Source organism: Meles meles, chromosome 15 (assembly GCF_922984935.1).
Source record: "Meles meles chromosome 15, mMelMel3.1 paternal haplotype, whole genome shotgun sequence".
NCBI classification, from domain to species: domain Eukaryota; kingdom Metazoa; phylum Chordata; class Mammalia; order Carnivora; family Mustelidae; genus Meles; species Meles meles.
Window position 1 is genome coordinate 70,112,291 of NC_060080.1, and position 72,089 is coordinate 70,184,379.

Genomic DNA, 72,089 nt, shown 5'->3' on the forward strand with positions numbered 1-72,089 from the left:
TATATTCAAAATTTTAATTATTAATATCATATATTAAATAGACACTTTCCCCTTGTATCGGGAAAGAAATAGAAATAGATCCACTTGTTTAGTGTGTTGTCAAGAATATTAGAATTTTTATGGCAAACAAAGTTAGACTGGCTATACCATTTTGTTGTGAAGTTAAGACTGAAATATAAATTCCTTTCTGGTGTCCACTAGTTATGGCAGAGAAAAAGTGTTCTTTAATTTGCTCAAATTTTAGTAACATTAAAAACTAATATATTTTGGAAATAAGTTAATTTGGAAAAGAAAATCTGGTATATAAGGCAAATAAGCTATTTGAACAACTTGTCATGATTTTATTTATTTTACCATTAAGTTATATATGTTTTGAAATTGACTCAGAGAAGATAATATGTAAACTACAGTTAGCTATTGACTTGGAAATCAACATATTTTGCAATCTTTTTTCCCTTATCTCTAATTAGATATTGGAGAAGAAGCTCTGCAGTATTTATTTGAATTTTATTTACATTACTCCCTTTCATTTTAGGTCAGTGATTTTCAAACTTAGATATAAATAAAAATCACCGAGGGAACTTATAAAAATCTTAATGCCCAGACCATACCTCATGAGAATTAAATCAAAATCTCTGGAGATAAGACATAAAAATCAGTAGATCTGAAAGTTTTCTAAATGATTCCAATATGCACCTAAGATTAAAAACTGATGCTAGACTTCTGAATTTCCTCTCTCTCAGCATGATGTGTGTTGTATGAGAATATTAAATGCTTAGTATAAAGCTAAAGGTCTAATTTACATATTCAAGTGAAGTGTCAAAAGCTCTGAACCTTTTATCCAGATGCTCTTGCTCTTGCATTCCTCATTTGCTTCTTCCTAAGGCAGACTTTTTCTATGCATTTTTCACTCAAGGCATCTGAGATAAAGAAGAAACATAGTCCACCTTCTTTAATAGAAAAGGATCTATCTACTCTTTGGATTTCAATTACAGTTTTCAGGAATTGATTATATCAAAATAAATGAATGAAATGATTAGCAACTAATGCTGACCTGAGGCTTGAAAATCTAATTCAAACTGCATTTAATTTTAAACATATAGTGATTGAAATAAATGGCAGATATTCACCACAGTCAAAATATCTATATGTCAAACACCAGATTGCTGATAACTCTTCTTTCTGTGAATATTAACTTTTGTGTTAAAACTTTGAATGAAAATGTAAGCCACCACAGGAAAAAAAAACGTGGAGTGAAAATCCAATATGCTACATGCTATTTTTATAACCTTTAATTATATGGGCATATGTGCTCCAGTGGATTTAATAATGTCTGTTTAGAATCAAGCATTAAGTAAGTGCCTGGCAGTGTGCTCAGGGACTTTATATTAATGAATATTTTTACTTTTATGACAGTAATCATTTCCATTTTACAGGTGAGGAAAATGTTTATAGACTTTAAATAGCTTGTGTACAAGAGATTCTCTGGCACACCTAAAATACAAACTTAAAATTTTTTTTTTCCAGCATCTGTCATTTCCTGACTTGTTCATTTTAGCCATTCTGACTGGTGTGAGGTGATATCTCATTGTGGTTTTGATTTGTATTTCCCTGATGGCGAGTGACGTGGAGCACTTTTTCATGTGTCTGTTGGCCATCTGGATGTCTTCTTTGCAGAAATGTCTGTTCATGTCCCCTGCCCATTTCTTGATTGGATTGTTTGTTCTTTGGGTGTTGAGTTTGCTAAGTTCCTTATAGATTTTGGATACTAGCCCTTTATCTGATATGTCGTTTGCAAATATCTTCTCCCATTCTGTCAGTTGTCTTTTGGTTTTGTGAACTGTTTCCTTTGCTGTGCAAAAGCTTTTGATCTTGATGAAATCCCAAGAGTTCATTTTTGCCCTTGCTTCCCTTGCCTTTGCCGTTGTTCCTAGGAAGATGTTGCTACGGCTGAGGTCGAAGAGGTTGCTGCCTGCATTCTCCTCAAGGATTTTGATGGATTCCTTTCTCACATTGAGGTCCTTCATCCATTTGGAGTCTATTTTTGTGTGTGGTGTAAGGAAGTGGTCCAATTTCATTTTTCTGCATGTGGCTGTCCAATTTTCCCAGCACCATTTATTGAAGAGGCTGTCTTTTTTCCATTGGACATTCTTTCCTGCTTTGTCGAAGATTAGTTGACCATAGAGTTGAGGGTCGATTTCTGGGCTCTCTATTCTGTTCCACTGATCTATGTGTCTGTTTTTGTGCCAGTACCATGCTGTCTTGATGATGACAGCTTTGTAATAGAGCTTGAAGTCCAGAATTGTGATGCCACCAACTTTGGCTTTCTTTTTCAATATTCCTTTGGCTATTCGAGGTCTTTTCTGGTTCCATATAAATTTGAGGATTATTTGTTCCATTTCTTTGAAAAAAATGGATGGTATTTTGATAGGGATTGCATTAAATGTGTAGATTGCTTTAGGTAGCATAGACATTTTCACAATATTTATTCTTCCAATCCAGGAGCATGGAACATTTTTCCATTTTTTTGTGTCTTCCTCAATTTCTTTCATGACTACTTTATAATTTTCTGTGTATAGATTCTTAGTCTCTTTGGTTAGGTTTATTCCTAGGTATCTTATAGTTTTGGGTACAATTGTAAATGGGATTGACTCCTTAATTTCTCTTTCTTCAGTCTTGTTGTTGGTGTACAGAAATGCAACTGATTTCTGTGCATTGATTTTATATCCTGACACTTTACTGAATTCCTCCACTGTTGGTGGGAATGCAAGCTGGTGCAACCACTCTGGAAAACAGCATGGAGGTTCCTCAAAATGTTGAAAATAGAACTACCCTATGACCCAGCAATTGCACTACTGGGTATTTACCCTAAAGATACAAACATAGTGATCCGAAGGGGCACGTGTACCCGAATGTTTATAGCAGCAATGTCTACAATAGCCAGACTATGGAAAGAACCTAGATGTCCATCAACAGATGAATGGATAAAGAAGATGTGGTATATATACACAATGGAATACTATGCAGCCATCAAAAGAAATGAAATCTTGCCATTTGCGACGACGTGGATGGAACTAGAGCGTATCATGCTTAGTGAAATAAGTCAATCGGAGAAAGACAACTATCATATGATCTCCCTGATGTGAGGACATGGAGAAGCAACATGGGGGGGTAGGAGATAGGAGAAGAATAAATGAAACAAGATGGGATTGGGAGGGAGACAAACCATAAATGACTCTTAATCTCACAAAACAAACTGGGGGTTGCTGCGGGGAGGTGGGATTGGGGGAGGGGGAGCGGGCTATGGACATTGGGGAGGGGAAGCGAACCATAAGAGACTATGGACTCTGAAAAACAACCTGAGGGTTTTGAAGGGTCAGGGGTGGGAGGTTGGGGCAACCTGAGGATTTTGAAGGGTCAGGGGTGGGAGGTTGGGGGAACAGGTGGTGGGTAATGGAGAGGGCACGTTTTGCATGGAGCACTGGGTGTTGTGCAAAAAGAATGAATACTGTTACGCTGAAAAAATAAAATGAGAAAAAAAATTTTTTTTTAATTAACATATAATATATTATTTGTTTCAGGGGTATAGGTCTGTGATTCATCAATCTTACACAATTCACAGCACTCACCATAGCATTTTCTCTCCCCATTGTCTATCACCCAGCATCCCCATCACTCCTACCCCTTTTCCCCTCCAGCAACCCTCAGTTTCTTTCCTGAGATTAATAGTCTCTTATGGTTTGTCTCCCTCTCTGGTTTTGTCTGTTCCACAAAATACAAACCTGCTTTTGTATAATTGTAAAAGTACTTCCTTGCAATAACTATGCTATTCTAACCATTAATTAAGATTGTCAACTTGCCATAATAAAGTTTATAAGTGCAAATTGGGGCTAATGAAAAAAGGAGAAAATTATGAGATTTTTAACATTCTTTGCAACTTTATATCTTTTCCACTCATTTGGGCATTAATTAATTTATTAAACATGTATTAAGCATCTACTCACAGGCATAGTGTCAGATTCTAGGAAATCAGGGTTTAAATACAGGGTCCATTCCATTTAGGAGCTTGTAGTGAAAGCTTAAAAGAACAATTGTTCATTTATAGATTGTTTTTTGTAAAATGTGGAGGAATACAATTCAGATGGCATAGTTAACATAACTTGAAAAAAGTGAGCAGTCCACTAGTCCAGGTTGCCTGGTTACTACCATTACTATGGAGTATACAGGTACATATAAGCCTCCATGAAAACTTTGCGTATATTGTTAAGTTATTTGGAGGCTAATTGTTGTTTTCAAATGAAACAATAGACACACAAAACTCACACACACATCCACATATATGGTGAAACATATTTTAAACATGAAACTGGCCATTTGTCTTAATACGTACTAAATTATTCTAGAATCTATTTCTTATCTGTTTATTTTTAATGATGTAAAATTTATATGTGTTACAAGTGACCATTTTTAGTGTACATGTCTACAAGTGTTGACAGAGGTGCAAAATCATGAACTGCCATAATATTTCTTCAAAAATGGGAGACAAACCATAAATGACTCTTAATCTCACAAAACAAACTGGGGGTTTCTGGGGGGAGGTGGGATTGGGAGAGGGGGAGCGGGCTATGGACATTGGGGAGGGGAGGCGAACCATAAGAGACTATGGACTCTGAAAAACAACCTGAGGGTTTTGAAGGGTCAGGGGTGGGAGGTTGGGGGAACAGGTGGTGGGTAATGGGGAGGGCACGTTTTGCATGGAGCACTGGGTGTTGTGCAAAAAGAATGAATACTGTTACGCTGAAAAAATAAACAAAATGAAAAAAAAATTATTTTAATTCTATGGGTCCTCTTCCTTATTACAAATGTTAAAATATAAGACAACAAAACTATTGCTTACTTTTTTTTCAGAGCTTGAAATCAGAACTGTGAGATTAAGACCTGAGCCAAGATTAAGAGTTGGACACAACTGACTGAGCTTCCGGGGCATCAAAAGGTATTTTACTATTATTTATTTGTTTGTTTGTTTAGAGCAGAAGCAGAGATGGGAGGAGCAGAGAGAAGGACAGAGAGAAAATCTTAAGCAGGTTCCCTTCCCAGCATAGAGCCTGACACAGGGCTTGGTCTCACAACCCTGAGATCATGGCCTGGGCAGAAATTAAGAGTTAAACACTTAACCGACAGAGCCACCCAGGCATCCCAAAAGTATTTCTGATTTTTAACCAAAGTCACAGCAAAAATAAAATGCATGAGTTCAACATGAGTCAAAATTCACCATTTAATAAAATAAGTCTCTTCATGGAAATCGACCACACAATAAGGTACTAGGACATTAAAGTTATCTTATGTATAAATTACTTCTATGGAGTTTTTGTGAGACATCAACAAGTCGTCCTAAGCAAATAAAGTTCCCTTATAGACTTCTAATAAAGAGAATATTAATATGAGCCAAGAATATGAGGTAAACACATGGTCTGATAACAAGTGCTAAAGAGTAGAATTTGCAAGAACAGATTTCTTTTTTTTTAATTTTTAAAAGATTTTATTTATTTATTTGACACACACATAGAGAGAGAGAGAGTGCACAAGCAGGGGGAGCTGCAGGCAGAGGGAGAAGGAGAAACAGATGCCCCACTGAGCCAGGCCCAGGACACTGGGATCATGACCTGAGCCAAATGAAGACACTTAACTGACTGAGCCCCCCAGACATCCCCGCAAGAACAGATTTCTAAGTAACCAGAAATACCATACATTTTTTTAAACTGGAGAAGCCATGGGCCTACATTTTAACATGTGCCATTCAGTTAAAGACTATTTCTGCTCCTTAAGGTATATACGTAACTAAAAGCACGAGGGATTATTGACCACTGCTTAGAGGCACGTATCCATTTCTGGTTAATCAAAATTTTGCCAATATTCTTTTCCCAATCATTGGAATATGGTTTGCTTTTTAGAAAATAAATCATTTGTTAATGGAAAGTCTCTTTTCTCACATGCTTTGTCTTTGACTTTATATATTTTAGCCTCAAATCTCAGTATTATGTATAGATATGCTAATGCTTATGACAAGGCAATGTCTATTGCAGCCAAAGCTACATGCAAGCTCTTTGAAATTGCACTAACATTAATGTGACTTGTAGTGTATTAGGTTGACCATCTCTGACACAGGCAGTATGGGACAGATAAAAAGCTGCAGCCATGATGAAAATAAGACTATAGGGGATAAAATTAAAATTAAAATATCTTAAACCATTATGCACTTTACTAATGTATGTTCTTACAGTAGCAGAGCATTCGCAAAACTGTTCATTTGATTTCTAACTACTGCTAAGTTTTCCAAAGAGAGTTGAAGATTTTCAAAGAGAGATTTATCATCTTCTCTGACAAATAATCTAATCATCCTACCCAGCTTCATTATTGTTACTTTTAATTTGCCAGTCACAGGACTTCGCTATAATTTGCCTGCTCCTGAAATTTTGCACCTGTTATTCCCTCATTACAATGGTATTAAAATAGAGCTAGGAATCTTTGCTACTCCTCACTTTAAATGTGGCTTAGGCTTAGTTACTTGGTTCGAACAAATAGACTAAGCATGTCATATGCGATGCTATGTGACCTCGGAGACTAGGTCAAAAATGAATAACTTCTGCTTGTTTTCTCTTAGTTTGCTTATTGTGGGGGAAATGAGTTGCCATATCAGAAGGAAACTTAAGAAGGCCTGTGGAAAAGTTCCTTTGGAGGGAAGCTGAGATCTCCCATCAGTAACCAGCTTCTAGCTATGTATATTGTCCATCCTGCAATCAGATCCTCCAGGGCCAGTCAAACCTCCAGACAACTGCAGCCCCAGCTGATATCTTGTCTGCCATCTCAGACAAAACCTGCAACACTGGCTGTCCAGTGGTTTCTTCTTAATCATTAACCCACACAAACTATGAAAGATAATTCATATATCTTGGTGTATGACACTAATATGTGGGATAATTTATCCAATAACAGTAGATACAATACAAATTTTGGTATCTAGTAGTAGGATGCTCCTTTCACAAACCCTAAAAATGTGGGGAATGATTTCGGAACTGAGTGGTGGGAAGCAACTTGGAAGATCTTGAGGAGAGTGGGCGTTGTCCCAGCTGCATCCTCAGCTCTCTTTCTCTCAGATGGAGCAACATGGTTTTTATTTCATCTCCCTCACATCGTACATGTCACCTTCTTAGTTTCCTTAACCATCTTATGTAAAGATAAACAACAATAAACCCCAATTCCTCTTTTTTTCACTGTATTATTCTTCTCCTTAATATTAAAAATGTTCCTAACACATTGTGTATTTTGCCTCTTTAGGATATTTTGTCTCCTTCCTATAGAATATATAACCACAATCAGGGCGGGATTTTGTTTGTTTCATTAAATGCTTTACTCTAGTTCTTAGAACTGTGCCTGGTACGTAGGAACATTCAAAAGATTATGAGTCCATGGCCTTAATGAATAAAGTAATGTTGGATGCTAATGATTTCAAGGGCAAAGGCCATCTTCTGGGAGTGGTGTGGTTCTTTACGTGTTTGCCTAGGCCCTGAGAGTAGGTAGGAATGATGAGTAAGATTGGGGGTGGTGAGAGGCAAAGGATAGATGCTTTCAAGGTTCATCCTTTCCAAGTTTAAGGGACTTAACAGCTGGAGAGTTTATAAAAGGTCAAAAAGGGAAAAAAAAATTTACATTTCTTATTAACAGAAACACATGCTTAAATTTGTTTCCCACTTAATTTTTAACCAGCTAGTTGCATGCTTTCTTTACACAAATACGTATACAATATGTATAAAGCCAAAAAAAAAGCTGTGATCTAGCCCCAATGTCTCACTCTCCCTTCCCAACCAATCAGTAACAAATCCACACCGCTTTTCTGCTGAAAGTAGTAGGACTGCCCCATCTTCTCTGACCTCAATTACTTCCTTTCAAACTTTAGTCTCTTTAATCTTTACTCAGATCATGTGCAGAGAAATTTTTAAACTTATATCTAATTTTATCCCTCTCATGCTAATTTTATCAAAGTAGTCATGTTGCTTTGAGCATAAAGCCCAAACCTTAACATTTGTAGAGGAACCTGCCTCTTCTTACAGTCAGTAATTCAGCAATATAGGCTTCCTTCCAGGCCTATATTCTATATTCTAACAATATTTGTTTAAGCCATGGTATATGTATTTTGTGTATTAAGTCTTGGCTATATCATATTTCTCTTGTAATAAGCTTTTCTTTACCTCACCTTATTTAATGACATATGAATAAATTATTAGGGTATAGAGTATGTATCTCGAATCATGTAGGGAATAAGTTAGATTATAAACAAATAATTTACTCTATTTAATTTTGTTTATATAACCTAGAAAATTATTTCATGTGTGGGTTTTTTATGTGTGTGGACAAAGAGTCAGTTTCTCCTGGTGTCTGCTAGTTGAGACCAAGTTAAATACTTTGAGTGCTCCTGAGTTTTTGGTACTGCATAGACTATTCAGCACATCAGAGCAGAAACTGGTTATAGGAGTTTGGCTCAGTATATATTTTTGGAAGCTTCTTTTCCTCAATAGACATCTATGGCAGTATTTTATGGGAAAAGTAGTCAAATCATGATAAGAATGTGATTACTGTTCTTAATATCACTGACTTTAAGAAATTTAATGGTCATCCATGACTATAAGACTTAATGGCAGATTTAGTGGTTTAAATTCTAAACAAACTAACATATACACACACAAATATACACACACATACACAAATATGGAAATAGAGAAATAGAAGTAAAGTATTGTGTACCCAAAAGAATCCTTTTGATTCTTGAGTGTTCTGAAAATTTTTCCTTAACAAAACAAAATGTAACACTTATTTAAAAAAAAACTTCTGGTTTCTTTTGTTGATGTCTCCATTTTTATTTTTTAAGAAATATTTAGAACTTCTTTATTTCAAAGTTTAAAATGACTTTCAATTGTGTTTATTGATGTATTAGTGAATTAATAGGAAGCTAAAACCTCTTGTTTTGACGTCTCCTGAGAAGGAAACACTACAAGGGAACATCATAAATTTCTATGACATGACTCAACAGTTCAAGGCTCAGTAAAAAAAAGAGGTACCTTTAAATTGTGTGGCCAAAGACATTCAGTTATAAGGGGAAAGTTTTCCTTTTTAAAACCACAGCCTGGAGAACAATATTTCCATAAAAATGCTGCTTGGGAGAGTTTGTCCCCCTCTAATAAAACATAAGGAAATTGTTCTGGAGTGCTCATTGTCTTCTCTCTGGTGTTCCCATCACCCAGTTGTGTTTCTGCCCCTCCAAATTAGACCGTTTGAGTCCATGTTCTCAAGGAGGCTTTTCAACAAGACTTGGTCGCTCCAAAAACTGAGAGGAAATCAACAAAGCTGAAAGCGAATTATAGACACAAAGCTGGTCTTCTTCCGTCTGTCTCCTTTCCCCTTTCTCTACCTTAATTAACCCATATTTGAGTTCAAATTCTATTCTAATTTCTCTTAGTTGCTCTGACTATAAAGAGCACTGAATAATCTTTTGTAATTATATGAAACAAAGTATATTTCTTTAATTATATCCATCTGAGAACTTCCAGAAATTCTGCATGAACAACTTCACTAACCCTCTAGGTGCTTTTGTTTTGTTTTGGTTGCTTTTTTTAACCTTTAATTTTTTTTATTTTAATTTTTTAAAGGAAGACTTTATTTTTAGAGCAGTTTTATGTTCACAGCAAAATTGAGATGAAGGGAAGGAGATTTCCCAATATACCAACATACCTGCCTCCACACATGCATAGCTTTCCCCATTTTCTACCCCCGCCCAGAGTGTACATTTGTTACAATGATGAACTTAAACTGAGACATCATATTATCTGAAGTGCATAGTTTACGTGAATGTTCACTCTTGGCGTTGTACATTCTATGAGTTTGGACAGATATATAATGAATGTATCCATCATTACAGTACCATGTGGTGTATTTTCACTGCCTTAAAAATTCTATGCTTTGCCTATTTATCCCTCCCTCAGACCCCAACTTCCGACAAGCACTGATCTTTTTGTTGTCTCCAAAATCTTGCTTTTTCAAGAATGTTGTACAGTTGGATTCATTCATTCTATAGCATTTTCAGATTGGCTTATTTCATAGTAATATAAATTTCCTCCATGCATTTTCATGATCTAGTAGCTCGTTTCTTTTTAGCACTTCCCTCCATTGTTTGAAAATATTTATTTTTAATAGAAACACATTCCTAGATATATATCTCCCAAAACTAGTCTCAAGTTAAAATGTATGACACTCTATGAAACTTCATGAAAAATCATACTCTAAGAAAAAAAATTTTGCGGGGCACCTGGGTGGCTCAGTGGGTTAAAGCCTCTCCCTTCGGCTCAGGTCATGATCCCAGGGTCCTGGGATCGAGCCCCACATCGGGCTTTCTGCTCCACGGGGAGCTTGCTTCCTCCTCTCTCTTTGCCTGCCTCTCTGCTTAGGTGTGATTTCTCTCTGTCAAATAAATAAAACATTGAAAAAAAAAAGAAAGAAAAAAATTTTGCTAAAATTTGAGACAAAGTCACCATGTAGATAGCTACCTGCAACATTATTAAAGGAATCACCACAGTCTCAGAATTCCATGTCTGTTCATTTTCTAAAATATGAAGAAGGGAGAAGTATTTTAACTTCATTTTCTTTTCACCCTCAAGGTAAACACATGTACGAGGAGATACTGGGTGTGCATAACTGTAAAGTTCAAAACAACTCATAAACTGCTCTAGGTGTAAACCAGATATAAAAAGGAAAAAAAATATTAGAAACACCATATCTTACTGACATAAATGGATATTATTTTTTGTCTTTTCACTAAACTGAACTAGTTGTTGCAAAAAACTATCAATTTAATGAAATTTTTATGGTCACTGGTCACTAGATACTTCTATTGGAGCATTAAGAGGAGACATTTTTAGAAAGACAATTTGGGGCTTTTTTTACTCCTCTTAATTTCTCTCCATCTTTGGGTGAGACTAGATTTCTTTTATATTATTTTTAGTATTATCCTTTATAAAAATAGAGAAATATTTGAACCTTAAAGGGAAACATTTCATTTTATCCTATATTTTCAATCCCAGTTTGCAAACTCTACTCACACATAATATTTTTGGAAGTATATATCCATACACATACACACACAATACAGATATAGCACTAAGATTTAACTCTGGTTTGAACAATTCCTAAATTGGCATTTTTAAAAAATGTAGTGTTCCATGATTCATTGTTTGCATACAATATCCAGTGCTCATGGCAATACATGCCCTCCTTAATAACCATCACTGGGCCAAGCCATCTTCCTACCCCTTCCCTTCTGAAACCCTCAGTCTGTTTCCTGGAGTCCAAAGTCTCTCATGGCTCATCTCCCCCTCCAATTTCCCACTCCTTTAATTTTCCCTTCCCTCTCTAAATTGGCATATGTGTGTGTGTGTGTGTGTGTGTGTGTGTGTGTGTGCATCTGTGACTATGTCTACACTAGCTGGGGTTGGAGGGTAGCTAGCAAAATAGCAACAGTAAAACACACTAAAAGTAATGAGGAAAATAAAATAATTTGGGATTTTTTTATTCTATAAGCCTCAAAAGAAAAAGAAGCAGAACCTATAACCTGAAAGTCTTAAGTATTTTTCATTCTTCTTTGATCTATACTATTTCTCAAATTGACGCACGTGTGCACGGACACACGCACATTTATTTTTACATACAGTATAATACTAGTTTCAGATGTACAATAAATTGACTCAACACTTCCATACCGCACTGGGTACTTATTATAAGTGCAATCCTTAATCTCCATCACCTATTTAACCCATCCCTCACCCACATCCCCTCTGGTAACCATCAGTTTATACAGTGAAGAGTCTAGTTCTTCATCACCAAAGGCAAGGGAAACAAGGACAAAAATGAACTATTGGGACTTTATCGGGATCAAAAGCTTTCACACAGCAAAAGGAAATAGTCAACAAAACCAAATACAACAGACGGAATGGGAGAAGATATTTGCAAATGACATATCAGATAAAGGACTAGCATCCAAAATCTATAAAGAACTTATCAAACTCAATACCCAAAGAACAAATAATCTAACGCACAGAAGACATGACCAGACATTTCTGCAAAGAAGACATCAAAATGGCCAGTGGACAAATGAGAAAGTGCTCAGTATCACTTGGCATCAGTGAAATACGAATCAAATCAATGAGATATCAGCTCACACCAGTCAGATGGCTAAAATTAACAAGTCAAAAAATGACAGATATTGCTAAGAATGCAGAGAAAGGGGAACCCTCTTACACTTGGTGGGAATGCAAGCTGGAGCAGCCACTCTGGAAAACAGTATGGAGGTTCCTCAAGAAGTTGAAAATAGAGCTTCCCTAAGACCCAGCAATTGCCACTAGGTATCTACCACAAAGATAAAATGTAATGATCCAAAGGGGCATGTGCCCCCCCAATCTTTATAGCAGCAATGTCCACAATAGTTGAACTATGGAAAGAGCTTAGATGTCCATCAACAGATGAATGGATAAAGAAGATGTGGCATATATATACAATGGAATATTATGTAGCCACCAAAAACCCCACAACACCAAAATTGCAAAAGCTTGCCATTTGCAATGATGTGGATGGAACTAGAGGGTATTATGTTAAGCTAAATAAGTTGATCAGAGAAAGACAATTATCATGTGATCTCACTGATATGAGGAATTTGAGAAACAAGACAGAGGATCATAGGGGAAAGGAGGGAAAAACGAAACAAGGTGAAAACAGAGAGGGAGACAAATCATAAGAGACTCAATCTCAGGAAACAAACTTAGGGTTGCTGGAGGGGAGGGGGTAAGAAAGATGGGGTGGGGGGGTGATGGACATTGGGGAGGGTATGTGTTATGGGGAGTGCTATGAATCATGTAAGACTGAAGAATCACAGACCTGTACCCCTGAAACAAATAATGCATTATATGTTAATTTAAAAAGAGTCTGTTTCTTTTTTTTTTTTTTTAAGATTTTATTTATTTATTTGACACAGAGAGAGAGATTAGCAAGAGAGAGAGAGAAAGACAGAGACAGCACAAACAGGGAGAGTGGTAGGCAGAAGGAGAGGGAGAAGCAGGCTCCCCACTGAGCAAGAAGTCCAATGAGGGGCTTCATTCCAGGGTCCTGGAATCATGACTCTACCCGAAGGCAGATGCTTAATGGACTGAGCCACCCAGGTGCCCCAAGAGTCTGTTTCTTGAATACCACACTCTTTTGATTATCACAGCTTTGTAATAAGCTTAGAAAACAGGAAGTGTGATACCTCCACCTTTGTTGTTCATTTCCAAGATTGTTTTAGCTATTTGATACCATATGAATTTTAGAATTTTTTTTTTTTTCTGCAAAAGAGTTCATAGGGATTTTGATAGAGATGTCATTGAGTCTGTAGATCACTTTGGATAGTCTGACATCTTAATAATATTATGTCTTCCAATCAATGCTATCTTTCTATTTACTATTACCTTCTTTAATTTTTTTCAGCAATGTTTGGTTGAATTGTTTTTGCATTTCAGAAGTAAATCCCATTTGGCCATGATGTATAATACTTTTAATATGCTGTTCAATTTGATTTGCTAGTAAGTTGTTGAAAATTTTCATCAATGTTAATCAGGGATATTAGTAGTTTTTTCTTTCACTGCTTTTGGCTTTTGTAACAGAGTAATGCTGGCCTCAGAAAATGTTTTTAAGTGCTCCTTCCTCTTCAATTTTTAAAGCCGGTATCTTGTGTTTTCGTTTCCAATTCATGCAAAGTATTTTTTTTTTTTTTTAGATTTATTTTATTTGTTTATTTGACAGATAGAGATCACAAGTAGGGAGAGAGGCAGGCGAGGAGGAAGCAGGTTCTCTGCCAAGCAGAGAGCCCGATGCGGGGCTCGATCCCAGGACCCTTGGATCATGACCTGAGTGAAAGGCAGAGGCTTTGGGGCGCCTGGGTGGCTCAGTGGATTAAGCCGCTGCCTTCGGCTCAGGTCATGATCTCAGGGTCCTGGGATCGAGCCCCGCATCGGGCTCTCTGCTCCGCAGGGAGCCTGCTTCCTCCTCTCTCTGCCTGCCTCTCTGCCTACTTGTGATCTCTCTCTCTGTCAAATGAATAAATAAAATCTTAAAAAAAAAAAAAAAAGAAAGAAAGGCAGAGGCTTTAACCCACTGAGCCACCCACGCGCCCCTGCAAAGTATTTTTTAATTTCCCTTCTGATGTCATCTTTATCCATTAGTTATTCAGAAAAAAATGTTCTGTTTAATTTGTAAGTATTTGTGAATTTTCCAGCTTTCCTTTTGCCATCAATTTCCACTCACATTCCATTACAATCCTAAAAAGATATTTTGCATGAGATAAGTCTTTTGAAATTTATTAATACTGGTTTTGTTGCCTAATATGTGTTCTATCCTGGAGATGTTCCATATGCACTTAAGAAAAATTCATATTCTGTTGTTACTTGGTAGTATGTTCTATACATGCCCTTAGGTCCAACTGGTTTTTAGTGTTGTTCAAAGCCTTTATTTCATTATTAATCTTCTTTCTGGTTGTTCTCTCCATTATTGAAAATGGACTACTGTAGAATTATCTATTGTAGTACTAGTATTGTAGAATTATCTATTCTTCCTCAATTTTGTCATTATTTGCTTTATAGATCTTGGAGATTTATTGTTTGTTGGTGCATATATATATTTATAATTTTTATATCTTCTTGGTGAATTGGTTCTTTTATCTTTATATAGTGTCCTTCTTTGTGTCTTGTAACAGTATTTGGCTTACAGTCTATTTTCCATTACTAGTACAGCTACTCTTCTCTTTTGGATACTATTTGCATGAAATATTTTTTTTCATCCTTTCATTTTCATTCTATACATCTCCATAGATACAAAATGAATTTCTTATACTTGCTACATAGTTGAATCCTTTCTTATTATCTGTTCTGCCAATCTATGAGATTTCTTTGGGAAATTTAATCCATATACATTTAGAGTAAATAGTAATAGGGAAATATATACATTGACATTTTCTTGTTTTCTGTACAGATTAAAACATTTTTATATCCCATTTCTTCCTTTCCTGCATCTCTTTATGTTCTTCCCCCATTTTTGTTTTTTTGTTTTGTTTCTTTTTATAGTGGCATATGTCTTCTGTTGAGTCCTTCTAGAAATTTTTCAATTACTGTATTTTTCAGCTCTGGCATTTCTGCTGAAATTTATTTTTTGTTATATCTTTCTTGAAATTCTCATTTTGTACATGTATTGTTTTCAGGAATTTCTTTAGTTTTCATGTTTCTTTCAGCTCTCTGACCATATTAAAAGATAGCTATTTTTAAGTCTTTTTCTAGTAACTATGAAACATGTTTCTTAGGGACTGCTTCTGGAGATTTAGTTGCTTTGAATGAACATTTTCTTTGTATGCCTGTGGTCTTCTGTTGAAAATCAGACATTTAAAAAATGGATCACCTCTCCTAGTCTTTGAAGACTGGTAGAGAAGACCTTCATGATTAGCAAACTCCTGAGCTTAGAGATCAGTCTGGAGTATTTCTCAGGTCTTGTGGGTATGGGTCTTGTTCAGGCCTGAGTGTGTGCTTTATATATTTATTTATCCATTCAGTTTAAATTTCTTCAGCTGATTTTAAATGTCTTGATTTCCTTTTTTATTTTTTAAGGTTTATTTATTTATCTTACAGAAAGAAAGAGGGAGAGAGAGAGCACAAGCAGGGGGAGCAATAAAGGGAGAAGGAGAAGCAGACTTTCTGTTAAACATGGAGCCCGATGCAGGGTTTGAACCCAAGACTTTGGGATCCTGACCTGATCTGAAGGCAGATGCTTAACTCACTGAGCCACCCGATGCCCCTAAATATCTTAATTTCCTAAAGACTCTCACCCCAACTTCTCATGAACTTAAATGCTCTATTGTTTTCCTTTTCCCATAATCTCTTGCCTACCTCCCACAATGTATCCATGACTCTGCTGCCCTCCTACAGTTTACAAACATCCCAGTGCCCAGTAAAACCTTCTGCAGTTCCCAGCTTACAATCCAAACTATACTTCTATTCATTGACTAAGCTCTTGTCAAATGAAACAAACAAACAATAAAACAGCCCCCAGGGAATTCCACAGACATCTAGAGATTTTAAACAAGTTCCATTCTGTTCCTTCCTTCTTGCAGGAGGTAACTGGGAATTAAATTATTTCAACCAGACCACTCCATGTCACACTCTGGAAGGGGTAGTGCAAAGTGTAGATAAAACTGTTATGAAATTTCCTACCATTTGAATATGGCTTCTTCTTGATTAAGCATTTACTTAATTGTTGTAATCTTTGATTGTTTTTCAGAGATCCTGTAAAATTATCTGTACTTGCTTATTTGATATTTCTGTGGAGAATAAAGTCCTGGCACTTCTTAGTTCACCATCTTGTTGATGTCATTCATATATACATACACACACACACACACACACACACATACACACATATACACACACATAATATGTATATATAATTTATTATATATATTTATATATATAAAATTATTTGTTATAATTTGTATGACAATTGAGAAAGATTGTTAGATTCCTAGACTCCATTCTCATCATAATGTAATATATGGCCTTAAAAAATTAAATTGCCTTTGGTATCAGTACAAGAAATACTCTTAAGTATATATTTTGAGTATCTATTATTTCAAGGGAATACTGATTTCATGTTTTAAATTATAATCTTTCTCTGAGTACTAAAGCAAATATTATAATCACATCATAAGATATAGATGCAAGATTTTAGAAAATAAATAAATCTCACCCTGTGCATAGATTTATAATTAAACATTAGGACTTCTGTACCAATTATCTATTCCCAAAAATCAGTGGCTTAGTATATTCAATATTTATTAATCCCACTAGTCTGAATGCTTGCAATTTAGGCTGTGATCAGCTAGTCAGTATTTCTGGTGTTGGCTGAGCTCACTCAAATACTGTGGTCTCTTATGTTGTGTGTTCACTCACAACAGCTAGATGTTGGCTGATTTAGGTTGCTCTTGGCTGGGAGCACTTTGGTGATTTGGCTGTGCTCCAGGAGTCTTTCATCTTTCAGCAGATTAGTCTGGGCATGCTTTTCTGATGATGGCAAAGGTTCAAGAGAGCAAAATTCAGTGCACAAGGCAATATACCATTCTAAAAAGCAAATCACATGGTTGAACTCAGTGTCAATTGATGTAGCAGGTCATTCTGATCTCAGTGGTAAAAGAGTATGAGGTTGCATGGTAAAAATGATAGATACAAGATGGATAAAACATTGGGACCATCACTGCAATCATTCACATGCAATCATGAGAAGAGCTTTTCTGTAATCTTAAGCTTAAAAATGAATTATTAAACTTTTTAGCTATTGAAACACTTCTGGTACATCTCCTGGTTATATTTTGGTAATCTAATTAACATTAATATTTTTATTTTGAACTAATAAAAGTTTAATTTCCCAACCTCTTAGTCCTTTAGCACATAAAACAAATAATTAGTTTTTACTATTAATAATATAGAAATAAATAAATATAGAAATAAGTAATAATTGGGAAGCAAAGAGTCAGTACAGTATTTTTCAACACTGTGTTCTTTACTCACATAACCCTCAGCTCAAGTTTTAGCTCAGGAATGTACTACTGATTCTTATTATTTGCATCATATTATCATGTGTAGCCAGTGGACATGAGTATATGACCTCTCTCCATCTTACTTCTTGACTCAGTAAATGACCTCAATACTTTCACCAATTATGTTCATGCATTTAATAACATAAAATGCAGCTGTAATGCTTCGACTTGGAGGCTTTCTCACTGAGACCACTACACTATTAATAGAAACCTGATTATGACATCTGAAAATATCATATTATTAAAGAATAATGGATTTGAGACTAGCAAAAGTAAAAAGCATGAAGGGTGTAAAAGAAAATTTATTATGGATGACTGATCATTTGAAAATAAACAGCTAGTATTTTGTGGTTTAGGTCGCTGCCTTCGGCTCGGGTCATGATCTCGGGGTCCTGGGATCGAGTCCCACATCGGGCTCTCTGCTCGGCGGGGAGCCTGCTTCCCTCTCACTCTCTCTGCCTGCCTCTCTGCCTACTTGTGATCTCTCTCTGTCAAATAAATAAATAAAATCTTAAAAAAAAAAATTCCTTAAAAAAAAAGTATTTTGTATCTTTTCTCTGGCAACACTGTATCATATACTGCAAGGAAAAATCTTATATAACTGCATTATAACGCTAAAATGAATTTCACCTTTCATTTTTATTGTCAGACCCCTCAAATAAAATAATAAGCCAGAATCAAACTACAAAAGAGATAAAAGTGGAGAGGCTTATTGAATCCCTATTTATTCAGCTTCTTATTACTCACTTTTGCCTACCCTAGCACTCAGACTGAGTCAGCAAAACACTTAACTGTAAGTAGAATGCAATTCAAAAAACACTGAATCTGTTGTGTTGTAAATAAGAAACTGAGCAGTAGAGAAAAGATTTAAGTGACCTAAATTAACAGGGCTATTTACTAATAGATCTAGAAATTAAAGGTAAGACATCTAACTCTTGATTATGGTTTATTAAGGCATGTTAAGAAGTGCCTTCCTGTCTTTGTTTGGTTTTTGTTTTATTAGCCATAACTGTGATTCCTTTAAAGTTTCTTTTCTGAGATATAATGACTATGAGGTTATTTTAACTAACTGAAATTAATGTGGGAAACAAAGGCAAAAGAAAAATTATTAAGTTTCCTTACTATCTACAGCCCATTGACAAGTCCTTGAAACAGGCAGAGTGACATTCCTCTAGGGACTCAACTAACTGGATGTTAATACTTTGCTCAAGGCAAAAGGTAATCCTAGTCTGAGCCTCACCTCCCCCAGGATCCTGTACATTTACTTTACCATATAAAAATTCCTTTGGAAACTTCCTTTATCTCTAAACCTCCCAAGATACATATTGGCAATCATCCCACAAGCATATGACCAACTGATATAACATCTGAGGGAGTCTCATGACAAAGGTTTTATTAGATGGTAAGAAATGACCTTTTCCCAACAATAGCTAGCCTCCTCAAGGTTCTGGAAACCTTGCTTCCAAAATTCCTTAGAGACTCACACTATCCCTAACCCCCTCCCAACTTGAAAGTATTTAATGGGCCACTCCTCATAACCTCATTGCAGCTCTTCCTGCCCTCAGGTCCTGTCCCCATGCTTTCATAAAATCACCTTTTTGCACCATAGACATCTCAAGAATTCTTTCTTGGCCATCGGCTTCAAACCCTGTCTTTCCTACATCATAATTATAAGACTGTTTGAAAGGAAAGTAGAGTCAAAGCATTTCATGTTTCAGAATTTTCTGTTGCTCTTTTCCCATGCAAGTTCTTCCTCAGCTTTGAGACCTGTGCAACACCTTGGCTGGCACACATCTTACACTTGAAATTACCCAGCTCTGCACTTGATTGCTGACACAGCTGAATAAGTGGAAACATGGAAAACCCTTGAGCTCTCTGCAGCTGTCATTTCTAATTTGTATTGCAAATAAATTTTAATTTTTCTTTTAGTAGATTTGTTTTACTTCCACTCTGATATTTGTAATTTTGAAAATCAGTAGCTAGAGGTGGACTAGGAGTATTGAGTTCAACTACATTTTTTAGAGCCTGAAAATTACCTAATACTGTTCTCTTCGTAGTGAGTAAATTTGCTCTTTTAAAAAAATACCTGTTTGTCTATCAAACAATAAGAGGAGAAAATAAGACTGGTCTCTTAACACAACAACATGCAAGGATAGATAAAAATGTTATCACCAAAGTTGTGGAAACATAAATTATGATCAGATGTTATACTGGCAAGTCGTGAATCAAATGGGTAGAAAGATATTCTCAGAAAATGTTGCCTTTATTAGATTTTACTGAAAAAAATCAATGATAAATTCACCCAACCAAGAAGTGAAACAAATAAGGAATTTAGAAATGAAAAAGCCATTGTAAATGAATGATCTTAAGAGGCAAAAATCACTTAGGTTTGGAAGTGAGTTGCAATTTAGAAAATTGTGATTGCACAATAGAATACCTGTAAAAAGAAAATAATGTAAGCACACATAATCTAGATGTGAGGGCAGGATGTTTGGAATCTCTTTGAATGTCATTCAAAGCAGAATGTCTATCAATACTAACTATATTAAAACTTTATTAAATACTCCAGTCCTTAATTGTCCTCATAATTTTTCCTAAATTTAGTGAATTCTTTCTTGAGGGGAAAATAAAAAGATGATTTACTATTAAATTGTTTGCAATTCACCAGTTCCTTTAGTTTACTTTTCTTTCTTTAAATTCAAGACAATATTTACTTAATATATTACACCCTTAGACTACATATACAGAATGATCTAAATAAAAACAATCTCTCCCCATTCATTTTTCTGGCTGTATCAGTACACTGGATAAAGCAAGGACATTGATAGATTTCTGAAATCAGATATGCCACATGTCATGACTGCTATTTCTCAGTACCCCGTTTGGGGTTCATGTTTCTTTTTCTTTTCTGTTTTTTTTTTTTTTCCCCTGTAGTATTTAAGTATTTTACCTTTTCAATAACTGTTAAATACTTTCATTAACATAATTAAAGCACATTCCTAAACCACAAATTTCCTTTAGTTAAGAGCTTATCTCAGGTAAGTCAAACTGTAGTTTGTAGGCACACTCACAGAAGGCTTTGGACACAATCTTCAAGAGGTTAAGATAGAGTTACAAGGTTGAAAGGAGGAGTCTACAGAAAAACACCCTCACTTCTGACAACCGCAAACCTGGTTGGGGGAGGGGAGAAGACCAAAATCACACTCAGTTTAAAAGCTTCCACCTCCTGGAATTAATGTGTGACAGTATGCATAAAATGTTATCAATCATAGCAAGTTCTTATAAGCATCAATGTCCAGAGTTTTTATTGAAGCTGTGTTCCATATGAATAATTAATTACTTACTTGGTTGAATTTCAGATCAACTGATAACATGTGACTTAAAGTCCCCACCCTAAATCACATGGTTAGTTTTTCTGACTTGGCCAGGCCCACCATAAGACTATCAGGTGTGGTCAACCTTCATCCTAAATCACATTGTTACTAGGTGGCTACAACAATATTCCCAGGCAAATAAAGATATCTCTAAGAAGACGAGGACAAAGATCAGATCTCTCTTTGGGGAAGACCAAAATTCTTTACTGCACAGAGCCCTATCTTATGCCTTACTTTAAAGATTTACTTTTCAAAAGACTTACTTATACTTATTATCTTCACTTATTCACCTCCCTTTGACTCATCAAGCCTATAAAATATAGCTAGTCATTCTTCATCATCATCACCATAATTATCATTATCAGAACAATACATACTGAACCAGACCGACCGCAAATTACTATTACTAACTTACTTAATACTTCCAGCTTACCAATGATTGAGGCATTATTATTATACCATTTTACAGATGAAGACACAAAAGTGTTAAATTATATCCCTTAGGTCAAATAGCTGTAGGTGACAAAGCTAGGAATCAAACCCAAAAAGACTGACTCTTGTGCACACATATTAACTTATACACATCAGTAGGCAAAACAAAACAATACATTCCCAAAGGCCAATAACTTTCATGGTACTGGATCTGGTATATATTTAAAATTTCTCAAGTCCTATATACCACATTTGGTGCGTGTGCACACACACACATATATATATATATATATATATATATATATATATATATATACCCCCTTAAGTTTGAACTCAAGTACTTGGATTTTAATTTTTACTCTGAGACATATTGAAGGAACTGGGACAAATTCCATAAGCTCTTATATTTGTCATACTGGGTTTTTATAAGAATTAAGTAAAAGGTCACTAAATTTCATCCATTTTGTATACTATTAATATTCCAAAGCATGCTACATGCTCCTCAGTTCCACAGTCTCTACCACAGTCTAAGCCACCAACATGTCCCATATGATCTACTTCAGCTTTCTCTTTTCCCTACTCCTGTGTGGTCCTTTCAAGAAATTGATAGTACTGTATAAAAAGGATTACAGGGCGCCTGGGTGGCTCAGTGGGTTAAAAAGGATTACATATAAAGTGCAAAATGTATCATGGTGCCATTTTGCTTATAACTTTTTAATTACTTTCTCCTACTGGAATAATGTGCCAAATCCTTACCATGATGGCCAAAATTCCATCCTCTTCAACCACTGCCGCCTTTGCACATAGGATATTCTTCCTATCTTCCTCTTTGTTTCTTTGACATATTGGCCATCAGTCAGATCTTAAAAAATGGTAAGGTCCCTCCAGTCTCATGATTGTCACTTTGTGTGGGATATATACTCTCCCCATTTCTCTCCATATAAATAAGGCCTATTCACTATTGGTATCTCACAATTGAAAGCTTAATATTTACTTCTCTCTATAAGACACTGCATATTATATATAAGACTATATATAATGCACATATAAATTTTACAATCTACATCTTTTAAACAAATAATTATAAAAAAAAATTGATTACAAATAATGCCTCCTAGATTAGGCTTTCTCTGAGTAAAGAAAACAATGTCAGTCTTCTTCATCCATTGGTTTGGTAATACTTACAAAATTGTAAGTGATCAGCAAACTTGTTAAGTAAATGAATGACTTGTAGAATAAATTACAATTCTTCACTATATCTTTACTTCAGTAAGAAAACAAAACAAAACAAAATCTAAGTTTCCCAGATCATATTAATGAGGATATGGGGGAATCAGTTAATGAATCAGAACATATATAAAAAGTTCTGGAATCCAATTATCATCTGACTTGAGATTTTAGGCAACTTTCTCATTGTAGAAATTTCTATTGTCTAGATCATATATTTTATAATTATTGTGAGATAAAAATCTAGTATAGTAAAGATATAAGGCTGATGTAGATTAGAAAAATAGACAGCAGTTCTTTTTAAAAAAACTCTGCCATAATCTGGCCTGCTTGATTACTTTCTGACAGAAAGCTGTTATGTAGCTAAACAGTTGTACTTTGTGCTACACTCAACAGAAGCAGAAATAATAGTTTTTTACTGTTAAGCAGAAGTAGACAACTATTTTCAGTGTTTGAAACAACTGGGCTGGTCTTAGTGTAAGAGTGGAATATTTTTGAGATAAAAAATAAAAGTACTCAAAATATTAATGTTTATAATTATTTTAGACTGATTTATTTTCAAAAATATTTATTATTACATTTCTTATTTTCAGGTACCTTATGAGAGTGAAGTGAATAGCTATGGTCTACTTAAAGAAAGCCTTTTCCATGTCAAGTTGCTTATACTAGATTTGTAACTTTTTAGTTCTCAGAGTAATCTTGGTATTTGCTAAAAATTAAAAGTGTGATTTTAAGGGTATTTTATTTTCGGCCCCAAGTTTATAGAATTTAACAAGTTTAGTAATCTATTTATTCACAGCAATATCATCAAGAATCATTAGGTCCCTTAATACATTAGTAAGCTGGTATATTAGTGTATAGATGCTTATATACTGATATTACAAAACCACCAAAGTGGTCAGTGATAACAGCAGTTGAATGCCCCCACCCCCAAATCTACGTATTTACATAACCAAAAAAAAAAAAAATACTGGGGAAGAACTCAACTCACATCATGGAATGTGCTACATGCAGTTTATTAATATTCAAAACGAGTCTGATTCATTTTCTGAGATGCTTCACTAGGATGGTTTTGGACCCAACTTGACTTTGCCGTCTTTTTTTTTTTTTTTGGATTTTTTAATCTCTATTATTGTGGTAGATATTTGTATTTTAGAATGTCAGTTATCCATTTTCTTTTGTTTTTGGACAGTAATACCCTGATTTTTATTTAGGGTTCTTTTCCATGCTAATGAAGTCTGTGTTCTTTCAGGGAAGCTGCCCTCTTCTCAGATGCTTCAATCACGCAGCACAATCTATCAGTGGCTACAGGCCTGAAAATATGAATGAGCACATAATGACACAGACTAAGGGAAAGTTGAGATAAGCTTCTATAAGCTTATGTAAATTACCTTTTGATTGTATATTTTGCATGCTACATGCAAAATAAAATGATTACTCACACTGAATATGTTAAAGTTCTTATATTAAGTTTTAATAGTAGAAACTAAACTTATATCCTTTAATTCCCAAATAAAATATGAAAAATACAAATATTAATGTTAATTCTATAGGTTAACCTGAATTTATATAAATTTATGATAATTATGGTAATTAACTATAACAGAATTATTCTCATTAGAGGACAAACCAGGCTTGCTGATCACTATGCTGGCTCTAAGCCTTCACAACTTAATGAATGCTAAAATATTAAAATCTCATCCAGTTTACCATGGAGCCATAATTTATAAGAATAAATGCATAATAATCCTTTGGACTTCAGAGGTAATTTATGAGCAATATTCTCACAGTGGATGATGATAATTCACTCTCAATTAGCTCAGCTTGATTTAAATCGTTGATTGCCCCATGTTTAATAATAATTTAGTAATAATGAAATTAATACTTCTTTCTATTTTTATATAAAAATTTTAAAGACTCATGGTGAATTTAAGCTTTGAAATGAAGGTTTATAAATATCTTCTTGCAACTTTTCTATTTTGGATTTGTCTCCTTCCAGGTATTGTTAACTTTATATGAGAAGTGTGATTTCCTTGAAAATGTTGCGGTTGTATATAATAAACTGTGGCTACCTACCACTATGTTTAAGGTATCTCCAGAGGTGCCCAGATCTGGTTTGTAGATGTCTGAGCTTGCCAAAACTACATTGACAATACTCACTTTCAGAAATTTGAAGAAGACATTGGTGGAATTAGATACTTCATATGATCAGCCATTTCAAAATAAAAGAAGCACTTCACAAATATTTTTTAAGAACATTACATAGTCTACGTCTAAAATGTATTATAATCATTATTAATTAAGCAGATATTACCCTGATTCTGTTACAATGGTTTTATGGAATAATTTATATATTCAATAATCTTAGCAAATGAGGAAAATGTATCAAAGATGGCAATATCTAATGAGATTGGACTCATTCCAGCTATACTATAGATTTTAATATGATGTTTTCTTTTTCCCATGGGTTGAATATCTATTTAAGAAGACATACTGTGTTCTATTTGTGCAACAATGAGGTCACCTAGTTTAGTTCCATCTTTTCAGTTAGGATTGAGGAAAAAGTCAGTATAATCCCATAACTCAATGAAAACAAAAACCAAAACCTGAGTGTTCCTTAGGTTGGGTCAGGAACATCATCTTTAGGAAAACTTTTGTCACAGAGCCATTGTGCTTCCCTGATGATGTTGACACCTTCATAAGTCAACGCTGCAGGTTTTTCTTTTTTCTTTCTGTTTTTTTAAAAGATAGTATTTGTGGAAAAATACAGAGATGGTAGCAAAATAAGAAGAAAAGAGGAAAAATCAGAATGCTGTTCTTTTCCCTTACTTGGAAGCCAGTATGAGTAGAGGGGAAAGAAAGATTGTTGCACTGTCACAAGACAATTCATTTCTACTCTTAACCTGTCATCAAGTTCTTCTGTGACCTAAGAAAGGTAACCTCTTAGGATGTCAGTTGCATTTGTAAGAAGGATGGGAAGGAAATGGTCAAAATTTCCCAATAAGAAGTGTACATCAGCCTCACTTTTTGAAATTAAACCAAATGCAAATGTTGGACCTTTACCACAAACCTACTGAATTAGAACCTGTGTGGCTGGAACCAGATTAAGTGCATATTCAAATTCCACACTGATATTTCTGAATACCTCCATTTGCTTCAGAGCAAATGGATCCTTGATGTTCTTTCTAGCTCTGATGTTTCTCTTTCTATGATTCTGTAGAATGGATGTTAACTAATGGGGCAATATAATTTAGAGATACTAAGTGAACTACAAAAGCTATCTTTAAACGTATGTGTGTGTCTTTGTGTGCATGGGTATGTGGTGGAAGGAGGGATAGAAAGAAGAGAGTCTCTCTGCAACAGGCACTTTGCTAGGTGCTGCAGATAAACACGTGAGATCTCACAAATGATTTCCCACTTTGTTTGTTTAGTCCATTTCAGTGAGAAATCTAATAAACTACAACAGAGGAAATAGTTAAAATAACAGATGAGGCACAGAGATTTAGATGACATATCCTGTAGCTACAGAGTTCAGTAATAATTCTGCAGGGAATCAGGTGAATTTTTTTTTTCAGGCAAAAATAGCAAGGTATACTTTAGAAAGGGCACAAGCAAAAAATCACAAAGAGATTGGAAACATACTAAAAATAAAGAACTTAGAAAAGAGATCTCTGTCCATATTGTAAAGAAATTTGAATGTTTGTATGTGAACTTTTCTTTTAACATAATGGGCATGGGGGGCACCTGGGTGGCTCAGTGGGTTAAAGCCTCTGCCTTCGGCTCAGGTCATGATCTCAGGGTCCTGGGATCGAGCCCCGCATCGGGGACTCTGCTCCGCAGGGAGCCTGCATCCTCCTCTCCATCCAGGCAGAGACTGCCTGCCTCTCTGTCTAGTTGTGATTTCTCTCTGTCAAATAAATAAAATATTTAAAAAAAAAACATAATGGGCATGGGAACATTGTTGAATATTTATTATAAGTTCTGGAATCACATTTAAAATGGTTTGACAGTGTTAGTTGAAAATTAATTTAAAAACATAGTTCTTTGAGGGTTTAATGTATTCCAGTTTCCATGTTAACTAGTGTTTTTTTTTTTACTTAATACAATGACTCCTTGGATGGGTGTTGTTTTCTTTCAGTCTGAGGTTCAGAAAGGCTACACACTCCTATTATAGCAGATCTAGCTATATATGTCCTTTTGTATTCATGAAGCCGGTGGGTTTGGAAATTACCCAGACTGTTTTGCCTTGGGGAATCTTTCCATATTCAATAAAACTAATAAAATTATTATTTTAAAATCACTTTTTTTAAATTATAACACTCTTGAATGATCTCATCTATTCCCTTGGCTCGACTGCCATCATATGCTAAGGATACATATATATTTCCTTTTGAAATATAAGAAAGTAAATACTCTTTATTGAGAAACATAATAGAGCTGAAGAGAAAAAAAAAAAAAAAGTCCTTGTCCTAATATTCAAAATTGGGCTCCCGGGGATCATTCAAGATGAGGAGACTCTCAGGCATGTTTTATAACTGACCCTTCTATATGTTGTTCTGGACTTTCTAAAAGAGGATATTTCTCACACTATATTGTAATTATTAACAAACCACATCTATGAGGCCTGGGATTAAGCCTTTTTATTATTTGTTACCCTCTTAGAAACTACATAGTGCTTGGACCTAATGTTTAATAAATATTTCTTGACTAAAGGTGTGAGTAAATAAACAACTACTGACACAAGTATATTCTCATTCTCAAGCAGGTTATTTCCTCAATTTAAACATTAAAACATGAAAGTAAAGTATATTAATTCAAATATATATCAATTACCTATTATGTTGCAAAAAATATTGTAAGATCTGGTGATACAGCTGGAAACAAGAGGCTTAGGTTCCTACTTTCACGGATCTTATCATCTAGGAAAGAAATATATGATAAATATGTTGACTTTTAAATTAAGTATGCAAAATTTATTAAAGAAACTAAACAGGGGAATGAGATAGAATGTTGATATCTGAAAACGAGTGACTTTAGAATGAGTAGCTTGAAGATGCAACATTTTAATTAAGCTGTGAATGATACAATAAACAAGTATTTGCAAAGCTGGAAGTAGGACATTCCAGGAAATACTTAGTGTTTGTGATAAAAAAAGGTTTTGATATTGAAGAATAGAAAAGGAGTCCTGTGCAACTAAAATGTAGTTCATAAAGAGCATAACATGGTAGGATTATAGACGTAAGCAACTGTCAGCTCATACAGGGACATACAATCCGTTTTAAAGAATGTGCATGTTATTCTGAAATCCATGGAAACTCAAAGGCATTAAGCATGGCCTGAGTTGGAATTACAAATATAACTTGGAAAAATATATATATATATATATATAACTTGGCCTGTTATACAATGTATGATTACAGGTTCCTAAATAGAAGTTATTTATATGGGGCAAAAGTCCAGTAATCACAAAGACGTGATTGTAATTTGGAATGTAGTTAATATAGTAAAATTCACAGAAAATGACATTGAGCACCCACCTTTGGCACTAAACACATCCTTGGTATAACACAGGGTTTTCTTCTTTTAGCAAAAGTCACTTACATAATTAAGGTGAATGTAAATGAACTACATATTCTATTCCAAAATTATATATTGTCAGGTTTGTTTAAAAAAATGTTAGCCATAGAGATAAAGAGATACGCTTCAAATAGGATGCATGTAGGTTGAAAGGAAAAATACGAGAAATACTATACAAGCTATAACCAAAGGAGAAGTTAAGAGACTACACTAATAAGAGACAAAACAATTTTTAAGACAAAATATTACCTAGAAATAGTTACTAATAACTCTAAAATGTCAACTTACCATGAATATATGTAATATTTATAAACATATAGGCACATAACAACACATTCCCAAAATATGCAAGCAAATGCTGACAGAATTGAAGATTGAAATAATTGTATAATTCAACAATAATAGTGGAAGTCTATAATTCTCGATATTAACAGAACTAGACAGAAAATCAGCAAGGACAGAGATGACAAAAACACATTACCAACCACCTTAATATAATTGTCCTCTATACAACAATCTACCCCAAATCACCAAAATACACAAAAGATGCAAAAAACCACATCTTGTTTGGTTTCATTAGTAAGAAATGCCCAAAATGTCAAATTTATAGACAATTAGTGGTTGTCTGGGGCTTGAGTGGGTGTGGTGACCAGAGAGCAAGCGGACAAGATCCTTGTGGTCTTAGAGCCAGGTCAGAGACCAGGCCTACCCACCACAGTTCAACCTTAAAGCGCTGCTGTTAACAGCAGCTTGCTGAAGCACCTAAACCACATAGCAGGAAGCAGACTAGAAAAATAGATCTGCCCTTAAGCTAGTTGATCTAATACAATGTAGTGTAATAGTGCTGAATGAGAAAACTGTTATCTACTGGTAGATCGTTCCACTGAATTATCCTTGCAATAATCAAAGTAACTCCTGCATGATTGTATTGTGCTTGAATCATATAAAACTGCTATAAACAAATAAACATCCTCTCATCATTGGCTGTGACCCTCCTGATCCCATTCTTTGTGTGGCTTTCTTTCTGATTCCTGCCTCGGAACTCAGGTTTATTCCCTCAGTCAAGTCTGGTGCTTGGCAAGTGGGAACAGAACTGATTACAAATGACAGAGATCTTTTTAGGGTGATATAAAATTTTCAAAAAAAGGTTGTAATTCTGCAATGGCTATTCAATTATATAAATATTTTTTAAATCACTCAATTATATATTTAAAATGAGAGTACTAGCATATAAATTATACCTCAATGAAGTTGTTTTTAAAAGCAAAAATATACCTAATATTTCTTCAGTGAAACATTTCCAATTTTTATATACATATATACATATACATATAAATCTGCATGTTTTCCTATACCCCAGAATACTTCACAAATCCTACCATTGTAATAACCAATTGGGGGAACTTGAGTGTCTCCACAGTTAGACTGAAAACATCTAATGGTACTGATCATAACATTAAATCATTGACATTTCTTGTCACTAGACTAATCAAAGTAAGTTAAAAGCAATTTGTTTTCTGACTTTCTTAAAGAATGCTGGTACCAAGTCTGTATCGTTTGCATAATCCATACCAGGTGTATCACAACTCTTTAGTAAGGATGTACCTTAATTTTACTTTAGCTTTTTTTAATTGTAAACTTCTCACTTACCAGAATGAATCTTACATGAGTTTGCAAAGTTATTTATTCATTTATGTTCACATTAAAACCGTGATTTATAGGAAAGAAAGAAAAATTATACAAATCTTCATTAATAGGGAATTGATTAAATAAAGTATGCTCTGTATTTTTATATTTTAATGGGATAGATAAATAGAGCCTAGTAATGAAATAGTTTTAAGTTATATGGTTAAGTGTAAAGATGCTTCAAATTATGTGTAATATAATTTTATTTTGTTTCCTTAAAAAGTTGATAGATGATAACAACAATAAAAATTATAGAGAGAACATCAAATCCAAGATACTTGCTATCAGAAAGCTGGAAGAACTCGAAAAAAATTTGCACATGTGCAATAAAAATTATCATAATATCAAAATTTGTCAACCCTGGGAAAATTGGACAACTACATGCAAAAGAATGAAAATGGACCACTTTCTTACATCATACACAAAAATAAACTTAAAATGAATTAAAGATCTAAATGTAAGATCTGAAACCATAAAATTTCTTAAAAAAAAAAAGAGAATAATCTCTTGGACGTCAACCAAATTTTCTGGGCTCTGTCTCTTCAGGAAAGGGAAGCAAAAGCAAAAATAAATAATTGGTACTACAACAAATTAAAAAGCTTTTATACAGTGTAGAAAACCATCAATGAGATGAAAAGGCAGCCTACTGACTGGGAGAAGATATTTGCAAATGATGTATCTATAAGGGGTTAATGTCCAAAATAAATATATAAAAAAAAAACCTCATAGAAGTCAACATCAAAAATCAAACAATCTATTTTTAAAAATGAGCAGAGGACCTGAATATACATTTTTTCTAAGAAGACATACAGATGGCTAACAGACACATGAAAAGATGCTCAACATCACTAATCATTAGGGAAATGCAAGCCAAAAACACACCTCATCCGAATCGGAGTATCACCTCATCTGAATCAGAATGGCTGTTATCTGTGGAGCATAACAAATGACATGGAGGACATTGGGAGATGGAGAGGAGAAGGAAATTGAGGGAAATTGGAAGGGGAGGTGAACCAGAAGAGACTATGGACTCTGAAAAACAACCTGAGGGTTTTGAAGGGGCGGGGGTGGGAGGTTGGGGGAACCAGGTGGTGGGTAAAAGGGAGGGCACGTATTGTATGGAGCACTGGGTGTTGTGCAAAAACAATGAATACTGTTATGCTGAAAATAAATTAATTAATTAAAAAAAAAGAATGGCTGTTATCAAAAGACAAGAAATAACAAGTATTAGCAATAATAGGAAGAGAGGACAACTCTTGTGGACTGTTGGGAATGCAAATTGGTACAGCCACTATGGAAAAACAGTAGGGTGTTTCCTCAAAAAACTAAAAATAGAAGTACCACACAATGCAGTAATTCTACTTTCAAATTCTGAAACCTACATACACTACCATGTTTATTGCAGCATTATTTACAATAGCCAAGATGTGGTAGCAACCTGTGTCCATTGATAGATGAAATAATAAAGAAGCTGTGGTATATATACAGAATGGAATATTACTGAGTCATAAAAGAGAATGAAATTTTGCCATTTATGACAGCATGGATGGACCTAGAGGTTATTATGCTAAATAAAATAAGCCAGACGAAGAAAGACAAATACCATATAAATATACATGTAAAAACCAAAAAACATGTGTGCCTGAGTGGCTCAGTCAAATGTCTGACTGTTTTGATTCAGGTCATGATCTCATGGGTTGTGAGAGTCGGGCTCTTTGCTCAGGTGGGAGTCAGCCTGAGGAATCTTTCCCTTCGCCCCTCACCCCTCAAATAAATAATAAATAAATCTTTAAATAAATAAAAAACAGAACAAGTGAACAAACCAAGAAAAAACAAAACAAAGACAGAAACCTCCTAAGTATGAAGAGCAAACTAGTGGTTGCTTAAGGGGCAGGGAGGTGGTTGGATGGGTGAAGGGGATTAAGAAGCACCAATGTTCAGGTATAAAAGTACAATGTAGGGATTATAGTCAATAATATTCTAATACCTCTATCATGGGGAGCATTTAGTAATTTAAAAAAATCCAGTTTATTGACTTAAAAACACACTGTTATTCATGAAATCTTCCCTATGATAAATTGTCCTTCAGAATAGAAATCAATTTCTCCAGAATATCCATCAAAATACTTGAGACGGAATTCAAAATAAAGATCTAACTAATACCTAAGCATTAAATAAACAAAGCAGAACTGCCTTACAATAATTTGCGCTGGATAGAGGAACCTGAAAATTAAAATATATAAAGTAACCCAATCTATAATAGAATTGGTAAATAAGTCCCAGGCAATGCATCCACTTTGGGGTGCTAAGCTGAAAATTACTCTAGGAATCATAAAACTTTGTTGGAATGATGAAGAGTTTGGAAAGAAATCTGGAGAAAAGTGACTTATGGATTAAAATCTGCTGTGATTGATTTCAACAAGTTTTAGCAGAAACTGGATATTATACACTCTACTGTGAGACTCAAATATTGACATGCATTTTTATGACACTTATGTTTTTGCAGTTTTTTAAAATCTAAATTGTTATGGATAACCTATAAAGAAGGGATTACATTTTTATGACATTCTATAATAAATTAATTTGAATACATTAAATTGTGCCTAGCTGAAGAGAATAACAATATGGAGGATGTATAGTTCATACTGCATGTCTGTTTTTTTAAGTTCTTAAGAATGAACTGATTTTGAAAACTAAAAAATATAAGGATTGAATAAAAACATTTAACAGTAACTATTCAAAATGAAAACTACTAATCAAAATATAAATATTAATTCTAAGTGAATTCATGCATATTAGGGTTTAATAATCGCTTTAGAAATATGGTAGCCAAAATATTTTCACCTCATATTTACACAGCTTATTGCCATTTATTCTGAGTTATCCATTTTATTGTGCACATTCTTTACAAAAATGTCATTATAGTCAATATTTTGTATATGGAAAGGAAATCATCTCTATTGGATTATTTAGTGAAGTAATTCAAACTTGGGCTTTTGGCAGACAATTTTTCATAGTATGGATATATTTTACTAGTAATATAGGGAAACATAATATCTAGAAATTGTATTTCAAAGAAGTAAAGCATATAAATGAAGAAAATATTGCCTATAGAGGGAAAAAAATTGAATCTATATTCTTTGGTTAAGGTTAAATTCAAAAAAGGTGAAATAGTTAAAATTTATAACACAGCACCAAACACTGAAATGTATAGATGAATCAATCTAGCCAATCATTTACCTAGATCACATTAAGGTTTATGTTCCTCAACAGCATTCAATAAATTAAAGGATAAACTATAACTTGAATACCTTTCTATATGTGTGTGAAAACTAAACAAAAGATCTTTTTTCATTTAGAAATTTAAGACAAATGAATAATAAAATTCTGACTCTGTCAAATGTACGGAGGTTTGAAGTGATAACCACCAATATTGGAGTCTGTTCCTTTAGTCTCTTTTTATACCTTCTGCATTAATAGATGGATCATCCTTGCCAAATTCATGAATTTAGAGAGCATGGGGTGCTCTTCATGCTGGCTACATGATGTTGATTTTGTTTGTAGAAGTCTGTTGGAAGGCTTAAAGTAATTTTCCAAGCAAATTTCAGGACAAGGGTTATGTCTCCGATAATTCCATCATGTTCTTAACCCCATTTCCTGTGGTTACCATTATCTATAAACTTGATAGCAGATGATTATAGGATGTGGTGTTCACAGTAACCAGGGTGATTTCCAAACTGTTAGTGTGCCCCTTAAGTGGCGACTACTGAGTGTTTGTTTCTAGGAAAGAAAAAGAAAAGCAGCAAGAATGAAGTGTTGAACACTGCCGTTCCATTTACTTTTAAGGCTCCAGATTCTATCTTATCAAAATACTCTAGAAATATGAATAATGTCTTGGTGGTATGTGCTGTGCCCTCTCAGTTATGAAATCCCTCATGCAACCACTGGCAATTCATTTCAGTAAACTCACTCTGTCACGCATGCATCTATTATTGCTCATACTTTTAATATACACCTACTATGTGCCACACTATCCTAAAAACAGTGTATACTTAAGTTGTTGAAGCAAATGGAGATGGCCTCTGCCTTTTTAATCAAGTGCTATAAAGGGAAAGTAATGGTGCCGTGAACTGTCCAAGGGACTAATTACATAAGTGGTGAGAAACGAGGAGAAACTATTAACTTAGATTGAATATCAGTGAGGGACTCTCTACAAAAGGACATAATGTTAAAACTGAGACCTAAAGGAAAAGTAATTATTATCTAGGGAGAAGTTCAGTGAAGGATGCAACATATAAACAGTCTCATGAGTAGAAAAGAATTTGGAGTGTTTTAAGAACTGAAAAACCACATGATTTCCTGAACATAATGAACAAGCAGGTAAATGATAAGATTAAGATGAAGAAGTTGGAAGGAGCTGGGCATTCAGGATGTTTTTAGACCACATTTTTATAGTATGATAGACTGCCTTTGAAAGTACTTAAGAGAGGTAGTGAGTAATATTCAACTTAAATTATTAAAAGATCATTTTCATATAGAAAATCAATTGGAGGGGAGTAGAAGGGAAATTGGGCATTTCATTTAAGAAGAGGATTACAGAGGCAGCAGTAGGAGATGATGACATGTTCTATGGTGTTAAAATAGAGGTGGTGAGAACAGGAAAGCAACATTTTTGAGATATACTTCAGAGACCTTGGTGGCATACTGCATTTTGATAATGATGCGTGTGAAGAGGAAGTGACCCAACATGCTGCCTGCGTAACTAAATGGGTGGAGATTTTGAAGTCTGGAGGAAGAGAAAGATTTGGCAGGTAGGATTAAGCATTCAGTTTTGGATGTGTTAAATTTGAAATTTGTGTCAGACATCCAAGGGGAGCTATAACAAAATCTGTTGGTTATATAAGCCTTGATCTGAGAAGATAATTTTAGTTTAGAAATAGTAATTTTGGAACTGTTGAAATGTAAGTAGTATTTAAAGCTGTGGATATGTATTAAATTCCTATTTTATAAAAACCTCCTGTGTTCAAGGTTCTTACACTCATTAAAGGGAAAAAAAAGTACTCACATAGAAAGTTAATACCGGCCTAATGGAACTAATTGTAGCATATTATAGAGTGCTGGTTGCTCGTTAGGACTACATCTGGTCCAAATAAAAAAGTTCTATTACTGTGGCTCAAAAAGAAGCTTCATTTTCCAAAGCATCAAAAACCTAGGGATATATGAGATAATAGAAAATATATATTGGTGTCTACCCACCCTAGTTCCTAGATCCTAAACATTCTTATAATTTTCTTTCCTTCTTGTTTCCTTCCTTCCTTTTTTTCTTTTCTTTTCTTTTCCTTCCTTCCTTCTCTCCTTCTCTCTCTTTCTTTCTCTTCCTCCTTCGTTCCTCCCTTCCTCTTCCTTCCATGACCCCAGCTGAAGGCAGCCACTTAATCAACTGAGTCACCCAGGCATTCCTTTTGTTTTTCTATAACATACTAAAAGATATACACCATACACGGGCTACTATTATTATGCACTTAATAAAAGTGACCAAAGTATATTTTAAAAATTTCCACAAATGATAAATTAACATATAAAGTAAATGAACGATTTAGAGTCTAATCTAATATAGTATAAATGAATAGAATACTCGATACATAACGACCTAGAAAGACACATAGGATTAAGGGAAAGATATAGCAACAGATAGAGTAAATCAATGTCAGCTTTTTTGATAAAGGGCCAGATAGTAAACGTTTTAGGCTTTACAGTCTTATGGTTAGTTGCAGCTCCTCAAACCTGTCACTGTATCATGAAAGCAGTCATAGACGATATGTAAACAAATGAGGGTGTCAGTTTTTCAATAAAACTTTATTTGTAAAAACTGGATTTGGCTTACATATGGTGGTCTGCCTACCCCCAATGTAGAGGATAATTCCAAAAGAACACAAATTAACTTAATAAAAATGGACAGAAAAATAGAATCATTGCTGAAAGATACTTCAAAAGAGTGAGGAGAGTGAGAAGTAGTGATAAGAAAATTAGTTGTACAGACGAATGGATAAAGAAGATATGGTCAATATATACAATGGAGTATTATGCCTCCATTAGAAAGGATGAATACCCAAATTTTGCATTAACATGGACAGGACTGGAAGAGATTATGCTGAGTGAAATAAGTCAAGCAGAGACAGTCAAGTAACACATGGTTTCACTTACTTGTGGATCTTAAGGAATAACATGGAGGACATTAGGAGAAAGAACGGAAAAGTGAATTGGGGGAAATCCGAGGGGGAGACAAACCAAGAGAGATTGTGGACTCTGAGAAACAAACTGAGGGTTTTGGAAAGGAGAGGGAGGTTGCGTGAACCTGGCGGTGGGTATTAAGGAGAGCACTTACTGCATGGAGCACTGGGTGTGGTGCATAAACAATGAATCTTGGAACACTGAAAAAAATTAAATGAAAAAAATGTTTCATATCTATATATCTATATAGACGTATAGATATATAAATAATTAGTTGTCTTCTGCAATGAAAAACTAGAGTTTCACAAACAGAGGCTTGGAAGTAAGGAAAATAAAATTGTAACTTCTTACTGAATATAAAATTTAAATGGTGAGATGTAATTTCTAGTTGTGTATTTACACTTCACAAATAAAAAGCTCTTTAGAAAGGAAAGTATGATTTTTAAACTGTATTTATGGCTTTACTTGCAATTAACTGACATAAAATCAGCTGTTATCTGATGCTTTCATTTGAACTGTAAAAGTAGATATTTCAGCTTCTAAGAACTGAAAATTAATAAAAAGATTTTATGATATGCTTTTTAAATTTTTCAACTGTAATTATTATGTTTGTAGCTGATGTATAGCAGTTATATAAGAATATATTATCCACATTTCAGAGTAACCATAGCTTACAATTTAAGTTTAGAGGCACAAAATGAATTCACAATAAATGATAAAAATTTATCAATAGATATTATGGGATCAAAAGGAAAAAAAATATGCATTTCTTCTTAATACTATTAGGAATATCAGTCGATTGGTACTCCCACACTTTATTTAGTTGCCAATCTAATGCCTCCTATGCCCTCATTTGAAAAACTACTACTCCTCGTACCCTGCCTCTATGGCCTGATTTCTTTGATTCCAAACAGATTATTCCAATCCATTCTCATATAATATTTTAACTCTCATTTTGTATTGTTCTTTTACTACATCCCTTGAATACTTGCAAATTCAAACTATTATTAGTGATCATTATTTCCCCCATTATAATGGCTTTTGTTACTAAATACTTACTCTGTGCCAAACACTTTGCTAAATTCTTTACATGCATTTTTTCATTTAATCCTTATATAACCCTGTGATATAGGCACTCTTGCTCCATTACTACAGACAGGGGAAGTAGAGTTCAGATGTGCTAAGTATCTGGCTCAAGGTTATGTAGCTAGAAAGTAAGAGTAGAAACTTAAACCCAGGGCAGTTAGATTCCAAAATGTATTCTCTTTGTTGGCCATAATTTCCTATCTCATACTGACACTTTGGCTGGGGAGAATCACTCAGCCCTATAATAGGAAGACAGATATCATGCTCTTTAACTTGAGTGAACCCTTAATGTCACCAAGAAATCTTACATGATTTAGATAACTTTTCTCTCTTTCTTTCCACAGTGCCTGTTGCCAGCAGGTCTTGTCCTGTCTCCTCCATCTTTTCTGCCTTCATGCTTGAGACATACTTCTATTTCACAGAGAAAACAGAGACTGTCAGGTGGGATTTGCCAATACTTTGTGATTATCCCCATGTGAAAAATCTTATTGGCATTAGCACTCAGTCTCACTTCTTTGCATTTTGTCTGATAGAAAATGTCTTTTTTTCCGAAAGCTAATTCTTCCATTTAAATTTAGGATTCCAACTCCTTATAACTTCCAAAGTAATTTCCAAAGAAAGTTAGATTTTCTTCCTCTTCCTCTCTATTGGCTCTCACTGATCAGGTTGGAGTCTGGTTATACTGATGTGGACTGAAACCCTGGCTTTATATAACAGGTTCTGAAACTCTCCAAGGCTAGTATAAAAAAGGAATGGAGAGAACATAAATCTCATTGAGAAGGCACATCATTCCTATTGAAACACTTAACAATGTCAATATATCCTTGGCTTATCATCAAAATTCACTTACAGGGCAGTTCATTGTAGGTGATTATTTTACTAATGGTAGTTTTGCAGAAGAAGATATAGAGATAGTAACTGCTTTGCAAAGGTTTAAGGTCAAATTTATACTCTTAATTGTTCTATTTTGCCCCCCTCTGATATTTTAATTTTTGACTCAAGATTTATCTCTGCATCATAAAGGCACTTTTTACCTTGCTTTGGCACACAAGCCATCCTTTAGAATTTACCTTTATTTGGTTAGAACAAAAATGACCAGAAAAAAATTGCCTGGCTTTGAAGGAAAAATTAAATATCTATGCCTGAGTATTTCCTAGGAAAAACATAGTCATGAAATTTACTGATATAATTGGCAATTCAGTTCTTTGGATCCTGGATCCATCTTCTCTAGAGATGCATCCTTTCAATATCAGTATATTGTCAATAATTATGAAAAACCTTAGTAAACTTATCTAAATAGAGTGAACCATTTGATATTTGATTTTCTCACGTATTTTGACACTGATTTAATTAGACCTTGCATAAATACTGAATATCTACATAAAATCTTTTTCCAATACCAAAAGGAAATTAATCACATGATATGATGGTTGGTGGGTGAAGATTTCTGTAACTCATTTGGATAAACTAGTCTAGGGATTCTCTGACTATTGAATTAGTAAGGCAAGGAAGAGATTTTATAAAATTATGATTTAGAAAGTTATAAACATCTTGGGGTGCCTGGGTGGCTCAGTGGTTTAAGCCTCTGCCTTTGGCTCAGGTCATGATCTCAGGGTCCTGGGATCGAGCCCTGCATCAGGCTCTCTGCTCAGTGAGGAGCCTGTTTCTCCCTCTCTCTCTGCCTGCCTCTCTGCCTACTTGTGATCTCTCTCTGTCAAATAAATAAATAAAATATTTTAAAAAAATAAAGTTATAAACATCTTTTATATCACATCCTGTGCATTAGTTAATCATTCAATGCCCTCTTCAAGTCACATTTTTTCCATGACTGCACCTTCACAGATGCCTCTGGCCAGAAATAATCTCTTCCTCCACTGTCCCTATTTTTTAATTAGTCCCTCTTTTATCACAGTTTGCTTTCCGACACCTGTTCATTTCCCATTAATAATATGGAGGCCTGGCACTATGTGAAGTCAACTTCTGTCTTCTGCACAGCACCTAGTACAGTGTCATATTTTTAGTAAATACTAAAACACATACATGATAGCTGATTAAAATATGTTCATTCTGAGGGGTGCCTGGATGGCTCAGTCAGTTGTGTCTGCCTTCTGCTTGCGTCACGATCTCAGGGTCCTGGAATTGAGCCCTGCCTTGGTTGGGGGGGGGTCCTTGCTCAGCAAAGAGTCTGTTTCTTCTTCTCCCTCTGCCCCACTATCCCAGCTTGTGCTCTCTCTCACAGATAAATAACTAAAATATTTTAAAAAATGTTCATTTTGAGCATGTAAGTCTCAGTTTAATGTGTTGGGGGAAAAAATCATTCTAGTGTGCTCTTTGAGTCCTTATCGGTTGATAAATTAAAACATGGAGGGAAAAACCTCTGATTACAGGGAGTGATTTTGGAAATAGAATGAATACACATAAGTAGGTAACCTCTGGGTTGTATTTTGTTTGAAACCCTATGAGAGAGCTTTTATAGACATCTAAGTTTTCAGTTGTTTCAATATAAAAGAAGCTTTTTATTTAATGGGATTAGGTATACAAACTTTGCAAATAATTTACATTGTTAAGATAGACTGATAGAGCTCAGCAAGAGATGGAATGAAAGTATTTAGAAATCTAATTATCAACTGGCATTGGAGTGTGTCTGATCTGGAAACATGATTAAAAAATGTATTAGGTAAAATACTGGGGAGAATCATGCTTTATGGTTTCAAGGACCAGAAAAGGGGTACTTCTGACCTCAATTAACTTCAGATGTAAAATGTTTATAAAACAACTAGTCTAGGGGCGCCTGGGTGGCTCAGTGGGTTAAAGCCTCTGCCTTCGGCTCAGGTCATGATCCCAGGGTCCTGGGATCGAGCCCCACATCGGGCTCTCTGCTCCGCTGAGAGCCTGCTTCCTCCTCTCTCTCTCTCTCTGCCTGCCTCTCTGCCTAGTTGTGATTTCTCTCTGTCAAATAAATAAAAAATGTTAAAAAAAAATTAAAAAAAAACAACTAGTCTAAAGGTTAAAAGGTGTGCTATGGTGGCATGAGGGTGTACTTCCTTAATTCTAGCTAATAGATTTCAAACTGGAATATGGATTTACAGTTGTTCCCTGGTGTCTCAGAATATACTACATAAAGAATATTGTGACAGGGACTACTAGCTATCTTATTTTTCCCTTTTTCCATATGATAGAGTTGAATAAGGAATCGTTGTATGGCTAAATGCTCTATACCCTTTTCTCTATCCAGATGTGACATATATTTAAATTCTGGACAGCAGGATGTCAATAGAAATTATGTTTCACTTCCAGTGTATATCCTTTAAATTAAGATGGTCTTACTTCTCTTTCTTTTCTTCTTTTCTACCATGCTAGATGTAGTCTTTATGAAAGAGTTGGAATAGCTGTTTGGAAACAAATTTAGCATGGCAGGTAGGTGAAGACAGAGAACTGATGGGAATAAAGCATAGAAACATAATATTGAAAATGGAAAAATGAGAGTGAAATTCTACCTTACACCCAACACACACACACACACACACTGATGGGAATAGGTACCTAAATTTAGGTTTGACAGATGTCGTATGCAAAAATGGAAGATGCCGAGTTAACTTTGAATTTCAGATAACAGCTTTTAGTATAAATATGTCTCCAGCCACATTTGGAATATAATTATACTAAAAAGTTTTTTGTTATTTATCTGATATTAAATAAAAAATGGTGCCCTGCACTTTTATCCAGTCACCATAAGTATCAATCTATCTATCTATCTATCTATATAGAGAGATCAGCATAAGGGACATGGCAGCATAAGATGTCTCTTGTTCTTGTTTTTGAACCCTCCTTAACAGCAAAAATTTGGCATCCACCCATGAACAAAAGCGCCTTTGAGGGAACTGTGGGATCTAGCAGCATATGTCAAAGGGCTGGGAAAAAGTATTCCTCTCTTATACCTAAAATAATAGGCAGACAGACCCTGGTCCTGGCTGTGGGATCCTGCCGTTGCCTATGATCCAGCTCTAGCTTTATTTGGAATGGTCTGGGGGCCTCTAGGAAACACTGCCTTGGACAATCACCCATGAATGAGAGAACTTTTGTGGAAGTAAGTCCTGGTTTCTAAAGGGGAATTTCCAGCACACTCGTAAAGCGAAAGAATAAGTGTCTGAATGCACTGGAGTGAGTAAGAGGAACAGCTTGATTTTACCTGTTCATTCCTCTACCAAGCCAGCACAGTTCAGGGCCAAGAGAGATTTTCTTGTCCTGTGATTTCCCCTGTTAGGGAAAGGGAGAATATGTGAATAAGCACTCAGCAAAGGGCTCATTTCTCTCTCACTTTATCCAGGGAACTGAATCTTAAGCTAAATGACTAGGGAGCATGAAGAGACCAGAGAAGTGGTAGCTAGGATACTTGGAGGGTATGGAAATGACACAGATTCTACCAGTCACATTGTAGACTCCATCAAAAAGCCCACAATGAACCACTGGGAACACTTCATCCACAGATCCCCCAGTGGCCTATGGGCATCCCAAGCACTCCCTGTGTCTCAACCCCACACACCCTCACCCTGTGGCTGGATCCCTGTGTGTGTTCCTGACAGCAACACTAAGGGCTAGCGTTGGCATGTAGCTAATGACCATTTGCAGAAAGCTGGCCTAAATCTGTGAGCCAGGGAGTAACCACAAAGCTGTGCTGTAGTACAGACTTTGGGAAAACAAAAGAGACTGTCAGCACTTGGCTTGGTACTTTGTAGGGTCCCCAAAGGCATATAAGCTCAAGAATTCTGCCACAAGGAGGAGGAAGAAGTATGGAGCAAGTATACCCATAGAAAGTCTGAGATAGTCTCAGTATCTCTAGCAGGGTAGATGGAAGGTATTTATCTCCCAAATGCAGTTAATAAAAACTGGAGGAGGTGACTGCTCTGTCAAATGCAAAGACTAGCAACCTAACACCTGGAGGAATATAAAAGTCAAGGTGACATGACATCACCAGAGGAAAAGAAAAGAAGTGGTGAAAGCTTATCTAAAGAAATAATGATAACATCTCAAAATCTGGGGATATTTGATTATTGAAGACTATCAAGCTCATAGGAAACCAAACAAAATCAACTTGAAGAGGTCCTCTGCAGGACATATTATGATAAAATGTCAGAAGTCAAAGACAAAAAGAGAATCTTAGAAGCAGTAAGAGAAAAATGCTAGTAACGCACAAGAAAACCCCCTTAAGGCTATCAGCAGTTTCACAGCAGAAGCCTTATAGACCAGGAAAGAGTGGGAGGATATATTCAAAGCACTGAAAGAAAAGAAAACAAAAACTACCAACCAAGAAAACTTTACCCAGAAAAGCTGTACTTCAGAAATGAAGGAAAGATAAAGACTTTCCCAAACAACACCTGACACAGTTCATAACCACTACACTTGCCTTACAAGAAATGCTGAAGGGAATTCTTGAGTCTGAAGGGAACAGATGCTAACTAGTAACAAGAAAACATATGAAAATATACAACATCCTAGTAAAGGTAAATACATAGTCAAGTTCAGAATACTCTAATGCTATAGTTATATTATATATATTATATATATTATATTATTATATATATTATATATTATATATATTATATATATAATAATATATAATATATAATATATATAATAATATATATAATATATATAATTATATTAATTATATATATTATATATATATATATTATATATAATATATATTATAATTATATATATATATAAATAATTATATATAATATATAATATATATTATATATAATATATATTATTATATATATAATAATATATATATTATTATATATATAATATATATTATATTATATATATTATATTATATTATATAGTATATTATGTAGTATATTTTATTACTGCTATATATTACTACTAATTATTTAGTAGTATTTAATCACTACTAATTAAAATACTACTAATTAATAGTGATTACTACTAATAATATAAACTACATTATTATTACTATACATTATATCATTATATATAATAATATTATATATAGTATAATACATGTTATATTATACATAGCAGGGTATTTTTTTTTCAGGGTATTTTAAAAAATATTTTATTTATTTATTTGAGAGAGAGAGATCACAAGTAGGCAGAGCAGCAGGCAGAGAGAGAGGGGGAAGCAGGCTCTCCCGAGCAGAGAGCCAGGACCCTGGGATCATGACCTGAGCTGAAGGCAGAGGCTTAACCCACTGAGCCACCCAGGTCCCCCTATATTAGCCATTTAACCGATAAAGGTTAAAGGATAAAGTATTAAAAATAACTATTGGTATGATAATTTGCTAAGGAATACACAATATAAAATTGCTAAATTATGAAATCAAAAGTATAAAAAAGAGGAGAGTAAAGGGTATGTATACAAAATTGTCATCAGTTTAAAACAGGCCATTTCACTCACGATAGAAATTGAAGAAGACACAAAAAGATGGGAAAGCATCCCATGCTCTTGATTCAGAAGAACAAACATTATTAAAATGACTATACTGCCTAGAGCAATCTATACTTTCAATGCCAGCCCGATCAAAATTCCACCTGTATTTTTTAAAGAGCTGGAACAAACAATCTTAAAATTTGTATGGAACCCAAATTGCTAAGGAAATGTTGAAAAAGAAAAACAAAACTGGGGGGCATCATGTTGCCTGATTTCAAGTTTTACTACAAAGCTGTGATCACCAAGACAGCATGGTATTGGCACAAAAAAAGACACATAGACCAGTGAAACAGAGTAGAGAGTCCAGATATGGACCCAAAACACTATAGTTAAATAATCTTTGACAAAGCAGGAAAAAATATCCAGTGGAAAAAAGATAGTCTCTTCAATAAATGGTGCTGGGAAAATTGGACAGCTATATGTAGAAGAATGAAATCGACCATTCTCTTACATCATACACAAAGATAAACTCAAAATGGAAAAAAAGACCTCAATGTGAGGCAGTAATCTATCAAAATCCTAGAGGAGAACATAGGCAGTAACCCCTTAGACATTGGCCACAGCAACTTCTTTTAAGACACATCTCCAAAGACAAAGGAAACAAAAGTGAAAATGAACTTTCTGGACTTCATCAAGATCAAAAGCTTCTGCATAAGCTTCTGCAAAGTTTATGCAAAGGAAACAGTCAACAAAACAAAGAGGCAACCCATGGAATGGGAGAAGATATTCACAAATGACACTACAGACAAAGGGCTGATATCCAAGATCTATAAAGAACTCCTCAAACTCAACACTCAAAAAACAGATAATCATGTCAAAAAATGGGCCAAAAACATGAACAGACACTTCTCTAAAGAAGACAAATGGCTAACAGACACATGAAAAAATGTTCATCATCATTAACCATCAGGGAGATTCAAATCAAAACCACACTGAGATACCACCTTACACCAGTTAGAATGGCCAAAATCAACAAGACAGTAAATAACAAGTGTTGAAGAGGATGTGGAGAAAGGGGAACCCTCTTACACTGCTGGTGGGAATGCAAGCTGGTGGAGCCACTTTGGAAAACAGTGTGGAGATTACTTAAGAAATTAAAAATAGAGCTACCCTATGACCCTACAATTGCACTACTTGATATTTACCCCAAAGATACAGATGTAGTGAAAAGAAGGGCCATCTGTATCCAAATGTTCATAGCAGCAATGACCACAATCGCTAAACTGCAGAAAGAGCAAAGATGTCCTTAATGGACAAATGGATAAAGAAGATATGGTCCATATGTACAATGGAGTATTATGCCTCCATCAGAAAGGATGAACACCCAACTTTTGTATTAACATGGATGGGACTGGAGGAGATTATGCTGAGTGAAATAAGGCAAGCAAAGAGTCAGTTATCATTTGGTTTCATTTACCTGTGGAGCTTAAGGAATAACATGGAGGACATTAGGAAAAGATAAAGAAGAGTGAATTGGGGGAAATCGGAGGGGGAGATGAACCATGAGAGACTGTGGACTCTGAGAAACAAACTAAGGGTTTTGGAGTGGAGGGGAGTGGGGGGTTAGGTGATCCTGGTGGCGGGTACTAAGGAGGGCATGTAGTGCATGGGGCACTGGGTGTTGTGCATAAACAATGAATCTTGGAGCACTGAAAAAATAAAAATTAAATTTAAAAAAATACCATTTTATCTACAAAATGTTTTATGTAAACCTCCTTGTAACCACAAAGCAAAACTTACAGCAGATTCACAAGATAAACAGAAAGGAATTAAAACATACTATTTGAGAAAATCAATTTACAAAGGCAGCAAGAAAGAAAGGAAAAAGGAAATTATGAAAGTCAGAAAACAATGAATAAGGATGGCTTAAGTAGGCTTACCTATTACCCTTGCCTATTAATAACTATTCTAGATAAAAGTGGGTGGATTTCTCCAATCTAAACACACAGATTGTCTGGATGGATGGAAAACAAGACCCAAGCACATGCTGGCTAAAAGACTCACCTCAGCTTTAAAGACATACAGTCTCAGAGCAAAGGGATAATAAAAGACATTCCATGCATTTTTCACTTGGTCACCTTTCAGTGCTATATTATCTTTGAATAAAATATAATTTACTTATCCTCCATTTTCTTATATATTCATGGAAGTATTTCCTGGTTTGTGGTTGGCTTTATACCACACTTCATACTTTCAGGAAGTTTACTCTTCTTCACCATAACCTAGTGCTTATAGCTTAATAAAAATCAGATCATTGTTAAAATTTGACTTTATACTTGTGAAAGCTTCACACATAAAATGAGTCTAAATATCTTAGACAACTAGATCTATCCTATCTTTTCTGACCAGAAGGACTTAATAACAAACTGCACACAGGGGATGAAGTAAAAGAAAGTGAAAAATAATACCTCTTAAAATGATTTCACATTTCTACTATTTTTGAGTTCAGCATTTCAATTTTTTTCTTTTATATTTTATGTAATTATAATCAGTTTTCATTTATCACCTTACACTCAGATTTTAACTACCATATCTCTAAAATGAGATATTTTAATTAACTTCTTAATTAACATTGATTTATAGTATATTATATTTCCTCTTTCCAAAGAGAAAAAAAAGTGAGCATTTAAGGGTCTCTACCAGCTTTCAGTACAGCTTCATTGGTTAGTTTGACAGAACTGTGAAGAAATAATGTCACAAATGAAATGAAATAGTAGCTGTGATAATGAAGATATCTATAGGAAAAAGAAATGGTTTATGTTGAGAGAGAATATAATGTGAAATTAATTTTATGTATTTGGATTAAGAGAATGAGGATGAAATATTAGGAGATGATTTGCCTATTATGTGGCAAGCATCGCACTTGGGTTAATATATTTTATATACATTCATTTAATCCTTAAAATAATGTTTTAAAGCAGATAACACTCTCCCCACTGACAATTTAAAAAAATGGCCCCAGAAATATTAAAGTAACAGATTCAATATGGCATTGTGTCTGTTAAAGAAAGAGTTAAGGGGGTGCCTGGGTGGCTCAGTTGGATAAGCATCTGCTTTTGGCTCATGTCATGGCTTGGGGTCCTCTGATGGAGTTGAGTATCATGTATCTATCTATCTATCATCTATTTATCTATCCATCAACCATCCATCATCTATCTATCTATTGGGCTCCCTGCTCAACAGGGTGTCTGCTTCTCCCTCTCCCTCTGTGTGCTTTCTCTCTATTTTAAAGAGATAAAATCTTTCCTAAAAGAAGAGTTAAGATTAGAACCAGTTGGGGTAAACTCAATGCTGTATCCTCCCTAACTTGCTGCCTCACTTAAATCAAAGCATTTAGGGGCATCTGGGTGGCTCAGTGGGTTAAGCTTCTGCCTTCTCTTCTGATCGTGATCTCAGGGTCTTGGGATCCAGCCTCGCTACGTTCTCTGCTCAGTAAGGACAGAGAGAGATAGAGAGAGAGAAAGGGAGCACAAGCGGGATCATGATCTGAGCTGAAGTGAGATGCCTAACCCACCAAGCCACCCGGTGCCCTGAGCATATATTTTCATTAAGGATAGCTTACAATGGGTAAATGATAAATTCTGGTAGTATAGTGACAGTCTGGATGTGAGTAGGACTCAGATCAAGTTTTTCGTTGTTGTGTTTGTTTTAAGATTTTAATTTTATTTATTTGAGACAGAGAGAGCATGAGAGAGAAAGAGAGCAAGCATGAATGAGGGGTGGGCAGAAGGAGATGGTGAAACAGACTTTCCTCTGATCAGGGAGCCCAGCAGAGGGCTTGACCTCAGGACCTCCGGACCATGACCTAACCCAGAGACAGACAGATGCTTAACTGACTAAGCCATCCAGGTGCCCTGATGAGGTTTATTTTTATTTATTTATTTAAGATTTTATTTATTTATTTGACAGGGACACAGTGAGAGAGGGAACACAAGCAGGGGGAGTGGTAGAGGGATAAACAGGCTTCCTGCTGAGCTGAGAGCCCTATGTGGAGCTGGATCCCAGGACCCTGGGATCATGACCTGACCAAAGGCAGACGCTTAACCGTCTGAGCTACCCAGGCGCCCCAAGTTTATTTTTTAAAAGATTATATGTCAATGTTAATTAGGTCAGATGAGGAATTATGTTTAAATTTTTTATTTATATGACTCTTTCTGACATATAACAACCGTTAATTCTAATTTGTTTCATTATAACTTGAAATCGAAGTTTACATTATAAATCACAGCTTTACAAAGCATTTTGCAAAGATAAATATCTATAATCTTGAATCATATTTTCTTTGACGCTTGGATAGCAAATCCAAGTCTGTCAGCTATTTTATTCATTGCTAACATATAACTGACAACTGTTCATACCTGAGGCATGCTAAATTAGCTTATATGTGAAAAGATAGTGACAATCAATCTAAAACCCTCAGAATAGGTACTAAGTGATGACAAGGACGTCATCATATCCAGGCAGCTGGATCTTCCTGTAAGTTTCCCCAGACATCCCCATTAATAAAGAGGCTCCAGACTCTGATAAAAGGACGGAATGTTAACAGGTCCCTGGAAGAAACTGTTTCCTTGGCAGCCTTGTGAGGAAGTGGCAGTCTGAGAGGTTTAAAACAGACGAGGAAAATCAAGATGATACAAATAGATTTCTTCTCCTTTCAATGTGGTAGCCCTGAATTAGATCCCTATATTAACACTGACTGAATTGTTAACCAAATAAAAAAACTGAAACAACACCCATCCTACAGATGACATTTTCCTTGGTCTGCAGCTGAGTTTCTGAGAAGCACAAATTTTACAGAATGTCATTTTATTTGATCAAACATCTCTGAATGATTTGTAAGCCATACAAACAAGAAATGAGAACAGTGGTGATTATTTTTAGAGTCGTAGTACTCATTCCTGAAATAATATACTCTAATTAGAATGCTACAGGTGAATATTTAGCACAGTTGTAGAAAACAAAGTAAACATATTTGTAAATATATGCATCGCTCAGTTGGGAAAAATGAAAATATGGGTTATAATAAATTGTGCAGTCTTTTTATAACATTAGCAAAAATGGTTGGGGAAAATTATATCAAAATGGAATTCATAAGCCACAGAAACAAAAGTTTTATTTACATAAAATATAAGCTGGTTAAAAAAGCAAGTATTCAAGGAATTAAAGTAAAATGTTCTCATTACATCATTGAAGCAACTAAGGCTGAGATAGTTTATGTAATTTCCAATCATAGAAACACAAACTGATAGTTCTAATTCAAACTCATTTAAAAATTTATGTATAAATTTGAGAACTAACTAGTTTTTATTTCATCTTCATTTTTGAAATAAATGTAATAAAGCAAATTATAACCATATTAAAATGCTATCAGCAAAATGGAAATTTAGCAAGTCACATGAAAGATATAATTCCATTTTGTTGTAATACTGAATTAGGTCATAATCTAGCATAATTTCTTCTATAAAATTTATTAATCGGTTTTAATTATTAGGTGTCATATTAATTATATTCAGGAATTGCCTTGGAAAACAGATGTACTGAAATGTAAAATGGAAGCTTTTCACATTGTTGAATTGCAACCCTTTCACCTGTGTTGACTACCTTTAAATTTGATGAATATGCCTATATAAATTTAAATATATTAAATATAATTATATATATAATATATTATGCATATATTATATATATTATTCCCTAAACCTCCTGTGTTCTTGGGGAAAAAATTCAAAAGGCCTAAAAAAGAGTTAGATAGCAAGAAAAAAAAATAAATGAATAAGGTTAATTTTGTCAGACAAAATTAGAGAAAAGTCAGAGAAAAGGCTGTTTTCCTTTTCTCCATTTATAGCAAGTAAAATGGCCAAGAACAGACAGTTTCTAGCACTACTAGATATGGAGACATGACTAAATTCCATCTAATGCCATCTAAAGCAGAAATACCCTCACAGATATTCCTAAATAGTATCATCCTCTATTTCCATAATAAAACTCTCTATTTATATCATGTAAAATGGCCAGGAAGAAGAACAATTGCTAGCATTATTATGTGTGAACACATGATTAAATTCTAATTCCCTTTAAAGCAAAAATGTTCTACAGCAGCTTTCAGAACATTCCTTAAAAAAAAGTGCTGACATACAAACTCTGTCCCTCCTCAATCATTCCTTTCTTTATCCTAGCTTCAGAAACATAGATCTGTCTACAGCTTGGTCCATGTGAGCATTCCAAAGATCATGCTAAGAATATATGAAAACAATTAAATAGAATTAGGTTGCCCAAAGACTTCACAAAGTAGACTATACTAGCCTTAGACTGTTTATAGATTTTTATTTTGTTTACACCACTGTTATTTTGATTCTTTATCTCATAGCTGAATATGAAAAAATGATACAAATCAATAGTCATACGCACATCATAAAATGAAAAAGAAAAATAAAAGAAAAAATTAAGTTAGGAAAAATAGGAAATAATTTAAAGTTGATCTGGAGCTTATGCTAGAATAGCCTCCTTTATCATAAGCAATCAAAAATATTATCCCTGAGGGCACATGGTTATATCTTTCTGCAAGTCTGCCATAAGTCTGAAATTTCCACAATAAAAAAAAAAAAAAAAAATCTAACACAGAGATAAAATCCTGCAGAACACTGGTGTGAAGAATGAGAACTGAACCAAAAACTACAAAAGAAATAAAACAAACTTTATTACTAAAAAAAATAAATAAGTAAGAGCACCTGCGTGGAGAATGTCATGAAAAATAAAACAAAAAAATATAATTTAAAAAATCTGCAACACATGAAAAATGTCTTAATGAAAACCAGTTTCATCTTTCAATGGTTTAAAATTTTGGCAATACTTAAGCTGTGGCTCATGTTGTTAAATGAACACTCGTACCTCATTAATAGGAGTGGAAATTGGTGTAACATCTTTGAATGTAATTTGGCAATACATATTAAAACTACATGTGCATGTGCATTTGGCAATACACGTTAAAATGTGAAATGAAACAAGATGGGATTGGGAGGGAGACAAACCATAAATGACTCTTAATCTCACAAAACAAACTGGGGGTTGCTGGGGGGAGGTGGGATTGGGATAGGGGGAGGGGGCTATGGACATTGGGGAGGGTAAGTGCTATCGTGAGTGCTGTGAAGTGTGTAAACCTGGCGATTCACAGACCTGTACCCCTGGGGAAAAAATACATTATATGTTTATTAAAAAAAAAAAATTTGGAAGGGGAGGCGAACTATAAGAGACTATGGACTCTGAAAAACAACCTGAGGGTTTTGAGGGGTCGGGGTGGGAGGTTGGGGGAACAGGTGGTGGGTAATGGGGAGGGCACGTTTTGCATGGAGCACTGGGTGTTGTGCAAAAAGAATGAATACTGTTACGCTGAAAAAATAAATAAAATGGGAAAAAAAAAGAAAAAAAATGTGCTCTTTAACCCCCAAATCCCTACTTCTAGAATGTCACCCTATAGATATGCTTGCATATATACAAAGATGGTCTTTTCAAGGTGCTCATTCACAAATTCTTTATATTACCATAAAACTCATAAATTTATTGTTCATCAAGCTATGAGCAAGCAGTTCTTATTCATTCATTCACTCATTCATTCAGTTGCTTAATGAACAAATGTTTGTTTTTGATATTATAGGTTCTCTTCTAGGCCTGAGAACCCAATAGTAAAGAAGACAAATACCCTGATCTCATGGAATTTACATTCTAAGGATATAGAAGGAGATGAAGAGAGACAAACAATAAAAAGTAAATCCCCCCCAAATCATCTTTCTTGTTGATAATTGTTGTAAAGACAAAAAAATAGAGGGATGTGAAAGCTGCATATTGAGGGAATAGTTTTTTTTTTTTATTTTAATTTATTTATTTTTTCAGCATAACAGTATTCATTGTTTTTGCACAACACCCAGTGCTCCATGCAAAACGTGCCCTCCCTATTACCCACCACCTGTTCCCCCAACCTCCCACCCCTGACCCTTCAAAAGAGGGAATAGTTTTGATAGGATGTTCAAGGGAAACCATTTTTAGGAGATAATTCAGCTGAAATCTTAACGATACTTTGAAGGCTGCTCTGCATACTTTGAGGGTAGCATGTTCAAGGTAAGAGCTAGTTCAAAGGCAAAGATAATGAAGAATAGTTTGGTACATGTTTCAGTAAGTTTTCTGTACTAGTAAAAGGCAACAGCTCGTCATTTAAACAGAACAGACTTAAAAAAACAAAGATTCATTTGTTTATTTTTAGAGCAGGGTGGTAAGGGTAGAGGGAAAGGGAGAGAGAGAATCCCAAGTAGACTCCCCACTGAGTGCAGAGTCTGATGCAGGGCTCAATCCCATAACTCTTGAGATAATGACCTGAGCTGAAATCAATAGTCAGACTCAAAAGACTGAGCCACCTGGGCGCACTACCAGAACAGACTTTCTAAGAACTAAGCTATGTAATTGCTGGAAGAATAGGCTGTGTTTCCAGGAATGGCCCTCAGCATACCAGAGAACCAACCTGCAAGGGAATTTGTCTCTTGAGACTACTATTGGATCTTCTTTGTTCCACACATGCTGCCAAAGCTCTTATGTAGTGAGCCAAGATAAATTATACAGCTGTTGATATTCCATACCCACAAAGCTGGTCATTAGGCAGTGGAGAAAGAAATCTGGCCACTGCCTCCACCACACCTGCCTCTCAACAACCAGGAAACCAGAGGATGGACACTTGAATATTGTTATGAGAACCCTTGGATCCCCAAATTTGTTTGGCAGAAGGAAAAGGCCAATTGGGCAGAAAGCTGCCCACTGTCTCACTTCTGTCTTCCAAATGCTCACACAAGAGCATCTGATTAGCAATCCTGATATTCATCCAGAAATATGGCTGGAGGGAAGCCCAGGGAAAGCTCTCTCATGTTTAGAGGAAGGAATGAATTGCAGTTGGACAAGCCAGTTCAGTTTTGGGAGAACATTTTATGAGATAAGGCTGAGAAGGTAAGTAAGAGCCAACTCAGATAAGGCTATTTGGGGCAAGGAGTTTGGATTTTATGCTACGTGCAATAGAAAGACACTGGAATTATAAAATGGGGCTGGGGGATCTGTAATCTTGCTTATATTTTGAAGTACCTCTTGAGGTTCAATATAGAGATTGGATTGTAAGAGGGGGGGAAGAAGAAAGGAAAAAGGTCTATAGCTATAATATAGGAGAGAGGTGACAGTGACTTTAATTATGAAGAAAATCAAGAGTAGAAAGATGTAGAATATATTTCGAGGAACAGCTAATGAAACTTATAGATGTACTGAATGTGGGAGGTGAGGTAATGACAAGAATTAAAATTGGACTCCTAGGTTTTGATTGAGTATATGGCACATGATAATATGATATACTACCATGAAGAAGCAGAGAAACCGTATGGAGGTTTGCAGTATGGAATTTTGTTTTGTCTGTGAAATTTTTGAGATTCCTATTAAATATTGATCTATGGTCTTGATACAGTTTTGAGAGTCATTGGAATATAAACAATATTTAGAAGCATCATTTAGAAAGACAGTATAGATAAAATAGAAAAGTAGGACCTCTCCCAGGATTGTTTCCATATTAATTAGCAGAGTTGCAGACAGGATGGTAGATTCAGAAGAGTGACAAAAGCCTGGAGAAGAGAAGGAGGCTATAATCAATTGTGATAAATTAGTCATTGTATTTCCATATGGTATGTTCCATGCTGTCCTTAAAACAGCTAGAGCAAATCAATATATGCTAATATAGAAAGAACTTCACATATTATTAAGTGAGAAAAATGTCTATTTATTAAACTATTTGTGTGAACAAAATATATTTGCATTTATATATATATATAAAACTTTCGTAATAACAAGATCATTTAAATAATAACAATGAAGAACTATTACATCAACTTACATAGACACATTAGAATGTCCTAATTTATGAAATTATTTCACTTGTTTTTTGGAAATGCTTGGACAAGCCTCTGAGTGACCTCTAAGTGGCTAGACTCTTGTATAAAAAGTAGACAGATGTCCTTGTGTAGTAGACAAAACTATGGAATTCTAGTCCTATATCTGGGGCTTTCTAGCACTATGACCTTAGCCAGGTAACTTAAACTTATAGAACCAGATAACTACATGGATAACAGACTAATTCGGTTGTTCTTTTTAACCAGTTAAAAATATGACGCAATTGTGAAATACTGAAGTATGTTTAATATAATTCTTATTTATCAGGAAACAATACAAAGCAAGGCGACAATTGTAAGTAATAACAACGATAATGATAGCAATGAGCACAGTGATGAAGGCTTTCGTAAGACCTCCTCTTTTCAAGGATACCAAAAATTATCTGTGGTTCTTTCTGATGTTGCAAACCCACTTCTTCAAAACTACTGTCATTTTTTTCCTCTATCAACATAAGCTCACTGAACCAATACCAAAAATAACAAACAAACATTCAAACAAAAAAGTAAACTGGAACTGCTGATGTGGGACACAAAGGCAGAAGAATAATTATTAGATTTCCTTACCTACTGACAAGCCCTTAAAACAGGCAGAGTGACCTCCGCCTTAAGGCTTTGCTAAGGGCAAAGGACAATCCTAGCCTGACCAACCTTCTACCCCCAACCAGGATCCTGTAAGTCTACTTTAACAATTCCTTTGGAAACTTTATCTCTAAACCTCCAAGATAGTGTCGACAATTATTCCCAAGCATATGGCCCACTGATATACATCTAAAGGGTCTCACGAGAAGGTTTTATTACTGGTAATGAATAACCTTTCCCCCACAATAGCTAGCCCCTCAAGGTCCTAGAAACCTTGCTTCCAAAATTCCTTAGAGACTTATGCCATCCCTAATCCCCTCCCCAACTTACAAGTATATGATAGACCACTCCTCACATGCCAGGGCAGCAGCTCTTCCTGCCCACGGGTCCTGTCCCCGTGCTTTAATAAACCACCATTTTGCACCAAAGATGTCTCAAGAATTCTTTCTTGGTCATCGGCTCCGGACCTCATCCCACCGAACCTCACCTGTGTTCTAGAACTTCATCACTACTACCAATTAAATGTCTCCAAATTGACTGGAGTTTTTAGTTTTTCCTGACAATTTTTTTTTTCTTTTTCCCCTTTTTATTAATTTTTTCAGCGTAACAGTATTCATTCTTTTTGCACAACACCCAGTGCTCCATGCAAAACGTGCCCTCCCCATCACCCACCACCTGTTCCCCCAACCTCCCACCCCTGACCCTTCAAAACCCTCAGGTTGTTTTTCAGAGTCCATAGTCTCTTATGGTTCGCCTCCCCTTCCAAATTTTTTTTTTTAATAAACATATAATGTATTTTTATCCTCAGGAGTACAGGTCTGTGAATCGCCAGGTTTACACACTTCACAGCACTCACGATAGCACTTACCCTCCCCAATGTCCATAGCCCCCTCCCCCTCTCCCAATCCCACCCCCCCAGCAACCCCCAGTTTGTTTTGTGAGATTAAGAGTCATTTATGGTTTGTCTCCCTCTCAATCCCATCTTGTTTCATTTATTCTTCTCCTATCCCACTAACCCCCCATGTTGCTTCTCCATGTCCTCATATCAGGGAGATCATATGATAGTTGTCTTTCTCCGATTGACTTATTTCACTAAGCATGATACGCTCTAGTTCCATCCACGTTGTCGCAAATGGCAAGATTTCATTTCTTTTGATGGCTGCATAGTATTCCATTGTGTATATATACCACCTCTTCTTTATCAATTCATCTGTTGATGGACATCTAGGTTCTTTCCATACTTTGGCTATTGTAGACATTGCTGCTATAAACATTCGGGTACACGTGCCCCTTCGGATCACTATGTTTGTATCTTTGGGGTAAATACCCAGTAGTGCAATTGCTGGGTCATAGGGTAGTTCTATTTTCAACATTTTGAGGAACCTCCATGCTGTTTTCCAGAGTGGTTGCACCAGCTTGCATTCCCACCAACAGTGGAGGAGGGTTCCCCTTTCTCCACATCCTCGCCAGCATCCGTCATTTCCTGACTTGTTAATTTTAGCCATTCTGACTGGTGTGAGGTGATATCTCATTGTGGTTTTGATTTGTATTTCCCTGATGCTGAGTGATGTGGAGCACTTTTTCATGTGTCTGTTGGCCATCTGGATGTCTTCTTTGCAGAAATGTCTGTTCATGTCCTCTGCCCATTTCTTGATTGGATTGTTTGTTCTTTGGGTGTTGAGTTTGCTAAGTTCCTTATAGATTTTGGATACTAGCCCTTTATCTGATATGTCATTTGCAATTACTTCAACAAACCAGGAAAGAATGTCCAATGGAAAAAAGACCGCCTCTTCAATAAATGGTGCTGGGAAAATTGGACAGCCACATGCAGAAAAATGAAATTGGACTACTTCCTTACACCACACACGAAAATAGACTCCAAATGGATGAAGGACCTCAATGTGAGAAAGGAATCCATCAAAATCGTTGAGGAGAATGCAGGCAGCAACCTCTTCGACCTCAGCCGTAGCAACATCTTCCTAGGAACAACGGCAAAGGCAAGGGAAGCAAGGGCAAAAATGAACTATTGGGATTTCATCAAGACCAAAAGCTTTTGCACAGCAAAGGAAACAGTTAACAAAACCAAAAGACAACTGACAGAACAACAGAACCTATTCTTAAAATCAAAACCATAATGCATTACTTTCAAATTATTATCATTTTTGATGGCTCAATTTTAGGAAGTCTTTTATTAGAACGTATATCAAGAAATAAAAAGAAAAGGGCCATTTTAACAGATGATCTGTTGCCTGATTACATTTAAGTTCTTTTTTAGTGAAAACATGTGGTAAAGTAGGAATTTTGATAGGAAAATTCAACACAAAATAAATACTGGTTCTCCCAAACTTTAACTATAAATTCCAAGCAGTATAAATCAGAATCCCAATGGGGAATATTTGAATTGTGAGGGAAAGTGTTGTGGTAGTTCTCAGATTATACAAAGTGTAAGATGACAAACATATGGACAAGATAAGATCCAAATCATTTCCTTTCTATAGCATTATATATGCCTCATAACACAATGCAATAGGAAGTATGCAGCATCCTCATTAAATTACCCTTGCCTGCAAAATTGAACATAAATCTAACTTTAGATATAACTCCTAGAGGAACAAGTTAAATTATACCACTGTTTTAAATTGTTTGACTTGTCTATTATGTGTCATCTTTACAATTAAAGAAAGAAAATAATTTCCAGGAGACCCCTGCCTCAAGGCAACTGGGTAATTGGAGTATAACCTGCTTTTCTACAGGGCAGATCAGAAACTCCCAGAGAATTAACACTCTGGGAAAATGCTCACTCATTGAGGAAAGGGAGTTGGTAGACTGCCAAAGCAGATATCTGGCCTCCCAGGGGCATAATTCTGGGACATGTTCTTTCAGACCCACAGAACTAAAATACTGCCTCTTATCCAAACTTCTATATAGAGGTATCACAAAATTTCCATCTCATTTCGTGCTCACTCAATCTATTGAAGATTGTTCTCTCCAACCCCCAGAATAGAATTTGAAGGAATTCCATTACACTATGTGTCCTTCAATATTCCTGATGAGTCCACTCTTTCCTGGCTTGGGCAATGCTTTCTTTACTACTGAATAGCTAGGAATGTTTTTCTATAACTGTTTCTTTCCTCCTGCATCATCAGTGTTTCCTCTATGTTTTATGTAACTATCATGCATTTTCCCATTTTATATAGTTACACACACACAATCGCATACACACATGCATACCTCAAATGCACACACTCTGATCCTACATGTTCCTCCTGCTTTGTCACTGATCCCTCTGCTTCTATTACTTTCTTCTTTGAACACATTTATTACCCACATAGGTATTGACAGATATCTGTGTGAACTACACATCTGAACTCATCACACTCCTACCAAAATTATCTAATTCCATCCCTATGCCTAGAGATAAAGTCCATTTATTCATGTGCCTGTTGATGAGCTGAATGTTGCTTTCCTGTCCTGGTCCCTTATGTTCATTCTTGCATTGCATATCACTGTCTAGAATTACTGAAATACTACAAACTTTTTATTTTCTTCCACTGTTTTTTTGGTTAATCCAAGCTGTTCAGAATTACTTATCTTTTTCCTTCCTTTTTTACATTTATCTTTTCCTTACTCTAACTGGCTAACTTCTATTTCACCTTTGAAATATAGCCAGTTGAAAGGTCTTATCTGTTTCTTTAATGGTAAATGCATTAAATTTCATAGGAACAATCTTCCAGGGTTTATCTTTCCCACCAGATTTTAAGTTCCTTAAAATCTGGGTTCTATTTTATTCTTTTCCTTGTGTAGCACATGGCACATAGAGGATTTCAAGTAATCTAAATAAACTAAATTAATGCCTTAATAAATACATTATAAATAAATTGATAATTGCAAGATTTCTTAACATCTCTAAATCATTTCTAATTTATAAAATGTCATTAATAATCTCCTTAGAGGATTGTTTAGTATATTACATATCTTAAGGTCTAATGTCGTTTCTGGCTCATCTAAGCAGAAAATAATATTAGTCCCTGTGGCAGACTGTATTTTCAAAAGATAGCCACACCAATAAATACTCCATCCTACATGTCCTCTTTAAATATGAGGTTGACACTTCTCCATTAAAAGGTGGGATTTATGAACCTGAGGAATCTTTATCGTATGCTAAAGTTCTAGAGTAATTACATAGACATAGTAAATGAAAGAGTTCTAGTATTATTTCAAATGTCCTGTAGGAGCAATTATCAGAACTGGTCTCATATGAAGGTATTTACAAACAACACAGCTATGTCTTCACATAACCATGATTGTGGTTGACTACATCATCAGAAAGGTAAAACACTAGGGCAAAAAAGGAAGAAAAAAAGGGGAGAATGAAACAACGTATTTCATAATTATTTTCTCCATACATGTCAATTTTAGTCTAAAACAGTACAAACAGAATTCCTGATTATTGTTATGACATCAAGTTGGAGCATAAGGCCCTAACATTCAAGGTAAGTAACCTGATTTCAAACTCAGACTGATGATTTCATGCTTAGACAGGGTCAGGTACAAGTGGGAAAAAATAAAGGAAATGTGTGGCAGTGAAGATTACTTAAATGTGGAATATGTGAGAGTAGGCATGCAATTTCCTTTGCAAAGTCATTTAAGGAGACACTAAAAGGAGAAAAAATGAGACTGTTGACTGCTTTGGAGAAAAGGTTCTAAGCACTAATTTATGTCACAATAAATTTTACCGAGTTTCATATATAGGTGGACACATACAGATAAAAGAATCCTCCTACTAAATTTAAGTCATCTGGAGGGCCTGGGTGGCTCAGTGGGTTAAAGCCTCTGCCTTCAGCTCAGGTCATAATCCCGGGGTCCTGGGATTGAGCCCCACATTGGGCTCTCTGCTTGGTGGGGAGCCTGCTTCCTCCTCTCCCTCTATCTGCCTCTCTGACTACTTTTGATCTCTATCTGACAAATAAATAAAATCTTAAAAAAATTTAAGTCATCTGTTTTTCAATGTTGTTTAATCAAGAATGTGTGGGAAAAAACTACATTCCATTATCCCTAGTCTTCCCATTTTGATTAAATATTGCTTACAATTCTTTTGAATTCTCTTCATATCTAATTAGGAGAGAGTTCTCCTTATTTCAATCAAACACAGAAGTTGTGAAGAAAGAGAAGAACGTTCCATTTCCTTAGCATTATGAAACTGACATGATGTTACTACCTTCAAATCTCAGGTAACATTCTAAGTCAATCCAGGTCCTCATTTCATTCAACATTTCTGAGCACTTACCATATCCTAAAATGCTATGCACTACAAGTATTAAGATCCTATAGAAACATCATGTTTTAATGGGAAACCAGTCAGGTAACCAGCTAAGAAACATACAACAAGTAGTATAATAATGATATATTCTTAATCCTTTACAGTAAATATGCAATCCTCTACATGCCCTTCTGGCATCTGAAACTATCACAATAGCCTTTCTTTTCATGTCAGAACTCTTACACAAAGCTTATTATAAATAAATAAATATATATATATATGTGTGTGTGTGTGTGTGTGTGTGTGTGTGTGTGTATACATATAGTCCTTTGGAACATTTGTAAGGACTTTGTAAGGACAGTATGTGTCCTTGTACCTTGTCCTGTACCTTTAAATTAACTATTCTCTTCTGTGAGCAATGAAGTTGTGATTGGAACTCTGCAAACTACACTTCCCAGAAACCTTTACCATCCAACTTCCTGTTAGCTTTTGCCAACAGGGAATTTTAAAAAGGATTCAAAGGCATGAAGGAAGAAGAATCTTTACCTTCTTGTCAACATGGCACCAGCAAGAGGAATTAGCCCCACTAGCAGAAACTAGACTTCACTCAGCAATGGCACTTGACTATAGTCTCCTGCCATTTTTAGAATTTCTGTAACACGTCTCTTCAATAGTCCTTGAGCTATGCCCAGGACCTCCACATAGTTACCAGCAGCAGCCGCACAGCTGCTGTGTATACTGCCCCATCTGTGGAAATCCAAGGTATATTTCATAATGAAATATGATGGATTCCTTATTTAAATTTCTTCTGTTGAAAAGCCTAATGTATTTTTTATTTTCCTTACTGAACTTTCACTGAACCTACCACAAATGTATAGAAACAAATGACTGATCACAAGAAATTCACAAGTCTTGAATGTTCCAAGGATTTATTCTATCATTCTTTCCTTCCCGACTTTTCAAAATGTTCCCACAGAAATTCAGTTCTTCAGCAGGTAATGAGTAATTTGTGTATGTGAATGCAATAATAATTATATACAGCTTTAAAAATAGTTACACCAAATACTTTATTATACACCCATTCTAATTTTGAGGTTTTGAGGTCTTTTCTCCCCTCTATTCTATTTATAGGAAACTAGTCAGAAAATATATTATATAACAATTGTTCAGAAATAACTGCTGTTTGCTTTTTCAATTATTTTTAGTAAACCACAGGAATAACTTATTTATATGCATTAAATATAATTTTAAATTGAATTTCTACCATAGAAAATGTATAAGACATTTAGATATATGCTGAGGAAGCATAATTGAAGTACACAGAGGCATTATACGAAAATTGATATAAATTTTACATATTACATGTAAAATTTGTTGCCTTGAGATCTCTAGATAAAGGGAAAATACTGGGGCAGGGGTTATCTCATATTTTACCACCCCACTAACTAGAACTTACTTATTTATCTAGAGGAATTTGAGTCTTGTAATAAATTATAAATTGTAAATAAATATCATTTTATATTCCTTAGGCACTCAGTTCAATTATATGCTATTATTTTATAGGTAGAGATTCTCCCAGGTCAGCTTTGATGACTAGATAAGACCCATTTAGAATTAAGAGCATACATTTTTCTTTTAAATGACTGGTGCTATAATCTCCAAAGGAAATTTTCTTAAGAAAATTAAAACACCTTTTATTTATCCATTTGTGACATAAAATTGCATATCAAATTTGTTCTCTGAGATGGTAAGAATGCATTTATTCACTCATTTCCATTCATATCACCTCTTACAAAATACAATTAGGTAATTCTCTAAATTTAATGCATAAAAATCATGTGAGTTGTTAATTATATAAATTATTAGGTCATAACCCAGATTAAGGAATAAAAATCTATGAGAGACAGGCATAAGCAAGAACATTTTTAACAGGCATCTTAGTTACATGTAATACTAGCAGTCTGTAAGGCATATTTATATAAACATAAGGGTAGTTTTGAATTCTTTAAATCTTAATTACTACATGAATAAAAAAGTTGACTGACTGAAACTAGCTGGAATACTGGTATAGAAACACATTTCCAATAAATTAGATACAATTCAGTATTTAGAGCATTACAAAAAATAAAAAAAATTACAACTGATCTGCAAATAAGATGTTTATTCCCAATGAAATTTTGATAATTAAAAAGCTAAACCTTAATTGCTTGAAAAATTAACTTCAATGGAATCCAGTATTCTTTGATAATACTAAAGTGAAATATTATCAAGTGAACATTGGTTACTACTATTTTTTAAAAGATTTTATTTATTTATTTGGGAGAGAACGAGAGACAGAGCACAAGGGTGGGAGGAGGAGGTGGTGTGGGAGAGGGAGAAGCAGGGGTCTCCCTGAGCAGGGAGCCAAAGTGGGGCTTGATCCCAAGACCCCGGCATCATGACCTGAGATGAAGGTAGACGCTTAACCAACGGAGCCACCCAGACACCCCTTGGCTACAACTATTTAACAGCATTTCAACGAATTCTCAAATTATTGAGGAAAATGTAATAGTGCTTCAACACGGTTCTCATTTTATACCCCAGTAAATCTAAGAAAATGAATAAGCTTTCATAAAATGTATTATGGCTAATATTTGCAAAGAGCCCTGTAACACTATTTCCTATTATCTGAAGAAATGTCACAAAATTATTTTTTTACTTCTAAGGCAAACAAATGCCATTCTAAAAAATTATTTCCGGGTAGTCTCCAGACACTTCCAGGCCGAGATTCTTATATATATGCAAAATAGAGGATTTGGGAGTCTCTTCTGATCTCTATACAAGAAAGAATGGAAGACAAAAGATGGAGAACTAAACTGAATGCCCAAGGGAAAATCTACATTTCAAAATCTGAATGTATTTCTATTCCAAATGAATGTGTTGCCAACAACCTTTAAGAATAATTCACATCAGCTGCAAAGGAAATGTGATTACAGCTTGTATAATGGTGGCTTTAATCACATATCCATTGGTCTGGAAAAAAGTGCATTTTTCTAAGGTAGGTGCTATTTTCAGACGCTTCATATGAATTTTGGAGAATTATATGCATATGAGTAATTTTCCTGTTACGCCTTCTAAAAGAAAAAAAAATGGTACATTGCCAAAATATCTCAACACTATGGCAACATTAGCAGTTTTCTCTATTTGCCCTTTCCTAAAATAGAATCATTTCTTTTTAAAATTTTGTATTACTTTCAAGTTCTCTTTTGGTTATTTTGGGAAAATGTTGAGCAAATACACTTAACACCAGAGAATCTGTATTTCAGATTATCAGTTTTTATTTTTCTAATTTTAAGAATGTTCACTTTTTGACACACTGTAATTAATTAGCATCCTTTTTTTATGTCATTCTTTCTGCTTTCCTTCATTTCCTCCTCGTTCTTTCCTCTTTCTTATCATCCTTTCTTTCCTTCTTACTTAAATATTTCTCTTCTTCATTCACAAAGAATACTGGAGATTTTACATGAATCCTTCCAATACGTATAAAAATCGGGCTTTGGTTCCATAAAAGTTGGAACAAAAAATTAAATTACCTTTTAGAAAAATAAATTCACATCATAATATCCAAACTGCTATTATATTTAGGAAAAAATGTTTCTAACACTCTTAGTGGTTACTATATGTATATAAACTACTTAGTAGTTTATATACATATAGTATATGTATATAAACTACATAGTAGTTTATATACATATGCATATATAAAATATATTTATATATTTTATTTTTATATATTTTATTTGTATAATTTATAATTTGTGTGTATATATATATATATAATTTATATGATTACCTTGGAGCAAATATACTTTTTCTTAACTTAATTAAAGCTTTCTATTGAACAGATCTCTACTGAGTACCTATGACAGCCATGCCCTATGTTAGGATGTTAGGTGATTGCTTCAAATGAGAAACAAGATAAATATACACATAGATGCCTGTTCTTATGTGATAAGAAGGAGGCGCTAGTTAATGTCATGGTGATAATCATTTCCCAATAGAAAATGTATCCAGTCAATACACTTTGCACCTTAAACTTAGACAATATTTTGTCATTTATATCTTAATAAAGCTACAGAAAATGTTTTTGTGTAAACAACTGTTTTCACTTCTCATGAGTAAGTACCTACATGTGTGAGTAGTATGGTAAATGTATATTATATCTCATTAGATACTGTCATACTGTTTTCCAAAGTAGCTGTCCACTTTTTCATTCATATAACTGGAATCATGAAATACGTAGTCTTTTGTGTTTGACTTCAAGTGATGTATCTAGATTTGGAGTTGTTGCTTATCCTAAATAAACCATAGTTTGTCTTTTTTATATGTTAGCTATTCTCTTATGTGTACAGTGGTATTAAATGGTGGTTTCAATTTGCATTCCTCTGATAACTAGTGAATATTTTTTGAGAAGTATCTGATCAAAATTTTGTCTATGTAAATTTTTTTTTCAGCAGGGAAAAAGTCTTACTATTGAGTTTTTAAAGGAATCAAGGGCTGTTTGGAAAAATGACCTATTCCACAGCTTGGAAAAGAAAAAAATATAAGATGAGCCTGATGCAAAAGTGCTTTAAAAACTAAAAAATGGAGTATGCTACAGGGACACAAAAATCAAACTGGAAGAACTCCTACTGGTTAAAGTTGGAAAATCTGAACAGCAAAATACATACTCTATGAGCCAATTATAACCCAATGCAGTAAATAAATACACACAAGTTCATAATTATATAAACAAATGAATAAACACATAAACTGAAGATAAGTGACAATAGTACTTTATAGAAAAATTCCAAATACTGCACATAGCTCCTTCCTTTCAATAATTCAGAAATCAAAGGTCTACCCAGATGACATTTTTATTAGTTAATTCAACAACAACATTTTGTATAAATAACTCATATAATGTGTCAAAAAAACAAAGATTAAAAAACTGTAGCCTCTGACTTCATCAGAATGCTTGCTTTTTCTTACAGGCTTCATTTCATTTGTGTTATCTTCATGTCTTTTATTAGATACATAAAGTAATTGAAGGCTGGAAATAAATTTCAGTCATTTTTAACTTGTAGCATTTAGTGCAAAGTTGTGCATGCTTATTCAGCAAATATTTGATAATTTTTCACATAAAAATGAGGAATGAACAAAAAACAGAACAATTTATTTCATACATCTGGTCTTATTTGCCACAATATGATTTAAGAAGAAACATGAAGGCTGACTCTGGCAGATACCCAACATATTTGGTGTTGAACAGAATTTCTCCTAAGCTATGCAAAACTCTTCCTATTTAACATTTCTATTAAGATTTATTTTGGAATATGGGAATCTATTAAATATTAGCACTTGGTACTTATCATAACATTGTAAATATGGATTCATTGCCCTTTAAAAGCCCTTCATAAATGGGCATTCTCATTTGCATTTGATCAATTCATCTTTCCTTTATTAGTTTTGAAAAATGATAGTAATGAATTCAAGACTAGGTATATAATATTCTATCATTTTTAGTTACCGTATCCTGAATTTGACTGAATCCTAAAGTTAAACTGTAATCGATAATTAGTTTTCACAACTATAACATATTTGAGAGAGTATTGCACTATATCCATCTTTGATCCCGTTGGGTTTGTGATATTTCATAACATTTTAAGAATTGATTTTTTTAAAATATTTTTCTCTGTGCTTAAAATTAATATTAGTATATTATTTATATAATCTTAATAAAATTATCTCTGAAATTCCTTTTAAAGAAATGAGATTCCATAACTATTTCATTAGTAAACTTTTCTACTTAAATGTACTATATTTTGCCTATTTAAATAATGTTATTGTATCACACTTGTCTTTCTTACTGTAATGAAGTCACTTATTCAATATAATAATACCTGTTTCTCCCACCTTTATGATGATGTAACAACTTAGTCTAAACCATAAACCAAGGCAAGACCTTACACATCTATTTCTCTTCAGCTATTGAAAGTACTTCTGGCAATTAAATACATGGCAGAGCATTTTGTTTGTGTATTTATGGTGGGTATGTGTGTGTGTACATGTATTTTTTTTCATATGCTCAGAGAACATTTTAGACTCTTTTGAGTACTGCATAGTAGTTGCAGGCAGAAAGAAAAAACATTTTTGTTTACCTTCTGTTATCCATTTTAAAAATTGTTTCATTCACTAAAATAAAAAAAAACTTATCTTTTTTCTTAAGAAAATTAAATGTCACAACCTTTAAAATGACATTTATTCCAAGACTGATTGAAAAGTCTTACATACATTTGATTTTGTTGCCTTCTATTGAAGAATAGCCTGGTAATAATTTTCCACTTACATTTTATCAAAAAAAAAAACAAAACAAAACCTGAGCTGTAATATTGCTTCTAGCATTTATGTTCTTATACATTTGTGCCTATAATATTTGGCTGTATCTACTTCCTTTAGCATTTTCATCTAATATAGTCAGCAGCACCTTTGATAGAAAGGGGAAAGATTTCATATATTCTGCCAATTTCATTTTTATAGGAGTTTGACTTGAGTGTTTTAGCTTAGCTGTGTAAAAGCCTCACTTCACTTGTTGTCTAATTTATATTCTTTGTCAATGACTGAAAGCTTTTTCTGATAAGTATATGTTATTTGTTAAAATAAAAAATCAACAAATTATTTCTCAAATTACCCAATTATTAATACAAACTTATTTTTTAAATTTTTGGCATTTCTCATTCAGTCTTTATTTTTTATTGTCAAACTATGAGCTTATCCTTACACTGTTAGCATGTAATTGCATCATTTTTATTATTTCTGCCACAATTCTGAAGCTTCCCTTATACTATGAACATTTAAAAAGAACATGGCCATCTGAACAATAGCACATTTAGAAAATACCTTTTTGTTCGTTTGGGCATATTATGAGTTAAACTTTTAGGAACATCTGTGTATGTACTTTTGTGTGAATGTAACTTTTTATTTCTCTGAGAATAATGTCTTTTAGTGCAACTGTTGGGTTGTAGGTTAGTCCCATGTTCAGTTCTCTAAGAAACTGAAAAACTATTTTTCAGAATAGTTACACTATTTTATATTCCCGTCAGCAATTTATGAGTGATCCGATTTCTTTACATCTTTGCCAGAAATTGATGTTGTCACTACTGATTTTATTTTACCTTTTCTGATATGTGTGTAATAAACTCCTTGTGTTATAGTTTAAATTTTCTTAATGGCTAATGATGTTTAATATTTTTCATGTGTTATTTTCCCCTATATTTGTCTGTATATCTATTTCTGTAAAATGTCTGTTCACATCTTTTGCCTATTTTCTTACTTGTTGTTTTTTTATTGTTGAGTTTGAAAATTCTTTCTGTATTGTAGATAAAGTCTTTTGCTGGATATGTGGTTTGCAACTACATTGTCCCATCCTCTGATATATCTTTTTATCCTCTTCATAGGGTTTTTGGAGAGCAAAAATTCTAAATTTTGATAAAGTCTAATTTATGAATGTTTCCTTATATAAATTATGCTTTGGGTATAAAGTTAAAGTTTCTTCCTAGTAGTATAATTCTGAAGATTTTCTCTGATTTTTTTTTCTAAAATTTTAATAGTTTTACATTTTACACTTATCCATTGGAGTTCATTTTTGTATAAGGCATAACACTTAAAATTCACTTTTTGTCTATGAATGGCCAGTTGCTCCAGCACCATTTGTTAAAAATGCTCTTTCTTCCATTGAATCAATTTTCTACCTTTGTCAAAACTAAAAAAAAATTGGTTGGGCATATTTTTTTTTTTTTTTTTTTTTTTTTCTCATTTTATTTATTTTTTCAGCGTAACAGTATTCATTCTTTTTGCACAACACCCAGTGCTCCATGCAAAACGTGCCCTCTCCATTACCCACCACCTGTTCCCCCAACCTCCCACCCCTGACCCTTCAAAACCCTCAGGTTGCCCCAACCTCCCACCCCTGACCCTTCAAAACCCTCAGGTTGTTTTTCAGAGTCCATAGTCTCTTATGGTTCGCTTCCCCTCCCCAATGTCCATAGCCCGCTCCCCCTCCCCCAATCCCACCTCCCCGCAGCAACCCCCAGTTTGTTTTGTGAGATTAAGAGTCATTTATGGTTTGTCTCCCTCCCAATCCCATCTTGTTTCATTTATTCTTCTCCTATTTTTGAGGGTCAATTCCCATAACCTCTATACTATTCCATTGACCTATGTATTTATCCCTTTATCAGTATCACAACCTTTACTGCTAAGATATAGAGTACATTTTGGAATAGATTAGACTTGATTCTCACTTCATTCTTCTTTTTCAAATTCATTGAGCTACTCTTTTGAGCTACTTCTTTGCCTTTCCATATAAATTTTAGTTTGTTTGTTTATTTAATTTTAGAGAGAAAAACAGTACACGACAGGGAAGGGGGCAGAGGGAGATAGAGAATCACAAGCAGGTCTCATGTCCAGTTCAGTGCCCCACACAGGGTTCAACCTTAGGACCCTGAGATCATGACCTGAGCTGAAATCAAGAGTTGGATGCTTAACCCACTAAGTACACCCAGGTGACCCACCATATACATTTTAGAATGTATTGGTTGAGCTAGTTCCTTGCCTTTCCATGTACATTTTAGAATAAACTATATCTACAAAAACATCTCTCTCTTTCTTACATTGAACTTGAATATTCATTTGAGGACAACTGACACTTTTATTATGTCTTTTTCCAATCTACAAACATAATATGACCTCTCTTTTTGACTTTTTTTTTTGCTCACCATTTTAGGGATCTTTAGGAAATGGTCATGCAATTCCTATCATATTATGCTGGTCTTTTTCATTTGTTTCCTCATGCAATCATCAAAAAATATTTCTAAATTATTTATTACTTCCTCTAATTTGCCAGCGAAAAAATTAAGACCAAAAGATGTCAACTCACTTCTCCATTTTACACAGCTGGTAAGTAGCAGAACAAAAATTTCAAACAGTGTTGTATTCCAAAGTCCATGCTTTTTCTTCAATGTATCAAAGCTTCCCTTGGATGAAACTGGCACTTCTTATAATACATCCAGGGCATATTGCATTTATTCTCAGTTCATTTTTGCTCCTATAATTCTTTTTCCCTTATATAAAATCATTCCATTTCTCCACCGAAAACAAACACCCATACTTTATGATTGTTTAGGGAGTTTCACGAATCACAGTAAACTTTCCATTTACCTGGGCCCATCCATAGCTCTACTCCTCTGTAATCCAATTTTGTCTCTAATAACTACTATATAATTTAGAAGTTATTGAGCACCAAATGATCTCACTTGTATATTTTTATGTGAACAAAATACTGAGACTATTGAAGATAAGGACAAGTTTTTAATTTTCCTTTTTGTATTCAACCTGCTCCAAATGGCACCAGCAACTGATTGTTAAAATGATAATGTCTCGGTACAAAGAGTGATTTTAGCAATAATCCTCATTTTATCACTGTTTTTGGCCAACATACTGTGATATTCTTGTAATTTCCTCTACAGGTGTATTCATGAATTTATTTCATGACTTTTGTGCCAAAAACCCCCACCAAAGCCCACAACAAAAAGCCCACAATAAAAGACTAACCAAAATCTGAGAAACTTGTAAAGATGTTTTAATTAAAGAGCTCCAAAATAAAATATTTCTTATGTAACAAAATAATGAATCCATTAGACACTTGAGATATATGCATCACCATTAATTTTGTCATCATTTTCAATAATAGTTGTATATGTGGTGACATAGAACATTACTGGTTATTGTCTATGTGAATTATGTGGATTCCATACACTCTTACATGATGAATGCATAAGAGAGTTTTTTCTGATTTCCCTATGAAGTAGATCACTCTCCTGGCCAAGTACACATTTTTATGTTTAAAATGCCATAATTTATAGGTTTAATAGCATGCAATACCAGTTTTGGAAGCATATTATATATGCGTTTATATGTACATTACATAAAATGTTTTAACATTTTTATAAGAATGTTAATGTTTCTCCAAATTTGTACTTCAGTTACAGGAGGAGCAAAAGTGTTTCTTAGTATATTCCCACAATATCTAAATCATGTTCCTTATTATTCACTAATGTGCTGAATATTTGATGCCCCACACACATTTTTAATTTTGAACACAGTAAGGAAAAGACCAATGCTCATATTGAAATACGATTTTGGTGCCATGGAATATTAATCTGTTGATGTGTATGCCCTTGTTGGAGAGAACTGCAAAGAGAAGCAGGCCCTAATTAACTATTTTCAAATGATGTTTCACCTCCATGTGGCTTTCTATGAAAATTTGCAATAAATGTGAAAGTTAATGACAATTTGACCAGGCAGGAATACTGCCATAGATCAAGAATGCCATTTAGCATTCAAAAACCACAAGCACATCAAAGGATTCTTTGAAAAACAAAGACTTTAGGTTTAGGGGCCTCAGAAAATCAATTTAACCATGTGTTTTACTGACCCCCAAGGAATAGGATCAAAAACAGTAGAGATGCAGGAAATTACTATTTACTTTATGCGTGCTACCTCCTAGGCTCTCCAGGGAAGAGCAAATGTCAAATGAACATCACAGCAGTTCTTTAATCTAGAAGTGAGTGCAGGAATAGTGATTAGGAAAGCTGAGAAAACTGGTAAAATCAAGATTAACTTTATCCTAAATAGGAATTTAGACCTTACCTTTTTTGGGAAGTTACATATGACATAGGCTCGTAGGCCCTTTTGAAATGATAAAAATGTCATACAGAAATATAGAGACTGATTTGTAATGGGGCATATACATAATAGTATCCAAATTACAGAACTATGAACAAGAAACAAATTTGTTTAAAATAATAATGTCCACTTTTTGTTACTCTTCAGTGTATTAATGCATAAAAAAAGAATAGAGAAGGAGCTAAAAATATAAAAGCGTGAAATGCAGAATGGGGAATAAAAGTGGAAAAGAAACTCAAAGGAAGGGAGGCTGAGATGCCTACATATAAAGGAAAGGGAAAGAAATGAGAATGGAAAGGACTACCAAAGATAAATCAAGGACTGGGTATTATGAACCATTAGTAAACATGTTAATTACCCTCTATTTCCTTGAGTTATGGGTCACAGTGTATTAATGCTTCTTAGTGTAAATATCTAATTAATCCATCAACCACTTCGACAGCTCTGCAATTGCTCTTCATCCTTAAACGCATTTGGTCCCACATTGAATAATAATACCATCACAACTCACCCCACACTCTCTAGTTTTTTTTGTTTGTTTGTTTGTTTCCCATTTTATTTATTTTTTCAGCGTAACAGTATTCATTCTTTTTGCACAACACCCAGTGCTCCATGCAAAACGTGCCCTCCCCATTACCCATCACTTGTTCCCCCAACCTCCCACCCCTGACCCTTCAAAACCCTCAGGTTGTTTTTCAGAGTCCATAGTCTCTTATGGTTCGCCTCCCCTTCCAAATTTTTTTTTTTTAATAAACATATAATGTATTTTTATCCCCAGGGGTACAGGTCTGTGAATCGCCAGGTTTACACACTTCACAGCACTCACGATAGCACATACCCTCCCCAATGTCCATAGCCCCCTCCCCCTCTCCCAATCCCACCTCCCCCCAGCAACCCCCAGTTTGTTTTGTGAGATTAAGAGTCATTTATGGTTTGTCTCCCTCCCAATCCCATCTTGTTTCATTTATTCTTTAGTTTTGAGCTTACTATATTTTCGAAGCTTTTATATTTATATTAAATAGTAATTATTGGTCTAGAAAATTTTTATTCACAATAACATTTCATAAAAAGAAAGGAATATATAATTTTTGCGGACTTTTTTATTTTAATAAATTTCAAGAGTAAAAAAACATATTGATGAAAAGATTTATATTTATAGTATACAACTAGTAAAAGTATACATATTGATGAAAAGATTTATGACAACTAGTAAAAGTATACAGAAAAAGAACAGCTCAGTCTCAGTTAAATAAAACTGCTACATTTAATCCTTCTAGGCTTTTTAACTAAGATCATAATAAAAGTATCTGTAATTGAGTACGTATTTATGCCCCTGACATGATTCTAAGTGCTTTACACATATTAGCACATTCAATCTACTACAAGCTTATAAGGTAGGTATTATTTTTGTCCTCATTTTGTAGAGCAGAACACTAATATATAAAGTAGGTTTAATAACTTAGCCAAAGATACATAGCTAATAAGGAGCCATAGGTTGAACAATTTCCAGATCTCTTGCCCTTAATCTTAGAAAATCATTATCTTAAAACATCATCATAATTGAACAAGGAGCATTCTGTTCCTTTTTTGGTCTGACATAAGTTTTGGTTATTCTACATCAAATTATTTTCTTCCAGCCCATGAGTCAACTAATTTATTTGTGAAAATGCCTAAATAGTGGAAACAAATATTCACTGAAGATACTGGGACAAAGTTAATCATAGAGCAAATAAAACACATGCACTAT